The sequence below is a fragment of the Vicia villosa genome, linkage group LG6 (genome assembly GCF_029867415.1).
Source record: "Vicia villosa cultivar HV-30 ecotype Madison, WI linkage group LG6, Vvil1.0, whole genome shotgun sequence".
In the NCBI taxonomy this organism is placed as follows: domain Eukaryota; kingdom Viridiplantae; phylum Streptophyta; class Magnoliopsida; order Fabales; family Fabaceae; genus Vicia; species Vicia villosa.
Genome location: NC_081185.1, coordinates 94,126,919 through 94,199,007, shown reverse-complemented (window position 1 = coordinate 94,199,007; position 72,089 = coordinate 94,126,919). Strand labels below are relative to the sequence as shown.

The window sequence follows — 72,089 nt, the reverse complement described above, 5'->3', positions numbered from 1 at the left end:
ACTGCTGGTGCAATTATAGACGTTAAACGAGGAAAACTTACCTTCGAAGTCGGAGAAGAGAAGATTGAATTCATTCTTTCTTAATTCCTGAAAGCACCTTCTATAGTTGATACATGTTGCTCTGTTTACATCATCGATGAGTGTGTCGATGAAATAAAATCCGAACCACGTAAGGAAACCGAGATCCTAAGAATTCCTATACCGCCTATTTTTGAAGACGACAACTGGCGTGGGGAATATCAAGATAACCACCTAAGTGAATGCCTAGCATTAACTCCTGATCCTATACCTGGACCTAAGAAACCTGCTATAGAACTTAAAACACTACCTACTGACCTAAGGTACGAATTCCTAGACGAAGAACTTAACCGACCTGTCATAGTTAATGCCGACTTAGGACAAACCGAAACCAAAAAACTACTTACTATCCTAAGAAAATACCCAACCGCTCTAGAATATAACATATCAGATCTGAAAGGAATAAGCCCTTCTCTTTGTATGCATCGCATTATGCTCGAAGAAGATTGCAAAACCTCTAGAGAGCATCAAAGACGAATCAATCCCATCATGAGCGATGTTGTTAAAAAGGAAATTCAAAAACTATTAGAAGCCGGAATCATATATCCAATATCTGATAGTAAATGGGTTAGTCCTGTGCTTGTCGTACCCAAGAAAGGAGGAGTTACCGTAATCACTAATGCAAAAGGCGAATCTGTAGCACAACGTACCCAAACTGGATGGAGAATGTGCATTGACTATAGGAAGTTAAACAAAGTCACTCGCAAGGATCATTTCCCTTTACCATTCATAGATCAAATGCTCGAACGCTTGGCGAAACACTCACATTTCTGTTATCTAGATGGATACTCCGGATTTTTCCAAATCCCCATTAACCCTGACGACCAAGAAAAGACCACATTTACATGTTCTTATGGTACATTCGCTTATAGACGAATGCCTTTCGGACTTTGCAATGCACCCGCAACCTTCCAGAGATGCATGATGGCAATATTTGCCGATTTCCTGGATGGGATAATGGAAGTCTTTATGGACGACTTCTCTGTTTGTCGAGGAAGTTTTGAAACATGCCTAGCGAACCTTGAATTAGTGCTCAAATGATGTGTAAGCGTTAACCTAATACTCAATTGGGAAAAATGCCATTTCATGGTTCGACAAGGAATCTTACTTGGATACATCGTGTCCGATAGAGGAATCGAAGTGGATAAAGCGAAAATTGAAATCATTGAAAACCTTCAACCTCCTAAAACCGTTAGAGAAATAAGAAGCTTTCTAGGACACGCCGGTTTTTACCGACGTTTTATTAAAGATTTATCCAAAATAACCAAGCCCTTAACTGAATTACTGATGAAAGATGCCGAATTCATCTTTGACGACAAATGCGCTGAAGCATTTCGAACACTTAAACAAGCATTAATCTCTGCGCCGATTATGCAACCTCCGGATTGGAGTGAAGCTTTCGAAATAATGTGCGACGCAAGCGATTATGCTATAGGAGCTGTTCTAGGCCAACGAAAAGATAAGAAACTCCATGTCATATACTATGCGAGTAGAACCCTAGACGAAGCTCAAATGAACTACGCCACGACAGAAAAGGAACTACTAGCTGTCGTATTCGCGTTAGATAAATTTTGTTCCTACCTGGTAGGAGCCAAAATCATCATATACACTGACCATGCTGCTATTAGGTACCTTCTAACCAAGAAAGACGCCAAGCCTAGATTGTTAAGATGGATCCTTTTATTGCAAGAATTCGACTTAGAAATTAAGGATAAAAAGGGAACCGAAAATGTAGTAGCAGATCATCTCTCTCGACTCGAAAATCTGAAACCCGAACAAGTACCAATCGATGATGATTTCCCTTACGAAAGACTCATCGCTCAGTTGGAAGCTAACGAATTAGAACCATACCATCCAACCATCGAATCCAACAACTTCGTAGAAGTAGCTTTAGCCCGCTCTACCACACCTTGGTATGCGGATTTCGTAAATTACTTAGCCGCTGGTGTACTTCCCCCTGATCTAAACTACCAACAGAAGAAGAAATTCTTCCATGACCTCAAACACTACTATTGGGACGACCCCCTCCTTTTCAAAAGAGGCCTCGATGGAATTTTTAGACGTTGTATACCTGAGGAAGAAATAGGAAGTATAATAACACATTGCCATTCAGCCCCTTATGGAGGACACCATAGTACGTCTAAATCCTGCGCCAAAATCCTCCAATCTGGACTCTATTGGCCCAACCTATGGAAAGAAGTTTACTTTGCCGTTATAAAATGTGATAGATGCCAAAGGACTGGGAACATCTCGAGACGTGACGAAATGCCTCAAAAGGGCATTCTAGAAGTAGAAATATTTGACGTCCGGGGGATAGACTTTATGGGTCCCTTTCCATCATCTTTCAGAAATAAATATATACTCGTAGCTGTTGATTATGTTTCAAAATAGATAGAAGCTATCGCTTCTCCTACAAACGACACACGAGTAGTGATCAAACTCTTCAAAAACGTTATCTTTCCTAGGTTCGGTGTACCAAGACTGGTAATTAGCGATGGTGGATCCCATTTCATTTCGACAATCCTTGAAAAACTCCTTCGAAAATATGGAGTAAATCATCGAATAGCTACACCATACCATCCACAAACAAGCGGACAAGTGGAAGTCTCTAACCGAGAAATAAAGCAAATATTGGAGAAAACTGTTGCTATATCTAGAAAGGACTGGTCATCCAAGTTAAATGAAGCTTTATGGGCTTATCGAACAACTTTCAAAACTCCAATTGGAACCACCCCATTCAAACTCGTTTATAGAAAATCATGTCACCTTCCGGTAGAATTAGAACATAAAGCCTATTAGGCCATTAAGAATTTAAATTTAAATTACACTACTGCTGGTGAAAAACGAATTCTAGACATAAACGAATTAGACGAACTTAGACAAGACGCTTACGAAAACGCTAAAATCTATAAAGAAAGATCAAAAAAATGGCACGACAAGCGTATATCTAGGAAAAAATTTAGCATAGGCGATAAAGCCCTATTATTTAATTCTAGACTAAAATTGTTTCCTGGAAAATTACGATCTAGATGGTCTGGTCCATTCGAAATTACTAACATACTTCCGAGCGGAGCGATAGAAATTAAAGGAGAAACAGTCGAACCTTTTGTCGTAAATGGGCAACATCTTAAACATTACCATCATCTCGAGCACGATGAAAATATTCAAATTTTAAAACTTGACGAGCTGCCCGCTCATTCGGAAAAATGATTTTCATTTAAATCGTCGAGCTTACGACATAAAACAAAGCGCTTGGTGGGAGACAACCCACATTTTTATTTTTCTTATTCTTATCTATTTATTTAAAATATTTTATTTTATTTTGTTATTTTAATTTTCTATTCTTAGTCTTTTATGCCTTTTTTTACCACTTATAATAATTATTATAACTATAACCGCTATTTTAAATCGTAATTATAAAAATCTCTCCTTTTTATAATTATAATTATTATTATAATTTGTTACATCCTTTAAATTTTTAATTTTCTTTTTAACTTTCCTTTTTACCAACACTAGCCTATTCTAACTTATCTTTCAAACTTTTCGACTTATAGGCATATTTAGTTACTAACTCATCAAGATGCAAGAAGTCGACAATATGGAAGTTGTTTTCCGTGGTAGAGGACAGGAAGCGGGGTATGCTAAGCTAGCTGAAAGGCAAATGGATTTGACTCGCTATCCTCACCACCCGACTATGGAAAGATCAGGTATCGAATAAAGTGTCATGTACTTGCTGAACCAAATCGGTTGGACCGGTTCTCACCTGTTCCGCAAGTTTAATACCTACCGAAAGCTCACTCTGGAATTCTTGAGCTCTTTGACTTACCTGCCTAACTATGGACAAGTATTGAGGAAAGGAATTATCCTTTTTCGACTCTTTGAATTAGAATATCAGTTTTGTGTCTATGATTTTGCTGCTATGTTAGAAATCCCTCATGGATCGGATGCATACACCACAGTTCCTGAGGAAAGTCTTGCTTACTGGGAGTTGGAAAAATTCTGGGGTAAGATTACTGGTAACGATAACCCTGAGGAGTTCGAATTTCAATCCGAGAGCATTCATAATCCTGCCTTCAGATACCTACATAAGATTATCGCTCACTACATCTTCGGTAAACCTGAAAATGTCACTGAAGTTTCCAGAGAAGAGCTATTCATCATGTTCTGTACCTCTCAGAATCGTCCGGTTAATGCTATTACATTTATGCTAGCAAACTTCGAGCGCATCACGCAAGACGAAGTTTCACCTATTCTGATCGGCGGATTCGTCACTATGATTGCAAATGCTATAGGAATGAGACAGCCTCTGCATAGATTGACACCTTTTGGTTCCTACAACTCTATGAACATTCGCTTCTGCTTTAATCGAGGTATCATTGGAAACCTTGGTCCTGATCAGTTTGATTTACTTATTGATAACAAAGTACTAGATCAGTTCACCTTACCGAATCCAAGGGCGAGTGTGCACAACCCTGCTAATTGGCTCTACTATGATCAGATTCCTGAAAGAGAGTCATCTCCAGAAACCCCATAAGCCTATGAACATTTAGATGATGACATGTATGTCGCAGAACAAGACTCTGAACCTGACACTCCTCTTGGATACTATGAGTATGGACCTATGCCCGAAGATGATCCTGAACCTGAATATGAACCTATGCCTGAGGATGATCATGTGCCTGAATATGAGCCTCTACATGAGGATGAACCCATTCCTGAGTATGAGCCTGAGACTCCTACTGGTTCACAAGAAGTTCAATCTGAAGATATGACCGATGTCAAACCTGAACAACAACAACCTGCTGCATCCGCTGAATTAGTGGCCCCAAGAAATGCTCCTCCGAGGATCGAGCATGCTCATAATCCGAACACACATGGGCAAGCCATCGATGCACTGCAACATGAAGTTCAGCATATGCGCAATGAGTTACATACTCTAAAAATGCACTTCTTCAATTTCATCGACACCGTCAATGCTCAATTCGACGAAGTCTTCAAGAACATTTATTCTAATTTGCAAAACAACAGACGTGGCTAGATGTTGACGCTTAGATTTTTTAGATTTATTTTTCATTTCTAGTTTTAGCAATTTCCAATTCCTACTTTAGAATTTCATTTTCTGCATTATAAATTCTGCTTCTATTAACACTCAGTACCAGTTTTAATTTGAAATGCATTATTTTTATTCATTACTCCTACTGTGTTATACTATTCTGCTGTCTGATTTCTATATATTTATGAATGCATATAACACACTTAGTCGGGTATTTTGTTGTTTCTAGTAACATCACATGTTACTACTCTACGCATTTCTCATTACTTTTATATCTTTCAGTATGTGACAACAACATCACATGCGAGACAGGCATGTCCCTAGGCTAGGAGACGCCCGTCTCCACCTCTGTGGGACCACCCTTCTGCATGTTAAGGACAGGAGACGCCCGTCTCCATACCCTGTCCCCCAGCAGACTGCTTGCCTGAGACGCGCGTCTCCCAAGTGCAGCAGCTGCTCTGTTTCGTTTGACCACGCAGAGACCAATTACTCCCTCTTTGAATTTTGAATTTTGAATTTCAAAATTCATCATTCAATATTCTTCCTTCTCCCCATTATTTCTTCCATTTAAACACCATAAACCACATTCATCCTCCATCATCACCACTTTAACTCTACATCATTTCCCATACTTCCTTTCCATTCAAACTTCAAACACCACCATAAATTCCTTTCAATTCTCTATTTACTCCACCACTTTCAAACCTCACTATAAAACTATACCACCACCATTCTTTTTCTTCACAACCTCTAAACCATTTTCTACTCTTCTACTCTCCACATTCTTTTCTCCTAAACACATCATGCCTCCGCGTTCCATCATCCGAAGTGTGCACCCTGAGAGACCTCCTCCCAACCTTGCACATATTATCTTTCGAGAGGAAGACGACAATGCTCAACGAACCAAATATCTTGCCTTCTATGAACGTTCAGTTGTCCCCACGAAATTCGTGAACACTGAATGTCTAGAAACTTTGGGTATGATTGATGGTGTCACCCGTTTACTTACAAAATCTAGACTACACCATCTCTGTACTGAACCCGTACCCACTTATGAGCCGCTCGTCTTAGAGCTCTTAAGCTCTTTCCACTACGACACTCCTTCTGATCAACCACTCTTAACCGGTAACATCTAATTTCAGATGTTTAACCGTGACTTTAACTTAGATCAAGAAGCAGTTGCTACGTACTTGCATTTTAATAATGCACCAAATGCTCATCGCACAATCTTTCAAGAACTGAATGGCCGACCTTGGGAGCAACTCGCTTTTGAATTATGGTTTAATCTGACAGGCGAAAATGCTACCGGTTAGGGGACTCTTCATGCTTCTCATATTCAAAATCCCGCTATACATTATTTTCAACGTGTTTTGGGTAACACTATTTTTGGAAGATCCAACAACCACAAGGTAAACCAAAATGAGTTATTTTTCCTTTATTGTGCGCTAAATAATATCCGCATCAATGTTGCACCATTTATGCTCCAACACATCCAAGGCTGCATAAACGCTCCCGCTACAAACCCCTTCTGTTTTGGCGGTATTATTACCACCTTGGCCTGTGCCTTAGGTCTCGCTGACGACCTCATCTCCCTTTCTCATCTCATGATGCCTGCTCAGTCCCTCGATCTCACTTACTGTCGTGACTCTCACTTGGTTTCACCCCGTCATGATGGCCGTTTCACTCTGGTCGTCAACAAAGTTCTAATTCCAAATGTCACCCTGCCATGCCCCGAGCAAATCAACATCCGTTATATTCAGCGTTGGAGGCTTGTTAATGAAAATCCTCAAGAAAACCAACCTGAACATCCCAATGACCGGTGAATGCAATGGAACAAGAGTTCAACCAAGCAGATGCTGATTTCAACCAACCTCCTCAAAATAATACTCCGCCGATTACTCTCGAAGCCATTTATGCTGCAATTCAACGTCAAGACCAACTTTTTCAAGCTATGTAGACAAATCAAAACGAAACATTAAGGCTAATTCGAGAAATGCAACAAGAGCACCGTGACTACGCTATTAGGACCGAAGGCCAATACACTGAAATTGCTACGCAATTAAATGATCTCAACATTCGTGCAAATGGCTCTCCTACTGATAGACGTCGACGTGTTCGTACAAGAGGCGCAAGCAGTTCTTGCAACCGCAACAACGAGGAGTAGTTCACATGCATTGAGGACACTGCATCATCTAAGTCTGGGGGAGTCGTATTACTCGCTTTAGTATCATTTTTACTTTTATTTCCTTTCCTTGTAACATTTCTTTTCAAATTCAATAAAGCTTATTTATGGAATTTTAAATCTTATATGCATATTCCCGTATCTATTATAATTTTCCCATTTTCTTGAGCCATAACAAAATTTTTCGATAAATGCATAACCCCGCACGTTCGAGAAGTACGAAGCTACTCAAATACTTAACACATAGAAACCAGAATAAAGATTCGAGACAATACCCTTATCGTCCCGACACTCTAAAACCCCCAAGTATGCGTAACCGATTTGAATACCCTTTATACCGAAACCATCGACTTTAACTTTGTAGTAACCCTTATTAGTTTATTCTAGCAGTCGGCACCGTCTTGGACACCAACTACGCAGAGAGTCGATGAATATAAGTGTATGATCCTTATAATTATAATTATATGCTTAACTGCAATAGAAATGTACCTACTAAGTAAGGTGATCCTCACACGATCATTTAACCTAACGGTCACAAATCTCAAATACAAAAAAAAACTAAAACTCATTGTTGATTGGTTCAGAAGTTACCTGGTACTGAACTTGGTAGGAAGGACTACGGTCCGATTCCCCACAATCCACAAATGAGAACTAAGGAGTATACCACGTAAATGTGCCAGAACTCCATTAAAAGGATCATAGTCACTAACCGGCTACTCTGCTATGTGCGTGTCAAGATAATGGGCTTAATGTGATTGCGCGTGAATGAAACGGGTAAAACAAGATGATGAGTCAAGGTCAAGCTATGATGGCATGATTCGGATTGGTATGCACGCTGGGAGTTGTCTAGTTTCGCTACTGTAAGTTTATTGCTACGATCTACCTCATAAGTGTCAGACGAAAACACTCTGTAGCTGAGTACGACCCGATCAACGTGGTGGAAATGTATTTCATTTTACTGTCCTCTGATTTTTTATCCTATTATTTGCTTGAGGACAAGCAAAGGTTCAAGTCTGGGGGAATTTGATAACACGGTTTTATATCATATATTTAGCTTGAAATCCATAAATATTATTAGTATTTTCCTTTAATTGTATTGTTTTATTGTGATATTATGCGGGTATTTGCGATGTTTCAGGTTTTACGCTCTTATTGAGACTATTTGTGAAAAGGAAAGAAATGGAGCTAAATTCACTACTATTTATGCTTAAAAGATGAAAAAGAGGTGCTGAAGTAAGAAAGGGGTGCAAAGAAGACCCAATTGTGCAAAGATGCAAGTCCAGCCCACGAAGGAACCATTTGCGTGTGGCCCAACACATTTCAGCACGTGGAGACGCACGTCTCCAACATCTCTGTGCCACGTCACCAAGAGGATTTGGTTAATGCTCAGTTATTGAAGATAATGTTGAATGATGGATCTGGTTAATGCTCAGTTATTGAAGATAATGTTGTATGATGGATTTGGTTATCTTAAGTTGATAAAGGTGTTTGTGTTTAAGAATTATGGTATTTCTTACTAGTTGCTCAATTTGAGTTACATACTAAATGTTAGGAAAGATGTCATAGGCATTGTGATATAAATTTGTGCACATGTTGATAAAACTATTTTGGTTTTTGATGCAACATTTTCACCTTAACTTGTTGTTGTTGCTACTGCAAGTTTGTGAGGGGGGGGGGGAATTTTAGTTAATTATGACAAAATGGTAGTTATGAAAAGTAAAATAAAAAATTAAGAGAATAATATGGATAGCGTAATACTTTAACCACAACTAGAATATTCAAACATAGTTAAAAGTGGAAAGGTCATGAATTCGACCAAAGCTGTTGTGAACCACCGTGGTGATGAATAGGCATTGAAAGAACCAATCGTGGTGAAAAATACTATTTTTGAAAAATATTTATAGTGTTTTATTTTATAAAACTTTAATTATTATAAGCTGAATTTTTGTGAATCATAACAAATATATAGAACACAACCATAATACAATGGTGAATCAAAACCAAAATGAAAATTGTTATGAACCAAAAATATGTATTATTACATCAAAATTAAAATGGTACGAAAATAAAATACAATTTATACATCATTATATTAAAAAAGTAAACAACAACCAACATACAAAATTATTGTGCACTTGATTCATTACTCTGAAGGAAGCAATATGCACAACATGATCAAGCGTCTTTTGGTGTCTTGTACGTCTTTAACACTATTATAAATAATACATTATAAGAAAAAAAATTCACCTCATCCATGGAACAATTGAGGTGTAAATCATACGCGCACCACATTTATACTATCTATTCCTCGGTTGATCAGGTGATAGAGGGGAAAAATATTCAGAGGACACGTCTTCAAATTCTAACAACTGCATTTTAGCAATTTTTTATATTTTTGTTTATGACCTATTAACTTGGTTGAGCTAGCAACCGAGGGGTAAAGTATTCATGGGACACACTTATGAATCCCAGCCTTTACATTTTAGCACCTTTTTATTTTATATATTATGTTCATTTATGACTTACTATCTCGGTTGAGCTGGCAACCAAGGGGAAAAATATTTTATTTTTATTTTTTATTCTTTATTTATGACATACCACCTTAGTTGAGCTAGCAAATAGGGGAAAATTTTATCCAATTTGGCGAGAAAATTAAATAACGAATCTCTGTCATCCATTTATATACTAACAATGGTCAAGATATTGCCAACTGATCAATCTGCATGAAACATCAATGATTGATAACACGATTTTATATCATATATTTAGCTTGAAATCCATAAATATTATTAGCATTTTCCTTTAATTGTATTGTTTTATTGTGATATTATGCGGGTATTTGCGATATTTCAGGTTTTACGCTCTTATTGAGACTATTTGTGAAAAGGAAAGAAATGAAGCTAAATTCACTACTATTTATGCTTAAAAGATGAAAAAGAGGTGCTGAAGTAAGAAAGGGGTGCAAAGAAGACCCAATTGTGCAAAGATGCAAGTCCAGCCCACGAAGGAACCATTTGCGCGTGGCCCAACACATTTCAGCACGTGGAGACGCACGTCTCCAACGTCTCTGTGCCACGTCACCAAGAGGAGACGCCCGTCTCCAACTGCTCCTAGATTCTCTCCACTTGAGACACACGTCTCAAGTCGTTCAGCTGGTGTTCCCCAAAAAGTGGAGACGCACGTCTCCCAAATCCAAGTCAGAACTCCCTCTTTTCACGCATCGTAACTGCAAAGCCTCACCTATAAAAGGAGGTTGATACCTCAGTTCCAACAGTCCGAATTTCTGCTAACGAAGTGCTGCCGAATTTATTCTTCAAGCATTCTTTATTTTCCTGCCTTTCATTTAACTGCTTTCATTTTCTCACAACAATTTCTACACCGGAAATTGTTGTGAACCTTTTACAGATCTAGCCTTACGTTAGATTTATTTTTACATTCCTTGCTTTTATATTTTACGCCAAAATAATTTCCGAAGAACGATCCAGCCAACCTGTGGTGGAAGTTCGAGTACTTCAAGATTCAATTCATTTCAGATTTCTTTAATTCAGGTTTATTTTTTTTACCGCCTTTATTTATATTATTATTGCATGATATATTGTATGCCATTTAACATGCCTTTTATTATGAACCAAATGAATTTATGCATGTTTAACCGTATTAATATGTCTGGCTAATTAATTAAGATATCGGTATGTAGAGTAAGTTAATCGTGGGATCCGAAATAAATTGGCTAAATTATGTTTTATTAAATATCACTTGTTTTTGGTTTGTATGTCTAATTTAATTAGTAAGTCTTAAAACCAATAGAGCGAAAGTTTGAGGTTTTAAAACGGTCAAAGGTTAAAATCAATAGAGCGAAAGTTTGAGGTTCTTAACTGGATAGTAGACATGAGACATTAGTTTTAAGGATGGAGAAAGCGTATTAAAACTGATTAGAACTTATTTATTTTCAAAAAGTTTTTTTAAACCCGACGCGGGATGGCGAAAGCGTACGTTAGGGAATACTAGCATGAACCGAGTCAACAGAGCGAGAGTTTGAGACTAGGGGATTTAAGTAGATAACGACTTCATAAAACAAGCATTTTATTAACTATGTTGTTTTCAAAGAGCTTTTCTAAATCTAATGGGATGGCGAGAGCGTACATTATGAGTTAGGATAAGTAGTCTAAATCAACAGAGCGAGAGTTTGAGAGGAGGACTTTTAATCAATAGAATTAACAAAGATCTTTAATTGAATTAACACCATAGCCAATGGACCTTCGGATCACCTAAGTTAAACGAAATACATACTGATATCCGCCTATTATTATATTTCTTAGAATTCATAATCACATTCCCTTTAGAAACAATCAAAAAAATTAGTAACCTTAGCTTTACATATTAACCTTAGATAACGGTAGATCGATTCATAGTCCCTGTGGATTCGATATCTTTTAAAACTACACGACACGACTGTGCACTTGCAGTCATCAGATTCATAGACACGTAAAGTCGCGATCAATGATCCGCGTGAAACCCTCACTAATCAATCATATTATGAATGTCATAATGATCCATCTTGGATGCAAAGTGATGAAATGTGAATTTAATGTAATTAAAACAATGATATGAAAGCAGTAGAATGAAGTATAACATCATTCTCTGGGATTGATTGCAAGAGCATAAAAAAGTTTCAAGGGTTGTTCTTTAATGTAATATTTTCTCTTATAATTTCTTGTTAAAATTATTTAATGTTAGTTAAGAAAATATGGATGTAACTCAACAATGTTAGAAGTTGTTGTTTTTTCAAGTAAAATGTTTAATGTTGTCGTTGTTGTTGAGATTAAATATTAAAAGATTATATTGATCTTGTTTATTTTTTGTTGTTGTTGTCGTTGTTAATGTTTTTGAAATATAATATTTTAAAATTTTATGGATCTTGTTGAGATTTAATGTTCAACTAGTCTATTTGTCCGCCAACCTTTTGCCTTAACATTAAATAGTCTTAACACAATGGACACTCTTGTAAAAATTGTGCATCCCGAGAATAATAACTATTCCATTTCACTTTGTCAAGTATCATACACATGGGCTTTCTTAAAATAATCTACTCCAATATCAAGGATCATATATTCTAGGTTATCATTCATATTAACCTCAACTTCAACTCTATATGACACAAATCTTTTTTCTTTCACTTCACCATGCCATACCCATTTCGTATATAATTTTGAATAATTCTACCATAACATAAATCATTGAATATATCTTTCTTTGGATGTTTTTTTTACGTATTTTAAAGTATTTTACAAGGATTTTTTTTTTTAATTATTGTCAAGAAGGTTGTTTCCGTCAATTTAAGAAATTGAATCACTCCATTCTCATACTATTTACTTAATCTATTAGCTTTCATCCGACTACGATCCATAATTATGTATCTTCTGAAAAAATATAAAAATCATACACAACCAACAACAATGGACATTCCATCTCAATAAAACAACAATAACATTAAACATTCAATTTGAATACAACAAATACAATACTACAAAAATAACACAACTTTATACCCTAAGTCTAAACAACAACAACAATAACAACAACAACGACGACGACAACATCAACAACAACATTATAAGTACAATCATGGAGAAAGTTTTACATATCCAAAACGTCATGAGAGAGTCAAATATATGTGTTGGTTTACAGTTCGGCTTGAAGAAAATGAAGAATGATGTTTCGTTCGTTAGGTAGAGAAGACAAAGAATGATGTTTCGTTTGTTAAGTGGAGAAGACGAAGAATGGTGTTTCGCGTCTGCTAGGGCGCAAGAGGTTTATTAGAAATATAAAAGTGAACGATACTTAATATTCTAATGTAGTAATAAAATATTGTTTAGGGTTGGTAGAAAACACTGAGGGAATAGATGATTTATATTGTAATTAAAAAATTAAATAAAATAAGGGCATCATTTTGGTTGTAAATAAAACAAGAAGCTGTCGGAGTTGAGAATCGAAGCTAAAACCTTGAGCTACATTTCCTTTCGATTTTACCAATAATCGATGGAATAGATGATTTATATCGTAATTAAAAATTAAATAAAATAATGGTGCCATTTTGATTCTAAATAGGGTTAATACTTATTTTGCCCCCTTTCAAATTGACGATTTTTGAAAAATCACCATCTAAAAAAGAGTTTGAATTCCTCCTTACCATATGAAGATTCCTCTGTTTTGACCTCTTAAGAAATTTACCCATAAATAACCTATCAAATGTTATGTAATTTTTAAGGATTATTTCCTATTTTTGTCCCTCGCCAAATTCGATTTTTGAAAAATCTCCCTGCCATGTTATTATGTTTGATGATTGAGTTTTTTGAGGGAACAAATTAGGGAAATCTTTATTTGGCATGGAGAGAATTCAAACTTTTATTTACAGAGGGATTTTCAAAAATTGTCAATTTAGTAGGGGAAAATATGTACTAATCCTTACAACTTATTTATAATAGTATCAACACACGATTGTGCATTATGGAAGGAAAAACAAGAAGTTCTAGGGTGAACAAACCAAATAAGGAGCTGTCAAAAAACTAATAAAAGGGCGACTCGAGAAGGACAAAATACTATATATATGTTGCTCGCCCTGCCCCCAAAGTCTCTTTCAATTATACCACTATAAATATAAATATGAGGCATTATAATAGAAATTTTTTCTTTAAAGGTTTGAAAATTCTTACCAATTTAAGTAAAATTATTGGTGTATATATATATATATATATATATATATATATATATATATATATATATATATATATATATATATATATATATATATATATATATATATTAAGAAAAGTCTATTAAAATTTATTTCATGGACGAATTTATTAAAATCGATAGAATTCTTACATAGTACTCTCTCTGTCCTAAATTATTAGTCATTTTGTCAAAAATATTTGTGCTAAATTATACCAAGTCACTTTACAATCTCAATAAATCATTAATGACTTTTTGTCTAATATACTCTCTACTATTTATTTCTTTGTCTTCTTTCCATTCTTCTAATTTTTCTTTCTAAAATACTTATTGGAGGACAATTTTGTAAAGTTATATATCATTTTATTTTTCCATAAAATAATAATTGTATTTTTTAATTTGTGTGAAATATGCAAAACGTCTTGTAATTTGAGTATTTCAGTATGATAAAAACTTTGTAATTTTTGTAATTAAATATTAAAACAAATTATTTAAATATTATGATAATCTTAATTAAATACAAAATAAAATTTATAAGTTTTTGAAATCTCAATGCAATCACTACTTAATGATTTTTGTTTTTTTCAATGAAGAAACATTGAAAGAAACCATGCCGTTTCATTTGTTTCCGTTTCCAAAGTCGTCTAGAAACCATAACACTTTCTAGAATTATTATTCTTCGATTTCACTCCTTATTTAAAGAGAGCGCTTTAACTTATTTTAAACAGATTGTAGCTACTGTGTTTTGAGATTTACCAGTGACTCCGTTTTCATTGCTACCATGGCTGCCAATGCCTTAGACGAACAAGGTTACGAAGTTCACTTGACAGTTTTGGTTGATAAAGAAAGGAACAAAGTTATGCATGCTGAGTCAGGTAATGAATTTGTTGATGTTCTCTTTAGCTTTTTAACGTTGCCTTTAGGGACTATCGCTAAACTCGTGGCTGTGGAGTCAAATATTGATGCCGTCGAATTTGGAAGTTTGAGCAAACTGTATCAAAGTGTGTCTGAGTGACCTTGATAAAAAGTATCTATGGAATCAAACCTGCAAACAAATGCTGCTAATGCCCAGGAACGCAATGGAGGCTTATTGTAAGAAGATGAAACTGAACATCGATGAAACCGAATGTTTGACATTCTTTTTTTGCGAGGACTATAATTGCAAAGAAAAAATGGGTTCCAAGCGAGTACCCTGAGGGATCAAAGATGCATTTGTGGAAAGATGTTGAATGAAGCAAGCATAATAGATTCCCCTGCAGATAATGGTTTTGTTAAGGAAACTTGTACCTTTATTATTTCTGATGATCTTTGTGTGCTGCCTAATATTCTTGGAACAAGTTTAAATATCTTACAGAAGCTTGGAATCGATGACATTGATGTTATGTTATTAATAAACGAACAGTTCATTTCAGCAAGAAGGAGGCATGCTATCTAATTTTGTATGTTATTTTGTTTATTTTTTGTTATATTTTTACACTCATTATTAATTCTTTAACCACTGCTTTGTAGGTAATTGATCTTCTCAAATTGTCTTTGATCTCAAAGACTCCTCTGTCTGATGTTATCTTTAAAAAGGAAAAGTTTGTTGGTAATTTAGACCCAAGGAATCGATTGGAATTTTGGATTGGAAAGGTAGATGAACAATGTAATGAATCTCATAAGATGACTGTGAAGGTAGTAAGAAGAAAGTCGAATGAACAAATTTTGTTTGTTGAAGGAGATGAAGATTTCGCTGACTTTGTTTTTAGTTTTCTCACCTTTCCAGTCGGTGGAGTGGTATCCATGTTTAAGGGACTCTCTTTTTTAAACTGCCTTGATAATTTATATAACAGTATGATTGAGTTGAGTCCAGGCAGGTGTTTTATGTCACAATCTGTCAAAGATCAACTGATTAATTTTGTAATTGGCATGCAATTTGAACTCAGGAACCAGTTATTACCCATTGCTGTAGAGTCATCTAGCTATATCTATCATAACAAAGAAGTGAAATTTGTTAACCCCAAATCCATTAGTTCAGGAGGATTTGCAAGAGAACCAATGTCGTTCATGGTGACAGACGACTTAGTTGTGAGTCCAATGTCATCCATTTCTGGCCTTGAGTATTTGAAAAGAATGAACGTACCTCTTAAGGACGTAGAAGAAATGGTTATTAGTATTGGTTTGAAAGAGGTAAAGGGAATGTGTGAGGTTTCATTTAGCACATTAATTTATTTTAATGTTTCTTGTGTAAGATTCATAACAAATCACATTATCTGATTGCAGGGTCTCAGCATACTAAAAGCTTCCTTGACCACAACATCTTCCTTGACAAATGGTCTTAGCTTCTTCATTACAAAGCAGTTGTCACTTGAAAAAATTTAATAGTCAGATTACATATCCCATTGAAGCTCCGGAGTATAAGTTATAAATGTCGAATACCATTGTTGTAACTTGAGATTAGAGAATACTTGATGGACTCTATTTTGATCAATTATTTTGTTGTCTTTTATAGGGAGAATATTCCGAAATCTCAGTGGTGTATTTTCATTTCTCTTCAATGTTAGATTCTAGCCCTTTTCTTGTTGACTTTACAAATTTTTTTATTATAACTGTTACTCATTACATTTACATGGCCATGTAAGCCTTGCATTTGATATAATTGACATCCAAATCTGCTTAGATAGATATCAGATAACTCGTGGTCTCTTTTACCACTTAAACAGGCCTATTGAAGAAAATGAGTATTAATTTAAGTCTTCATCCACTTAAAAGCATCCAAGTCTTGGTGCTACTAGATTGAGATGTTTAGCTTTTAAATATTGTAAAAAGTAATAAATATGTTTCCAAAATATATATATTAAAAATTGAGACTAAGTAATGTTTTTTTTTGGAAGAATAAGAAATTATATATATTTCCAAATAACAGTTCAATACATCACAAACCACCTAGATAAACCAACTAAGCCCTATCATAAGAGAAAAGGAACAATCCTCTCCCTTAGCTTCGGCTTACTCCAGAGTCCACACTCTATGCACTATACTATCTATGATATTAATGTAAATTCTATTATGCCTATCATTTGTATTGCTATCAACATTCTTAAATACCCTTTCATTTCTGTACAACCAGCAAGCATAAACGGTTTCCGCGAAAGCTGTCTTCAAGACCTTTGTTATCCCACCCTTGAGGAACATGATCAATATCCATCCACGCAAGCACATCCTTCTAAATGTTATGCATAGTCCTGCATTCAAACAACAGATGCTGCAGGTTCTCATTACCTTGACAAAACACACAGTCATCAGTATTAAGAATCCCAAATTTCATTAATCTATCTTTGGTTGCCAGTCGCTTGTGACACGCCGTCCACATAACAAACATTGCCCTCGGTCTCGTTTTCATTATCATACATGAGTTTACTCCAAGGCACCTTCTGCTTATTGTCTTATCAAATTAAGCTAAGTTTTTATGCAATCGGAATTTGATCATTTTAAGCAACCTAGAGGAGTGATTTCAGTCATGCTATTAAAATTATTTTTCTGGTTTCTCACACCATTAAATTTGAATCAACCTTTTGTTTTGTAATGGATTCTTTATTTGAAACTAAAGGTCAATTAAAATTAATAATAAAAGTTTATTCAAATCTAGCTTGTTTCTCTAGTTTATATAAAAAGAAAATTCCAAGATCAAATTGAGAATACATGATAAAACTTTTTGATTTGGAAAGCACATTGTAAATATCTTTGTTCATTGAAAGAAAAAGATACAAATTATCGGTTGTTGATTTTGAGCAATTGTGTTTAATTTCTGGTAATTTCTTTATATCTTTTGCAAAGACTCGTCGATAGTGGATTAAGAGTTACTTTCTTTCCCAAATGTTGACATAGATTTTACCATTTTAACTATATCAATTGACGATATATATATATATATATATATATATATATATATATATATATATATATATATATATATATATATATATATATATATATATATATATATATATATATATATATATATATATATATATATATATATATATATGGAGCATATTGATAAGTGCCAAAATGTACTTATTTTGTGTATGTAAATAGTGGCACTTATCGATACTTTTGTTAATACCGTTTGAATAATTCCCCGTTTTGTGTATAAATACGTATATTTTGTGAATAATTGTATTTTCATATACTTTTATACCATTTGATAGTTTTTCCTTTGTTTTTATAGGTATTCATGCTTATTGGAGCCTTGAGGAATAAAGTGTCAAAGGCACGGCTTCGATTTCGCAGTTTTGGTGAAAGCCCGCTTAGCCACCATCAAGCGGACTTCCATAGGCTCAAAATAAGGATGACCAAAATCATCATTTTGGGTTCCATTCATTCATTATTGGATAGAGCATTGAATAAGCTTTCCAACGCTTCGAACCGGGCGCAATTCGGAGTTACGGTTCTCGAGTTATGGCGAAAACAAAATCTGGTTTTTAGCAGACTCCGCTAAGCGGACTCTGGTCCGCTCAACGGACCTGCGGATTTTCAGACTTGTTAAAAAGGGGAAAAATCACATTTTTAGGTTATGGGTTGGGTATTTTTGAGTCCCAACACCATCAACTTCATTCTTAGAGTAGAATTGACTTAGAAAACAACTTCGGAGGTTGCATTTGGATGATTGGGGGTGGATTGAGCGTCGAACGGAGCTGACAAACCGGGAGATTTTCGGTTCATTTCTCTTCTTCTTTGTGTATTTCTCTTTGGTTGGGTTTTGTTTGTATATTTACTTGAATCTTATGTATATTTACCGATTATAATGTTACGTTTAACTTGCTTTACAAATCTGTGTTGATGTTGTTCTGGATTTTTGCTCTATGCTGGGGATTTGAGTTGCTTTAGAGATAAACTTCTTGAATCCTTATCTAGGATGATAATCTGTTGGTTCTGAACTCTAGAGATAGATTTAGAGCTAGCATTCACCGTTTGTATCTGTACGTAATGCTTTCGTGTTTGAGCGGCGCGCGAGAGATCGTCGACGCGAGAATACGGATGTTCTCGCGACTTCGCGTTAGAGATAACCTTAGTTGTGAGATGATCTCGTTTGTGCTCCAGAGATGGACGCTTATGTGAGAGATATGTGATGACATAGACGAGTATCGTAGGTTGAATATAATGGGTTGGTAAGTGTATGTTTGTGAAGAGGGAATATATTTACATTCCTGATAAGTTCTTTCTCTTCTAAGAATGTGTTTGTTATTCTTTCCTGGCTATATCTTTGTTTACTTTTTGCTCATTCAAACCCAAGCTCGAAACCGTAGAAACTGTTGAGTGGCATCTCTCCATCTCTGTGGACGATAATTCCTAGATCAATATTTCCAAATTTTGTTTGTTGCTTGCCCTATACTGCATTCAACACATATCAAGTGAGAGCATTTTTAAATGAGAGATGAGAGGAAGAAATATCAATCATTGGATTTATCAAGAAAGAGAATGTTACTACATTAATGAGACTATTAATTTCTCTCTCTTGATGAATCCAATGGTTGATATTTCTTCCTCTCATCTCTCATTTAAAAATGCTCTCATTTGATATATATATATATATATATATATATATATATATATATATATATATATATATATATATATATATATATATATATATATATATATATATATATATATATATATGGAAGTTTTGTTACAACATCAATACAAATTGTACATATGCAAGACTCGGTACCAAAGATATTCAAAAAGAAGCAATTGAGAGCAAAAAGAGAGTCACACATGATTAAATTGAATGAAAAAGACAAACTAGAGATGACATACTATAGTCTTCAAACTCTCAACTGACAAGATACAAGGAAAGGACGAAAAATCGTGGCACCTCATCGAGACAACTATACTGACATGATTTATTCGGATCTAAGTGCCTTAAGTGTCAAGGAGGTAAGTCTTAACTAAAACTTGAATTATCACACTTTTTCGTTTACTTGTTACTTTTATCATATTTACAACCCACGATATTTAATTTCATGATAATTGTCAAGGAGAATTGATAACAACAAACTAATGGTTCTTGACGATGGCTTATGAACAAGAAGAGATATCTTAAGCCTCGTCAATCAGACATTTCAAGTTCCCGTTGAAGTTCTAGGCTATGTTGAATCAAGCAAAGGAATTTGAAATCTTGAAATTATGAAAGTAAGAAAGTGTGTAGTGAAAGTCCGTTTGATCATGCACTTAGCGATTTAGTTTGATCAATTATTTATGAATGAAACAAGATTAAATCCTTTTCAATATTTGAATATCACAATTAGACCCCTACCTCTTGTGTTTGGTGTCGTTTGATCAACAATATTTCCCACACTTAACTTTGCAATTGTACAAAGAATTGTGAAACTATCTGTTGTTTCTCTATTATTTGAATTGACATTATGTTTGGTAAAATTAATATAGTAGTAATTTGTTGAGTAAGAATTATACTTGTAAGAGAAAATAGGTTGAAGATCTACTTGACAGAAGAACATGTTGTGTTGAAGTATTTCAACATCTGAAAGCAACATGTCAAAGAAGATGTCGAAACATGTTCCATTCGACATCGCGACAGGGCTTATCTTTCGGTTACTTCAGACTCAAGTAATTGACAGCTACAAAATATTATTAACCAATATTATGCAATCATATGTGGCACAAGAAGAATCTAGAAGAATCAAATCAGAATATGTTTGATTGAAGACTTTCTAATTTTAGAGATTAATTAGGAAGATTTGATTGAAGACCTATTTTGTAGGAGAATATTTTGGAGATTTGTAACAGCATATTTGCTGTGATTAGAAGCCCAAAACCAGTTGGGTACTAGGATATAAATAGAAGCACTGTAACCTAGAAAAACCAAGCCAGCCATCATGTAAAATATAAGGGTTGTGTTGGTCGATGAACCACCCAGCTTGTGGGATGGTCACCGTGTTCTCCCTCAGAAGCCTTTAGGTAATGAGTTGAGTATTGTTCTTGGAGGAAGCTTTTAAGCAACTCCAAATATGTGTTCTTAGTCTAGAGTCAAGGCTGAGTATGGAGGGAAGTGCAGCTTCCTACCCGACATAGGAATGTGTCTTCTCATCATGAAAGTGTGTCTTCTATCCTGTGGATACAGGATTGTGAAAATTAGGCCGTTGTTACATATCCTGGGACTCGAAACTTGTGCAACATTATTGTGATGATTGGAAGTGGGATAAGGATATTTCATATCTAGGGAGGACCTAGGTAGAAGGGTCATTGGGTAGGGATTAAGTGAGGGGTTGTAAACTTGGGACTAGTTTAGCTCTGAATTAATACTGCTAATAGTGGACTTCATTCCTGACTTGGTATGCCCCAGAGTAGGTGTGTTAGTCACCAAACTGTGTCAACAATTCTTGTGTGCACTTTACTTTTCAGCAACTACTTTAACTGTCTTTATCTTGCATATGTTGTTGATAACAGACCAGATGTCTCAACATCCTATGAGACATCTGAGTACTGATACACCAGAATTTCAATTGGTATCTGAGCAGGTGATCAGTGGTTTTCACACATATATTTACCGTTGTTTTTAAGTATGTTTAAGTTATGTTATTGAGTGTTTTATTTCTTTATTCTACATTTTATGCTTTGGTTGTGTATTTTACTATTTGCAGGCTTAAAGGAATAAATCGAAACAAATCAATGCCAAAAAGTACAAAAAGGGGAGTTTCGAAGGAAGTGAAAAGTCAAGCTACATGAGGTCTGACATGACCACCTGTGTCACCTGAAACTGGCCATGTTAGGATGAAGCGTGGCAAAGAAAATGCAAAAGAGATGAAAGTCACGGGGCTGACACGGCTCGTGTTAGCAAGTGTGAGATATGGAAATTTTCAGCATGTTTCTCATCGTGATATGCGTGTAGTATTTTGATCATAACTAGAGCTTCGTCACTCGGAATGACGCGGTTCCGGTGGCAAAATTTCGCTAACGAAAAGGACTACAACTTTGATGAAGAACACAAAGCCAAATTATGAAGTTAAGGGCTCACACGGACCGTGTTAATCAACACGGCCACCCGTGTTGAAATGTGGCTGGAAATGCGAGTTTGAACCAAAGTCAGAGGATCAACACGGGCGCCCGTGTGCAGAAACACGGCCCGTGTTGATGAGCGCGGGCTGAATATGTGTTTATAAGCCTCCTCACTCAAATGGGATCATTAAGGGTATTCTTGGCATTTGGTTTCAACCGGAATGGAAGATTGATTATAAAAACAACTTTAGGGCAAGAGAGAGAGGTACTTTTGACAGAAGGGAGAAAAGAATACAAGAGAAGATTGGAGAAAGCAAGGGTTTGGGAGAGAAGAAGATCTTCATGAACGGAAGCAATTGAAGATTCAATCTCCTCCAATTTCTTGTAATGTGTTTATTCAATATTGTGTTTTCTTTGAATACTATGAGTAGCTAAACCCCCCAATGATAGGGGGTGGCTCTGATTTAACTTTGTAATGACTCTGAGTTTGCAATTGCAATAACAATCATGTTTTTAATTGTTGATTTATTCTCTTTAGGCGGACCACCATTGATAATGCTTTCATGAGAATATGCTATAATAGATATTACCTAGGACTAGGAATACCTTATAGTAACCGGATATTCTTGATAACTTAATTGCTTGATTTCATTGTAAACCTCTAAGGACTTAGGGTTTAGGATGAAGGATCAAATGTTTTTTCACTAAGGACTTAGGATCAAACAACCTTAAGAACCGGTAATTGATTATTTAAAATACGTTGTTGCAATAGAAATTTCAGAGTTGTTACGTTGTCAATCATCCACTATCCCTAGCATGTTACTCATATTTGTTACAAAGTCAATTTCATTTACTGCTTATTCTATTTTTCGTTAAGTTATAATTACCAAATAAAACCCCATTGAAGTTTTTGTTTAATTGAACCTTGCATTGAACTCATTATTCCTGCGCAGTCCCTGAGATCGACATTCGGGGAATTTTCCCTATTATTACAAGAGGCAAAATAGTACACTTGCTATTTTACCGATCAAGTTTTTGGCGCCGTTGCCGGGGACTGCCATAATATTGAGTTTAAGTTGAGTTCAATTAAATTTTGTTGCTCTGCGACTAAAATTTTATTTTCTGCACTTTTTATTTTTATTTTTTTTTCTAATTCTAATATTTGTCTAAGCTGTGCATGCGAGGTAAGGCCTCAGCTGAATTTTTTTTTGACGCAGAAATTGAAAGAACCTTGCACACAAGGCGTAGACCAGCTCGTCAAGAGAAACTGGAATCTGAAGAAGAAGTTGTGACAGTTCATTCAGATTCTGAAAGTGAAGAGGAAGTTATGGGCGAGAATCCACCTCCACCTGAGAGACTTCTCGGAGACTATGGTGTTGCGAACACACCGGGTGGGAGATTAACAATTGTCAACCAACCGGTGAATGTTCCTAATTTTCAATTGCATCCAAGCACCATCACTCAGCTCGAAAGAAAGCCTTTCACCGGAAAGGTTAATGAAGATGCAAACAAGCACTTGCAAAGATTTTTGACCATGAGCACCTCTCTGAAAATTGATGGTCATACTGAAGAAGCCAAGAAGCTAAGGATGTTTCCTTTCACTTTAGCCGAAGAGGCAGAAGAGTGGTTCTATTCCCTCCCAGCGGGCATTATCACATCGTGGGAAGAGATGGAAAAGGCCTTCCTGAATGAGTATTTTCCAGCGTCAGTCTTTCTAAGAAAAAGGTATGAAATTCTGAACTTTAAACAGAAAGAGGGTGAACTGTTGGGAGATGCCTACAAAAGATTCAAGAGGATCCTCGTAGCATGCCCAACTCATAACATGGATCATACTGAACAGATGCAAGTATTTGTTAATGGGCTTAAAATAAAGACAAAGCAGTTGATCGATACGGCAGCCGGTGGCTCAACTAATTTCTCAACAGCCACTGGTATCAAGAAAATCATTGAAGCTATTGCTGCGAATGAGCATTTGGAATTATATGACCGTAGTGTAAGCCATCCTGAAGGGATAATTGATTTGAAGTTGGCTAATCAAGTTATAAAAATGGAAGACCAAATTGCAGCTGAAGTTGAGAGAAGACTAAAGAAGATGACTGTTGAGACTCAAACTGTCGCTCAAGTTCAACCGGCTCAGACTGTCAGCTGTGAGATTTGTAGCGGCCCTCACCAAACTGTGTATTGTTTTGCAACTCCTCAACAAATTGAAGAGATCAAGTTCTTGAAGCAGAACAATCCTTATTCTAACACCTATAATCTGGGGTGGAAGAATCATCCAAACTTCTCTTGGAAAGATCAACAACAACAAGTGCCTCAGAAGGCAGAATGGGAAGTAGCTATTGAGAGACTGGCCGAACAATGTTCTCTGTTTCAAGAAGAGACGAGAAACAACCATAGGAACACCACAGCTTCAATCAAAAATCTGGAAGTTCAAGTGGGTCAGATAGCACAACATCTCACTCTACAGGCACAAGGTACCTTTCCGAGCTCAACTGTGAAAAATCAAAAAAACCAAGAGAATATCAATGCTGTCACAACAAGAAGTCATAAAATACCAGAGTCTGAAGAAAAAAAGGAAATAGATGACAACTTGGTAATAGAGGTAGATCTTGAAATAAGAGAGAATGTGAAAGAACCTGAAGTAGTGGTACTACCGGTTAAGCCACTTGAAGAGAAAAATAAAAAGGAGGCTAAACCGGTGATTAAATTACCATTCCCCTCTAAAGTAGCCAAGAAGGATTCGAAAGAGAAGGATTTTGAGAAGTTTGCTGCAATGTTCAAAAAGTTAGAGATTAACTTACCCTTCTTTGAAGCACTGGAGAATATGCCTTTGTACAAGAAATTCATGAAAGAAGTGATTTCTAAAAAGAGACCTGTAGGAGGGGAACCTGAAGTGGTAACTGAAAAGTGTGGTAGAGTCTCACCAGAAAGGAGGATCCCAATCAAGAAGAAAGACCCTGGAGCAGTGGCAATTCCTTGCACTATCAATGACAGATCGTTCAAGAAGGTGTTAATTGATTCTGGTTCTAGTGTAAGTTTAATGTCATTGTCTATTTTCAAAAAGCTTGACATTGGAAAGATAAGCGAGAGTGAGACAAAGTTGAAATTCGCTGATCACACCATTAAGCAGTCATATGGGATAGCTGAAGATGTATTGGTAGAGATTGATAAGTTCGTCTTCCCAGTTGATTTCCACATCTTGGACATTCCTGAGGATGAAGAGACTCCAATCCTTCTTGGGCGACCATTTCTGCTTACTAGTCGCTGCAATTTGGATATTGAAAAAGGGGAACTCGTAGTTAAATCATTTGATGAGGAGGTAACACTGAAGGTGTTAGAAGTCAAAAAACAAGCTGCTGGTGGGAATAATCAATCTAAAGTTGGTATGATCAGAAGTGAGGGAGCCAACAAAAGTCCATATCAGCCTGAAAAAATTTCAAGTATCATCTCTAAGGTGACCTCAGCTCATACACCTATAAAAATTCCTGCGGTAATTCAAGAAATCAAGAAGAAGAAAACAGTGGAAAGTAAAGGTGAGAAGATGAAAGTGGGTAGTAACTTGAAGAGAAAAGTGATCCCTACTTCTCGGCTTCATAAGTTTGTGGTTGTGGAAGTGACAAGTAACCAATTTTGGAGGAGGAAGTACCCTCCTTAATAAAGGGTATTGGACCGTCGAGCCATGCGACGTTAAACGAAGCGCTTTGTGGGAGGCAACCCACACTTTTAATAATTAATTTCTCTGTTTGTTTATTTTATTTTCAGGAAATAAAAGAGGACATCTCTGGTGAAAGCTTGGAAGTGATCATTAGAGTGCATTACCCTCTGTGAGTCACCTCTCTCAGCCTCGTTCTGAAACATTGAGGCCAATGTTTAGTTCAAGTTTGGGGGAGGTTCTTCTCTTTGCATTTTATTTTTATGTTATTAGTATGAGGTGAAACCATAAAGTGAATTCTGCCCAAATTTTGACCGAAATTTTAATTTTTGTTGAAGAAGTTTTGATCCTAAAGAGCGATCGAGAATAGTATATAGAGATGAAGCGAGGTTTGTTTGAGGACAGGAAGTGCGGAATAATGTGACAAGAAGAGGTTTGTTTAAACACCCTTGGTTCCCTAAAAGAAATACGAGTCTAACGTGTAGATTTGCACCATAGTACTTGTCTCCTGAGAAGTACTTCTCGAGTAGTTTATTGATACAGTTGGGCATAATTCAGATTCACTTGCATGGTGACTGGTTGAGAAAAAAAAAGAGATATAAAGTTGGCACCAAATGATGAAAAGGCGGTAAAAGGCAATCGGCTCGCTAAGTTGGGTAACCCTCACCCGGTTATTCAGCCCAAAGGAGATTGATCCCCAAACGTCGTCCAAAAGGACAATATATAACTGCAAAGTTTGAAAATTTCATCGGTAATAAAAAGTAGCCAATGCTGCTAGTTTGGTGCCACGAAAAGAAAATAAGAAGCCTTGATTCGTCTCATGCAGGTGATGAGTATTATAAGAGATACAATGCCTTAATATGATTGTCCGAATAAAAGAGGAGGAAAATCGGAAAGAGACTTAAGTGCAAAGCATAGTTGGAGAGGTATCCGAAACGGGAGCTTGAGGTTTAATGTGGTAACAAAACTCGTCGCGTCATGTGAATGCCGAACCAACTGTTTCTTGATCAATACAGATGGATATCTCACGTATGAACACCGTGTGCTATGAGGGTCATTAACTTTTGTAATTGTCGCTTGAGGTCAAGCAACGGTTTAAGTTTGGGGGAGTTTGATCAGTGGTTTTCACACATATATTTACCGTTGTTTTTAAGTATGTTTAAGTTATGTTATTGAGTGTTTTATTTCTTTATTCTACATTTTATGCTTTGGTTGTGTATTTTACTGTTTGCAGGCTTAAAGGAATAAATCGAGACAAATCAATGCCAAAAAGTACAAAAAGGGGAGTTTCGAAGGAAGTGAAAAGTCAAGCTACATGAGGTCTGACACGACCACTTGTGTCACCTGAAACTGGCCATGTTAGGATGAAGCGTGGCAAAGAAAATGCAAAAGAGATGAAAGTCACGGGGCTGACACGGCTCGTGTTAGCAAGTGTGAGATATGGAAATTTTCAGCATGTTTCTCATCGTGATATAAGTGTAGTATTTTGATCATAACTAGAGCTTCGTAACTCGGAATGACGCGGTTCCGGTGGCAAAATTTCGCTAACGAAAAGGAATACAACTTTGATGAAGAACACAAAGCCAAATTATGAAGTTAAGGGCTCACACGGACCGTGTTAATCAACACGGCCACCCGTGTTGAAATGTGGCTGGAAATGCGAGTTTGAACCAAAGTCAGAGGATCAACACGGGCGCCCGTGTGCAGAAACACGGCCTGTCTTGATGAGCGCGGGCTGAATATGTGTTTATAAGCCTCCTCACTCAAATGGGATCATTAAGGGTATTCTTGGCATTTGGTTTCAACCGGAATGGAAGATTGATTATAAAAACAACTTTAGGGCAAGAGAGAGAGAGGTACTTTTGACAGAAGGGAGAAAAGAATACAAGAGAAGATTGGAGAAAGCAAGGGTTTGGGAGATAAGAAGATCTTCATGAACGGAAGCAATTGAAGATTCAATCTCCTCCAATTTCTTGTAATGTCTTTATTCAATATTGTGTTTTCTTTGAATACTATGAGTAGCTAAACCCCCCAATGCTAGGGGGGTGGCTCTGATTTAACTTTGTAATGACTCTGAGTTTGCAATTGCAATAACAATCATGTTTTTAATTGTTGATTTATTCTCTTGATGTTTCTAATGCTTTTCCTTTCGGACCAATTGGAATTGATCTATGATTATCATTTAGGCGGACCACCATTGATAATGCTTTCATGAGAATATGCTATAATAGATATTACCTAGGACTAGGAATACCTTATAGTAACCGGATATTCTTGATAACTTAATTGCTTGATTTCATTGTAAACCTCTAAGGACTTAGGGTTTAGGATGAAGGATCAAAGGTTTTTTCACTAAGGACTTAGGATCAAACAACCTTAAGAACCGTTAATTGATTATTTAAAATAAGTTGTTGCAATAGAAATTTCAGAGTTGTTACATTGTCAATCATCCACTATCCCTAGCATGTTACTCATATTTGTTACAAAGTCAATTTCATTTACTGCTTATTCTATTTTTCGTTAAGTTATAATTACCAAACAAAACCCCATTGAAGTTTTTGTTTAATTGAACCTTGCATTGAACTCATTATTCCTGCGCAGTCCCTGAGATCGACATTCGGGGAATTTTCCCTATTATTACAAGAGGCAAAATGGTACACTTGCTATTTTACCAATCAAGTTTTTGGCGCCGTTGCCAGGGACTACCATAATATTGAGTTTAAGTTGAGTTCATTTAAATTTTGTTGCTCTGCGACTAAAATTTTATTTTCTGCACTTTTTATTTTTATTTTTATTTTCTAATTCTAATATTTGTCTAAGCTGTGCATGCGAGGTAAGGGCTCAGCTGAATTTCTTTTTGATGCAGAAATTGAAAGAACCTTGCACGCAAGGCGTAGACCAGCTCGTCAAGAGAAACTAGAATCTGAAGAAGAAGTTGTGACAGTTCATTCAGATTCTGAAAGTGAAGAGGAAGTTATGGGCGAGAATCCACCTCCACCTGAGAGACTTCTCGGAGACTATGGTGTTGCGAACACACCGGGTGTGAGACTAACAATTGTCAACCAACCGGTGAATGTTCCTAATTTTCAATTGCATCCAAGCACCATCACTCAGCTCGAAAGAAAGCCTTTCACCGGAAAGGTTAATGAAGATGCAAACAAGCACTTGCAAAGATTTTTGACCATGAGCACCTCTCTGAAAATTGATGGTCATACTGAAGAAGCCAAGAAGCTAAGGATGTTTCCTTTCACTTTAGCCGAAGAGGCAGAAGAGTGGTTCTATTCCCTCCCAGCGGGCAGTATCACATCGTGGGAAGAGATGGAAAAGGCCTTCCTGAGTGAGTATTTTCCAGCGTCAGTCTTTCTAAGAAAAAGGTATGAAATTCTGAACTTTAAACAGAAAGAGGGTGAACCGTTGGGAGATGCCTACAAAAGATTCAAGAGGATCCTCGTAGCATGCCCAACTCATAACATGGATCATACTGAACAGATGCAAGTATTTGTTAATGGGCTTAAAATAAAGACAAAGCAGTTGATCGATACGGCAGCCGGTGGCTCAACTAATTTCTCAACAGCCACTGGTATCAAGAAAATCATTGAAGCTATTGCTGCGAATGAGCATTTGGAATTATATGACCGTAGTGTAAGCCATCCTGAAGGGATAATTGATTTGAAGTTGGCTAATCAAGTTATAAAAATGGAAGACCAAATTGCAGCTGAAGTTGAGAGAAGACTAAAGAAGATGACTGTTGAGACTCAAACTGTCGCTCAAGTTCAACCGGCTCAGACTGTCAGCTGTGAGATTTGTAGCGGCCCTCACCAAACTGTGTATTGTTTTGCAACTCCTCAACAAATTGAAGAGATCAAGTTCTTGAAGCAGAACAATCCTTATTCTAACACCTATAATCTGGGGTGGAAGAATCATCCAAACTTCTCTTGGAAAGATCAACAACAACAAGTGCCTCAGAAGGCTGAATGGGAAGTAGCTATTGAGAGACTGGCCGAACAATGTTCTCTGTTTCAAGAAGAGACGAGAAACAACCATAGGAACACCACAGCTTCAATCAAAAATCTGGAAGTTCAAGTGGGTCAGATAGCACAACATCTCACTCTACAGGCACAAGGTACCTTTCCGAGCTCAACTGTGAAAAATCAAAAAAACCAAGAGAATATCAATGCTGTCACAACAAGAAGTCATAAAATACCAGAGTCTGAAGAAAAAAAGGAAATAGATGACAACTTGGTAATAGAGGTAGATCTTGAAATAAGAGAGAATGTGAAAGAACCTGAAGTAGTGGTACTACCGGTTAAGCCACTTGAAGAGAAAAATAAAAAGGAGGCTAAACCGGTGATTAAATTACCATTCCCCTCTAAAGTAGCCAAGAAGGATTCGAAAGAGAAGGATTTTGAGAAGTTTGCTGCAATGTTCAAAAAGTTAGAGATTAACTTACCCTTCTTTGAAGCACTGGAGAATATGCCTTTGTACAAGAAATTCATGAAAGAAGTGATTTCTAAAAAGAGACCTGTAGGAGGGGAACCTGAAGTGGTAACTGAAAAGTGTGGTAGAGTCTCACCAGAAAGGAGGATCCCAATCAAGAAGAAAGACCCTAGAGCAGTGGCAATTCCTTGCACTATCAATGACAGATCGTTCAAGAAGGTGTTAATTGATTCTGGTTCTAGTGTAAGTTTAATGCCATTGTCTATTTTCAAAAAGCTTGACATTGGAAAGATAAGCGAGACTGAGACAAAGTTGAAATTCGCTGATCATACCATTAAGCAGTCATATGGGATAGCTGAAGATGTATTGGTAGAGATTGATAAGTTTGTCTTCCCAGTTGATTTCCACATCTTGGACATTCCTGAGGATGAAGAGACTCCAATCCTTCTTGGGCGACCATTTCTGCTTACTAATCGCTGCAATTTGGATATTGAAAAAGGGGAACTCGTAGTTAAATCATTTGATGAGGAGGTAACATTGAAGGTGTTAGAAGTCAAAAAACAAGCTGCTGGTGGGAATAATCAATCTAAAGTTGGTATGATCAGAAGTGAGGGAGCCAACAAAAGTCCACATCATCCTGAAAAATTTTCAAGTATCATCTCTAAGGTGGCCTTAGCTCATACACCTATAAAAATTCCTGCGGTAATTCAAGAAATCAAGAAGAAGAAAACAGTGGAAAGTAAAGGTGAGAAGATGAAAGTGGGTAGTAACTTGAAGAGAAAAGTGATCCCTACTTCTCGGCTTCATAAGTTTGTGGTTGCGGAAGTGACAAGTAACCAAGTTTGGAGGAGGAAGTACCCTCCTTAATAAAGGGTATTGGACCGTCGAGCCATGCGACGTTAAACGAAGCGCTTTGTGGGAGGCAACCCACACTTTTAATAATTAATTTCTCTGTTTGTTTATTTTATTTTCAGGAAATAAAAGAGGACATCTCTGGTGAAAGCTTGGAAGTGATCATTAGAGTGCATTACCCTCTGTGAGTCACCTCTCTCAGCCTCGTTCTGAAACATTGAGGCCAATGTTTAGTTCAAGTTTGGGGGAGGTTCTTCTCTTTGCATTTTATTTTTATGTTATTGGTATGATGTGAAACCATAAAGTGAATTCTGCCCAAATTTTGACCGAAATTTTAATTTTTGTTGAAGAAATTTTGATCCTAAAGAGCGATCGAGAATAGTATATAGAGATGAAGCGAGGTTTGTTTGAGGACAGGAAGTGCGGAATAATGTGACAAGAAGAGGTTTGTTTAAACACCCTTGGTTCCCTAAAAGAAATACGAGTCTAACGTGTAGATTTGCACCATAGTACTTGTCTCCTGAGAAGTACTTCTCGAGTAGTTTATTGATACAGTCGGGCATAATTCAGATTCACTTGCATGGTGACTGGTTGAGAAAAAAAAAGAGATATAAAGTTGGCACCAAATGATGAAAAGGCGGTAAAAGGCAATCGGCTCGCTAAGTTGGGTAACCCTCACCCGGTTATTCAGCCCAAAGGAGATTGATCCCCAAACGTCGTCCAAAAGGACAATATATAACTGCAAAGTTTGAAAATTTCATCGGTAATAAAAAGTAGCCAATGCTGCTAGTTTGGTGCCACGAAAAGAAAATAAGAAGCCTTGATTCGTCTCATGCAGGTGTGTTTACCCAGAAAAATGGTAAACAAGCGCCAGTTTCCTTTTTAAAGGTTACTTTTGCGGAATCAACTAGAATACTCCAGGACTAATTGCTTTATTTTGTTATGTTATGTGTATCTGGTTTGTATTAAATGCAACAGTAACTTTAAAATAAAAGTAAACACTAAAATTAAAGGCTTTAAAGTAAATCAAAGCAATAAAAAAAAAGCAGTAAATGTGCACTGAAAGATGAGATATAACGTAAAATGATTGCATTAATTAAACTGGTACGCATACGTACATTCCAAAGTTGCACTCGTTACTCATTTTTGCGCAGAGATTTGAGTTTACTTGTGTTTATGTAGAAAATGCGGACCCCTAACTATTCCTATAAAACTTGCTTAAATAGAGAATAAAAATTACTACTACTAACGGTCGACTGATTATCAGTCAACACGTGTCTTCGACATGCAAGATCTTCAATTGTGAGACTTCCACGCGTCCTGTGAGAACTGCCAGAAAACTGCTTGAAACTGCCTCTTAACTTCTAATACCTCTCGACTTCCACTTCAGTTTCTGCAGCAAAATTCTTAAGTCTTCGCATACTTCTGATCGAACGCTGAAGCCTCTGATCATCTTTCTAGTCGAACAGCTTCGACTACTAAGCATTACTTAGTCGAACCACTTCGACCCAAATGGCAATGTAATTATTTAATTGAGGCCTAATTACCAATTTAGGGCCTTTTTACCAAATTGAGGCCCAATTACCAATTTTGAGCCCCAGTTGCCCATTTGTTGGTAAGTTGAAATCCTAGGGTAACAAATTGCCCCCCAAGCGACTTCTTTCGACTGACTTTAGGAAAGAGAAAAGATGGCGTTTCAGTTCTTTCTTGGGTTTCGACTTTTGTTAATTCCCATTACGCCATGATTACATTTCATTTTCCCAGGCACTAATTATTACCTAAACACTAGGTTAGTGGGCTATAACTGCTCCCACTTTCTGAATCCAGTTTTCAAAGCGTTTCTTTGACATGACTTTTGATTTTACAACTTCTTTTTTTCACGATTTCTAGTGACGTCACCACCAGCTTATATATATATATACAGCTTCTTTCTCCTTTTTCTTTCTTTCTCCTCGTTCTACTTCTCTTCTCAAACGTTTCCGAAAGAACCATCTCTTTTTCTCTAACCTTTACCCATTTTCTTCTTCTCCTTTTATACACAACAATGGCAGCTACGACCACCAATACCACTGTGTATGATACGGGTGCGAACCCTTTAGGGTTTATTATGTCTCGTGAGGAAGAAGAACAAGGCTTAGATTTCATTCCTCAACCCAACCTTACTGAGGCCAAAGCCATCATTTGGCAAAACCAGATGTTAATCCCTTTTCAGATTACTGATAAATTAATGGCTTTTTCAGGGCCATTACCAGACCACCGTTACCACCCAGAGCAAACCACTGGTTTCTTTCCTTGCTTCCAAACCACCATGCCTGTAGCTTTCGACAAACCACGTGTCCTCGATTTGAAGTTTATGGATCCTTCGCTTAGGGTTTTCCGTTCGACTCCAGCTCCTGGCAACAAGGAATACTTGGCTTGGCTTAACAAAGTTCAAGCGAAAAAACAACAAAGATGGGAGGAATTGGGCATCTTCGACGTCATACAATTATCCCGGACTGGTCATAGAGTTTGTCCCCCCATGCTACTTGCTTCGATCTTCTTCTGGGAAGGTTCGACTAACACCTTCCACCTTCCTTGTGGAATGATGACTCCCACTCTCTTCGACGTGGCTGCCATCACAGGGCTTTCGCCATTGGGTGAAATCTTCGACCCAACTCTTCCCACAGAAATGAATTTCAATTTCACCAATGCTACCATCACCAAGTATATGCAAGATCATTATGATAAGTCGACAGAAGAAGTTTCTGACGAAGAGCATGTTGCCTTCGTCACCTACTGGCTCTCATATTATCTGTTTTGTCCAGGATCAGTTCAGATTGCTAAAGCTTACATACCTTTGGCTATTCAGATTCATGAAGGTCGAAAGGTCTCTTTAGGTAAGCTGCTCTTAGCTTATCTCTATCATACCTTAGGTATAGCATCTTTAAGGATCAAACGCCTGCATGAGACTCCAAAACAACTCTCTCTGTCGGGACCTTATTGGCTCTTACAACACTGGTTGAATGCCACCTTCGAGTCATATATAGGTTATACTGTTTCCAGATCCATTTTAGAGGTCATGTATGACCGGAGGGTCGAAGGCATCAAGCTTGCCTTTCAAACTCCTCAAGATGAGTCTAACAAACCCAACCTCCTTAAATATGTGAGGTTGTTTTCTGAATGTAAAACATTTATTGCTTCCATGGCCCCTTTTTCCAATCGATGCATTGGGCCAACTTGGTTCAAAGCTATTTTTCTTGGGAATACTCCTACTCTTCGAGCTCAATTAAATGCTATTTGGGCTGCCTTTCTAACCCCAACACTACTTTCTCATCGTATTGAGTCGACTGGTAAGTGCTATGGGTTTGTGGGTTATCAACCAAACTTGGTCTCTCGACAATTTGGTTTGAGCCAGATGCTGCCCAAGAGCTTATATTCCCATGATGGTGATATTTGTTACTCTGGTCGGCCGTTCACAGCCCGTCAACACCTCAACTGCTTGAAGTTTCATAACAAACAATCCTTGGAACATCCCACCTTCACTTTCCAAAACTCCTATTTTACAACCAAAGAATTCAATGAATGGTGGTCTGAATATTATCAACTGTTTGATGGGGACTCTTTCGTCAAGAAGCTGAACACTGCATTTGACGTACTGGAGGATCAACTTACTATAAGTAAGTTTTTTATGTTTACTTTCGTTTTCTTTTCATTGTCAACAACAATATTCTAATATCAATTTTAGACCTTTCAGGGCCTGATCTTACTAATCAAAACGAAGCCCCTACTCCTAAACCAGGTCGAAAGCGCCCCAGCACGTCGAGCAACACCACCATCAAGAAAAACAAAACTGTTAGAAAGGTACTTAACTTGATCTTTAATCTTGTCAAATCTACCTTAACATTCATTAATTGTTATTCTTCCTTTTCAGTTGGTAGTTCCTACTGAATCAGACGAAACTACATCTCCACCAAATCAGGAAAGTGAGATCTTTTCACGACCCCCGCCTCTGACTCCCCCAAAAAGACGAAAAGTTGTAAAGGACATTCCCAAAGTGGTTGTCAAACCTCAAACAGCTCCAACAATTTCTTCATCTCAAATTCTTACTGAGGTAGCTTAGCATTTTTCTCCCACATATCTCTTTCGATAGAGTGCACCGACTGATGTTTCTTGAATAGAGTGCACCGACTGTCGACCACACTCAGGAGAAAGTTGTCGAAGTTGCTGAGAAAACTGCTGAAGCCACTCCTGACTCCAATCCTTTTAGCCCTCAAAGGACTGACACTTTTGGAAGCAACACTGATTCGGCTAACACTCCAGGTCGAAGTCGAACAGATCCTCAGGACAAATCCATCGTCGAACAATCATCTGCCATAAAAAATACTGAAGATGTTCCCCGAACAGAACCCAATGCAGCTTCTCAGTCAAGACTACATTCTATTGCTGATGATACTAATTCCAAAAGTTCTCTTAGTCAGGAAGAAATTCTGGACTTGAAGAAGACTAATCCTGTGGAGGCTCTCTTTCGACTTCAAAAGCTGCGACCAAGTTCTTTTGAGATTCCTGTTCAATCGACCAATCCTGATGCTAAGATTGATGCTTCCCTTGTCGAAGCTATATGCCGACTGAAAGCCCATCTGGATGAACCTGAGTTTCTCGTTGTTCTTGAGAGTTCTGAACATCTTGGTGGAGAAATTCGCAAAATCCTAGATTTATTGATCAAAGCTTCTCTTCCACCAGTTGTTGTTCAATTTTTCTTTGATTTTGAGGCGTACTTCGACCAACTTTGGAGGGACCTTATGACGAAGAAGAACATCACCTTTCAGGCAAAGAACAAAGAGCGTGAACTGGAGAGAGAATGGGACGCCAGTGCAGCTTCGACCAAAAAGGTTGAAGAATTTCAGGAGAAAACTTTAAAGTTTTCTGATAAGCAGGGAGAGATCGACAATAAGATTGCTGATTAGAAAGCTCAAATTGATGAACTCAACACAAAGATCCAACATCTTGAGTAAGAGAAAATCAGTTTGGCTCAAACTGAAGAAGTCCCTTCGCCTGAAATTATTAACCAAGAAGTCTTGAAAGGACTTGGTCATGGTGAGAATGCACTCAAGTTGGAAAGTAACATTCAACAGCTTAAACAAAACCTGTCTCAACTTGACTCTAAGATTGATTTTGAGTCAACCAAGTTAGCCTATTTTAGGAACAATTTCCCTGCTTTGTAATTTCGTTTTCGACTGACTGGCTATATTTTGTAATGTCTGCCAATGCTCTTTCTTAAGAACTTTTTGTAATGATTGGCTCGATTTAGCCATTTTAATATAGTCTCTTGGTCTTTTATTTTCTTATGTGAATTTTCAACAATACACCCTCAGCATTAGTCATATTCTCGATGGCAAAAATTTCCAAGGCATACAAATTTTTATTTTTAATTTCAACATTATCATCTACCCCCTCGAATTTTGACGTCGACAATTGACCCAATTTATTTAATACTTCATGAGTTTCTTTGTTCTTGATCTCGACCATATCTTCCAACTTGTCTTTAGAAACTCTGTACCCAGAAGCAATTTGCGCCAATTCATTGGCAATGTAATTGTTGGATCTTGGTACATGCAAGATCTCAACATGTTCGAAGCTCTCTAATAAGCGTATCACGATTGCATAATACATTATTAGATTTTCTTTAATGCACTTATACTCTTTTTTGATTTGTCGAATCACTAGTTCAGAATCACCTCGAATCTCAACCCGGGTTGCCCCTAAATCTATTAGGGCCTTCAAACCAGTAATCAAGGCTTCTTATTCGACTTCATTATTAGAGCATACTTCTTTCATTTTGTAATGAAACTTAGTTGGAAGTCCCTTAGGGGAAATAATTAGGACTCCAATGCCTGAACCATTTTTGTGACTAGAACCATCGAAAAACAATTTCCAGTTAGTTTGCTCGACTTGATTTACAGACAATTCGACTAACCCATGGTCGACTATAAAATCAGCCACAACTTGTCCTTTCATAGCTTTTAAAGGGACATATGTCAAGGAAAATTCAGTTAGCGCTAAGGCCCACTTACCAATTCGACGATGCAAAATTGGTTTAGACAACATATGTTTAATAATATCAAAATGAGAAGACACATACACATCAACAGGCTTTATATATTGCTTAAGTTTGTTGCATGAGAAATACAAGCATAAGCATAATTTTTCAATATCATTATACCTAGTTTCAGCATCTACTAGGGTTCGACTTAGATAATATATGGCTCTTTCGACGCCATTATCATCTTCTTGGGCCAACATACTCCCAATTGTCGAGCCTGATGCAGCTATGTATAACTTCATACTTTTTGTCCTATTGGGGGGTAACAAAATAGGAGGCTTAGTTAAATAAGCTTTTATTTGGTCGAATGCCTGTTGATGTTCTTGTTCCCATTTGAATTGATCTTGGTTCTTGAGTTTCACAAGTGGTGAAAATATCTTCGTTTTGCCACTTAGATTTGAGATGAATCTCCTCAAGAAATTAATCTTCCCTAACAATGACTGGAGTTGTTTCTTTGTTTCTGGTGCCTTTAGCTCCAAGATTGCTTTCGTCTTATTTTGGTTTATCTCAATGCCTTTCTTGTGAACCACGAAGCCTAGGAAATCCCCTGCATGTACACCAAAAGCACATTTTAAAGGATTCATTTTGAGTCCATATTTCCTCATACGTTCAAAAGATTGTCGAAGATGGTCTAAGTGACCATTTTCAGAGTTAGATTTTATTACAATATCATCAATATAAACCTGCATAAACTTGTCAATAAAATCATGAAACATGGAATTCATGGCTCGTTGGTATGTAGCTCCAGCATTTTTTAAACCAAAAGGCATTACCACCCATTCATAAGTTCCTAAAGCACCGGGGCATCGAAACGCCGTCTTAGGTACATCTTCGTCAGCTATAAAAATTTGGTTATAACCTGAGTATCCATCCAATAAACTAAGGTATTCAAATCCGGCTGCAGAGTCGACTAACATTTCAGTGACTGGCATGGGATATTCATCTTTAGGAGTAGCCTTATTTAAATCTCTGAAATCTATGCATACACGGAGGCTACCATTTTTCTTTATGACAGGTACTATATTAGCTAACCATTCGACATACCTCGCAGTTCGAATAAACTTGCTTTTCAGCAATCTTTCAATTTCTATTTTGATTTTTTCCATAACCTCTGGCGCAAATCTTCTAGGAAGCTGCTTGATAGGTTTCTTCCCTGGGTTTAGTGGTAGTCGATGTTCCACCACATGTCGACTTAAACCAGGCATTTCATTGTAATCCCATGCAAAACAATCTTTGTATTCTTTCAAAAGTCGAATCAACTTGGTCTTTAGGTCACTTGTAAGCCTTGTACTTACATAAGTAGGCCTTTTAATGACTCCATCACCTAAGTCAATTTCCTCAAGAGGATCTTGAGCTTGCATCCTTTTTACCGATCCTGATGGATCCATTTCGAAACCTAAAGGTTCGTCATCGTATATCCCGTCAAGTACTCGTTCGACTTGGTGATCGACTTCTTGATCGTTTTTATTTTTTACTATCATGGCCTCAATCGTCATTTTTTCTCTAGTTCGGCTTCTAAAGCCGCTTTTTCTTTGTTCTCGGCCAAATAGGCCGTTATTCGAGCCAGGTATTCTGACTCAGTGGTCATCATCTTTGATTGTTGTCCTCTGCTCTGGAGGACTTTCATGGTTCAATGGTTCCTTAGGATCTTCTTTATTTCAAATGAAACCATAATTTGGGTCTAAGTTCAGATACTTAGACACGCTTTCATCAGAAGGATATACATCTTCTGCTTTATAGCAAGGAGCTACATTTGCCAAATGCTGGTCGAAATGTCTGCGACCACTTTCAGTTTTGTAATAACTTTGGTCAGCTTCAATATTTTCCACTATACCATCTGACCTCCAAATGGCCACACGCTGATGTAAGGTGGAAGGAACTGCCCCGATACCATGGATCCATTCTCGACCCAACAGCAGTTTAAAATTTGCCTGCGATGCAATCACCATGAATACGGTCGACCTGACAGACGAACCAACAGCTAGTTTCACTTGAATTACTCCAAGTATTCCACTTGTCTTGCCCTCATAATTCGACAGTACCATATTATGGGGTCTTAAGTCTTTATCCGACTTTCCCACTTTCTGAAGTGAAGAATAGGGCATTAAGTTTACAGCAGCCCCACCATCGACAAACACTTTGTTTATTGGAACACCATCCACTTTCGCCCTTATGAATAAAGGCTTCAAATGATACATCATTCCTCGACCTGGCTTCTCGAACACAGCCTTTTGCTCTTCTACTACCCCTTTTCCCATTACATAGTAACAGACAGGTGTTTCTTCCATATTCTCGTCAGGAAGAAAATCATCTTCGTTCTCAGATACCTCAGATACTCTGTCGAACTCTGCTGGAAGTACAGAGACAATTCCACAGTCGATTAGCAACTCATCTGACTCTATGTCAAAGTTGTCGTCGACCTCTTCGTCCGACAGTGGAGAATATTCAGGCTCTTTCCCCGTATTGAGAGCCGGGGCATCATCATTAACTAGTTCTTTGATGAGTTTCTTTCCTAGGATCATCCCAGCAGCTAATCTTTCATTTGCTATTTTAGCCTGTTCTTCAGTCAACTTCCTGTGAAAAGGTTTTGACTGATAGTGAGAAAATCCTGCCTGCACCATTTTCGAACCTTCTTGTCCATTCTTGTGGCTTCTTTGGTAACGTCTCCACTGCGTTCGAGTCATGGGGTTCTTTCCTTTGTAGTTTGGAGATATGTAATCTTTTCTTTTAGATCCACTATCAGTCCAGGAACCTTCAGCATTGGTTCCATCACCTTGAATCTGCCATTCTGGGCGTTTACCTCTGAAGTTAATGGGTTTCACCCATTTGTCTTCAGGGACATCCGTTTTGGAACGGAAAGTCCTTGGCTTTTCAAACATCTTCCTGTATTCTCCAGCCCTTCGACCACTGTTTTCTCCTGTATACATGAATTGACGATTCTTGCCTCGACGAGGGTCGAACCTCACTTTGTTTGCAGCATCGACATTAAAAACAGCATCACACCTTGGGCATAATCCAACTTGAGAGTTGTTATTGTGGCATCTCTCAAGGAATTTCAAAAGACTCTCTTTTGGTTCAGGATAAACCATGTTTAAAACTTTGCCATCAGTAGCACCGTTTTGCTTTCTGACGAAACCATCAGTAGTTTCGACCATCATCACGTCAGCAAGCTCAGTATAGTGAGCCTCTTCGACTTGCAAAGGATCAATATCAACTTGCATTGATGACTTTGGCTTTTCTCCAAACTGTAACCTTCCTTCTTTTAAGGCTTTTTGCACCAAATCCCTGAAAAGGACACATTGAGAAGTTTTATGACCCAAGAAATTATGAAATTTACAAAATCCTCTTTTTTTCTTTTGTTCAAGAGGAGGATTTTTTAGCCCCGGGGGTACTATGATTTGTCCGTCAGAAACCAACAAATCAAATATTTCATCACATTTCGTTATATCAAATGAATACGTTTTACTAGAGAATTTCTCATTTTTACTTTCAACCAGATTTTTATCTTTTGAAGGTTTAAGCAATTTACAAATATAAGGTGGTCCTGGCTTTAATTCAGCCACGTTAACCTCTCCCTCTTCGTATTCATCGTTGCTATTAGAGTCGAACTCACCTGTAGTAACATAAGCTATTTTCTCTTTCTTATGATATTTACTAGCTCTGGCTTTTTCAGCTTTTAGCCTTTCGACCTGGCGTACTCTATCTGCCAGTTGTGCCATGTCTCTCAAATGTTGGGTGTCTAATTTCTTCCTTATGGAATAATCTAACCCACCTGCAGCCATTTCGACTAACTCATGTTCAGGAATTTGTGTAAAACATCTAGCTTTCAGCAACCTAAAACGGTTTAGATAGTCATCGACTGGTTCTGTACCCTTTCGCCTAACTCCAGCTAATTCTTTCAAACTAATTTTCGACTGCCCCATATAAAATTGTTCATGGAACAATCGTTCTAATTGGTTCCATGAGAACAAAGATTGGCGGGCTAATGTTGTGAACCAAGTAAATGCATTTTTCATTAAAGAACTTGGAAAATACTTCATCTTTAGATTTTCATTGTTTGCTATTTCTCCAACCTCTGTCTGGAACCTAACAATATGTTCAACTGTCGACTCGCCAGTCTCACCAGCAAATTTGGTGAATTTTGGGACTTTCCACCCCCTAGGCAATTCTGTTTGCCTTACATATTCTGACAACGGGGAAACGAAATTTGGTCTATGCAAACCTACATTTATTCCATTCTGAACTAAAATTTGTTCAACTACATTAGAGATATTATTGTGTCCAATATTGACATCTTGCTGGATCTTCCTAAGAACCTGGTCAGCATCTTGATGCCTTTGTACTATTCTAGGGATCTCTGGCTCAATTTGATCTCCTTGTCCTATAGGTTCGACCCCTCTCACATTCGACCCTTGAGTAGTCGAAAGGTTTGGTTGTGGGGGCGCTCCAAAGAAATCTGCAATTCTGGCCATTTGTCCCGCCAATATTTCATAACTTTGATTCATGTTATTTATCATGGGAGTGAAAACAGTTCCCATCTGTTGAGTAAGGGCATTCACCATTTCATGATTACTTTCGTCCATTTGTTGTCGAATTGACAACATTGACGTAGTACTCAAAGATGGTAAAGTCTGGTGATTATATCCCATACTTATGGGTCGACCCCCCAGACTTAATGTGCTTGTAGCCATCATGCTGTCAGAATATAATGAAGGATTTGTGTGCAAACCTTGCATCATAGACGTGGGCATTCCAAACTGAGCATTAAACCCTGGTGGAGGTAGCATTCCATAAAATGGCGGTCGTAATGGATTAAACGGTGACCGTACATTCGTTGGTGATGATACCAATATTGCTGCCGTCGATCCACCATTATTTGTTGCTCCAACTGGGGACGAATCTGCGGCATTTTGTGGTGTTCCTCCGGTCAGAACACCTCCTTGATTTCCAGAAAGATCAGAATTATTTGTATTAACTTCAGCCATGTTAGTTAATTTCCGACCACTTCTTAATATCATTCATAACTAAAGAAAAATAAAGAACAATCGACGGGTCCCACCGGGCGTGCCAATTTGTTTACCCAGAAAAATGGTAAACAAGCGCTAGTTTCCTTTTTAAAGGTTACTTTTGCGGAATCAACTAGAATACTCCAGGACTAATTGCTTTATTTTGTTATGTTATGTGTATCTGGTTTGTATTAAATGCAACAGTAACTTTAAAATAAAAGTAAACACTAAAATTAAAGGCTTTAAAGTAAATCAAAGCAATAAAAAAAAAGCAGTAAATGTGCACTGAAAGATGAGATATAACATAAAATGATTGCATTAATTAAACTGGTACGCATACGTACATTCCAAAGTTGCACTCGTTACTCATTTTTGCGCAGAGATTTGAGTTTACTTGTGTTTATGTAGAAAATGCGGACCCCTAACTATTCCTATAAAACTTGTTTAAATAGAGAATAAAAATAACTACTACTAATGGTCGACTGATTATCCGTCAACACGTGTCTTCGACATGCAAGATCTTCAATTGTGAGACTTCCACGCGTCCTGTGAGAACTGCCAGAAAACTGCTTGAAACTTCCTCTTAACTTCTAATACCTCTCGACTTCCACTTCAGTTTCTGCAGCAAAATTCTTAAGTCTTCGCATACTTCTGATCGAACGCTGAAGCCTCTGATCATCTTTCTAGTCGAACAGCTTCGACTACTAAGCATTACTTAGTCGAACCACTTCGACCCAAATGGCAATGTAATTATTTAATTGAGGCCTAATTACCAATTTAGGGCCTTTTACCAAATTGAGGCCCAATTACCAATTTTGAGCCCCAGTTGCCCATTTGTTGGTAAGTCGAAATCCTAGGGTAACAAGGTGATGAGTATTATAAGAGATGCAGTGCCTTAATATGATTGTCCGAATGAAAGAGGAGGAAAATCGGAAAGAGACTTAAGTGCAAAGCATAGTTGGAGAGGTATCCGAAATGGGAGCTTGAGGTTTAATGTGGTAACAAAACTCGTCGCGTCATGTGAGTGCCGAACCAACTGTTTCTTGATCAATACAGATGGATATCTCACGTATGAACACCGTGTGCTTTGAGGGTCATTAACTTTTGTAATTGTCGCTTGAGGTCAAGCAACGGTTTAAGTTTGGGGGAGTTTGATCAGTGGTTTTCACACATATATTTCCTGTTCTTTTTAAGTATGTTTAAGTTATGTTATTGAGTGTTTTATTTCTTTATTCTACATTTTATGCTTTGGTTGTGTATTTTACTGTTTGCAGGCTTAAAGGAATAAATCGAGACAAATCAATGCCAAAAAGTACAAAAAGGGGAGTTTCGAAGGAAGTGAAAAGTCAAGCTATATGAGGTCTGACACGACCACCTGTGTCACCTGAAACCGGCCATGTAAGGATGAAGCGTGGCAAAGAAAATGCAAAAGAGATGAAAGTCACGGGGCTGACACGGCTCGTGTTAGCAAGTGTGAGATATGGAAATTTTCAGCATGTTTCTCATCGTGATATGCGTGTAGTATTTTGATCATAACTAGAGCTTCGTAACTCGGAATGACGCGGTTCCGGTGGCAAAATTTCGCTAACGAAAAGGGCTACAACTTTGATGAAGAACACAAAGCCAAATTATGAAGTTAAGGGCTCACACGGACCGTGTTAATCAACACGGCCACCCGTGTTGAAATGTGGCTGGAAATGCGAGTTTGAACCAAAGTCAGAGGATCAACACGGGCGCCCGTGTGCAGAAACACGGCCCGTGTTGATGAGCGCGGGCTGGATATGTGTTTATAAGCCTCCTCACTCAAATGGGATCATTAAGGGTATTCTTGGCATTTGGTTTCAACCGGAATGGAAGATTGATTATAAAAACAACTTTAGGGCAAGAGAGAGAGGTACTTTTGACAGAAGGGAGAAAAGAATACAAGAGAAGATTGGAGAAAGCAAGGGTTTGGGAGAGAAGAAGATCTTCATGAACGGAAGCAATTGAAGATTCAATCTCCTCCAATTTCTTGTAATGTCTTTATTCAATATTGTGTTTTCTTTGAATACTATGAGTAGCTAAACCCCCCAATGCTAGGGGGTGGCTCTGATTTAACTTTGTAATGACTCTGAGTTTCCAATTGCAATAACAATCATGTTTTTAATTGTTGATTTATTCTCTTGATGTTTCTAATGCTTTTCCTTTCGGAAAAATTGGAATTGATCTATGATTATCATTTAGGCGGACCACCATTGATAATGCTTTCATGAGAATATGCTATAATAGATATTACATAGGAATAGGAATACCTTATAGTAACCGGATATTCTTGATAACTTAATTGCTTGATTTCATTGTAAACCTCTAAGGACTTAGGGTTTAGGATGAAGGATCAAAGGTTTTTTCACTAAGGACTTAGGATCAAACAACCTTAAGAACCGGTAATTGATTATTTAAAATAAGTTGTTGCAATAGAAATTTCAGAGTTGTTACATTGTCAATCATCCACTATCCCTAGCATGTTACTCATATTTGTTACAAAGTCAATTTCATTTACTGCTTATTCTATTTTTTGTTAAGTTATAATTACCAAACAAAACCCCATTGAAGTTTTTGTTTAATTGAACCTTGCATTGAACTCATTATTCCTGCGCAATCCCTGAGATCGACATTCGGGGAATTTTCCCTATTATTACAAGAGGCAAAATAGTACACTTGCTATTTTACCGATCAGCAGGCATCCTATTCAATTCTCTGGATGAGATTCTGGGAGGATACTTTCTGGTTCATATGCAAGAAAGATACTTTTTCCGAAAAGGTATATGAACTTGGTTAGTTCATATGTTTAAGAATGGTCCCTAGAAGTGGAGGATGGACTATTCGTGACAAGGTGTGTGGTGACCTTGCGTTAGGACTGTCAAGAGAGCAGTGACAGTGACTCATGTTGTGCCAAAAGCTTGGTGGAGGAGTTCTTCGTTTATTCCGCTGCATTTGATGGAAAACTTCTGGTATATCCATTGATGATGTATCCCAGGGGCGGACCCAAGGCCCAGCTAGCCCGGGCAGGCGCCCGGGCTCAACCCCTATTTTTTTTATACTCCCCCCAATTTAATAGTCGATTTTCAGACAAAATCAGGGGCAAAATTAGGGACAAAATTAGTAAAAATAGGGTGTGAAAATTAAAACAGATGAATAATCAACGGTGTAAAGTTTTTGCCCGGGCTGCCTAAAGTTCCTGGCTCCACCACTGATGTATCCTATTGTGTGATACATGGAGAATTGTGTCGATTAACTTATTAAAGTAGCCAAAGATACTTGAGGTTTGTCTCAGGTCCACTCATAAAGGAATTTTCAATAAGTTCATTGATAGGAGATCGGAAGAAAGCAATTTATTTTTGCTCTCTTCTCTGGAAGGCCAACCACAGGTCTTTGTTGAAAGATCTCTTGATGCAGTTCTTGAATGATGTTCTACAGAATATTGAGACATCATATTTGCAAATTATACTCAATTTTGCTGGTTAAAGAGATTGCTATGCTTTGAGGTCTAAAGAAACTGATGCTTTGCCACCCGTATCAGTCTCCAGGTGTTTAAGAAAACGAATTTTCTATTTAAAGTTTTTATTTATTGATTAACAAACTCTAAAAATTTATTATTATAATGCATCATAGATTGGGGTTTAAGGGTAGGTATCAAGTCATATTTTATTATAATCCATTTTGTATAGACTTTTGAATACTAAATAAAACTCTAGCGAACTTTCTCTTTTAAATTATGCTATTCACATACAAATTTTCAATTCAATAGATGGTGGTTTCTTACTTGTTCAATTTTTTTCCTTAACTTACACATGTCAAATATAAGGGTATGTTTGGATATCACGAAATGAACGGTGCGGAATGGAATGGAGCGGAGTGAGATGGAGCGGAGTGAAACGGAGCGGAACGAATGTACCATTCCATTGTTTGGAAATTTTAGAACGGAATAAAACAAATTATTCATTCCGCCCAAATCGGAGGGGAAGGAATATGGTGGTAAGTGATGGAATGGAATGGAATCCATACCACTCCTTTCCGCTCCGCTCCATCCGTTTTTAAATTATCCAAACAAGGGAATATCATTTTATTCCATTCCATTCTGCTCCATCCGATTCCATCAATCGAAGAGAAAATGTTATAACGACATAGGATAGTAAAATAAAAGGAGTATTTAAAAAAAAGTATGTTAACTTGTACCTAGGTACAATTTGAATAGCACATTGTAAAAACTAATAGACATAATATCAAGTTGTGCATCAATTTTTAAATGAATCTAAAGAACAAATTTATATTGATGGATATAAGATGACTGGATTATTACATAAGCAACTTGCATTACACAGGGAAAAAAACAAACTCGATAATCTAGGAGCTTTTGGTAAAACATGCCAGCAATCAAATAAAAATAATCTCACATGTTGGAGAGCATCCTACAACAGAGAATAATTCATTCAGAACTTCAAGCTTGTCGAATGGATCAATGAAAGGAGGAGTGTGGAGGATCACAGACTCCATTGATGTTGAGTTCTTAATAATATACTTCACAAATTCCAATTCATATCTATGATAATCAACTATCTACCCATTACTAAGATGTTGCCCAAACAGACTAAAATACCCTTCCTCCCAAAAAAAAACACACTAACAAAAGGATAGATAAGTAATTAACAAATTAAAAAATCATCTTTGCCATCTGTGTGATTCTTATTGGACAACCTAGAAATATTTTGTACTATCACCTTTTTCGTTTCACTTTTGTACTATCATTCAAGTTTTTTCTTTTCCCTCCCTACAATATACCCACTCCATTCTCTGCACAACTTACATTTAGCTTTGGTTACCACACAACACAGAAGAACTTTAGGCGTTCAAAGCTTAGTCTTTCTTCCTCCTTTCCCTGTTCATCGTTTGTTAACCAGCAGGTATGATTAGCACCCACGAATCTGGTTTTTTTTTCTCATTTTCCTTTCGAGTACTCACGGACAACCCTTTTTGGTTTTCTTTTTCTTTTTTATTTGTTGTTGTTGTTCCACAAAACACCACACGATTCTGGTTGGCCGTTTAAGAGTGGAAAGAAAAGCATTGGGCGTTTTTTTATTTTATTTGGGAGCCTCAGGAAGATGACCGTTTGTTGTCTCTTACATGGGCGTTTTTGATTTTATTTGTTGTCTCTTACAACTTTACCGATTATTTTCTGTTTAAAGTAGTGTTGTTTGTTTCAGACTTTGCATTTGTTAATATATTCTCTCCATCTTTTGTAGATAACATGTCAAGAGCTCCCATTTTCATTAAAGATCTTCTTAAGGGAAACCAGGTTTGGAAAATGCACGTTCGAGTTGTTGATATGTGGGTTGTTATAGAGAAAAATGGAGCAAAACACCTTGAAGCCGTTATTCAGGATGCAAAGGTTGAGTTTTTCCTATTTTTTTGTCCTTTGGTGAACATTTACTTTGCTTTTGCCCATTTTCTGTACATTGAAATCGATATGTGCTTATATAGTATGATGTTTTAATCATCATTTCGCAGGGTGATAGGATTCACGTCGTCACACGGGGAAAAGACTTACAAGATTGGGTTGAGGTTGTCAAGGAGCATGAGACTTACTACCTTTACAATGGAGAGCCAGTTGAGAACGATGGGCCTTTCAAGGTGTGTTTTAATCCACTCAAACTCATCTTCAGTGGAGGGACTACAATGACGAAGGTGGCAATACCTGAAATTCCTACTCACAGCTACAGTTTTATGCCTATTGGGAGCTTTCTCAATGGAGATTTCAAACATGACCACTTATATGGTACGATCTCGCTTTCACCGCATTAAGTTTCACCATAATTAAGTTTCATACATGGATCTTTCTATACTGTTCCCTGCAGATGTTATTGGCGTATTAGTGGATGTTTTGAAGACCCAGACTGGAGGTGGTGGTAGGAAATCTTGTGTCAATGTATCCATACGTGATGTCGAAGGCAACGTCATTGAGCTTGCCTTATGGGAAGATTACGGCAAACAGTTCATCAACTACACTACCCCTAACAACTTTGCTGGTCCTACTATAATTGTATTGACACATGCATGGTGCAAGCCAAACACAGGTTTTCCTACTATATGTTCATTTTCTTACTATATGTTCATTTTCTTATTATATGTTCATTTTCTTATTATATGTTCATTTGCTGGGTCTGTAATTTATCATGTTAACCATTGAGAACATATGTACTTTTTGGTGGATTAGAATACCAAATAGCATCATCCAGAAACTATTCAAATCATTGTAGAATCTAAAATACACCAATAAAATAGAAAAACTACTTTGTTTGTTTGTTCAAAGATCACATGTTTATGTACTACATGCTAGATGTAAATCTGTTGACTATTGTATCAGGGTACGTATGAAATAGTTATTTCATTTCATTAGTTTGCTTTCTCATAAACATCTTAAATATGTCCACCTACAAACAAGGCCAATATCAAAGGTTTACTAAAGAGGAGTTGTACTAATAAAATTGATCATCCCACTAAGTGCTCATAGTCTTTCTTTTATCATGTCGAATATTTGCATCCGAATACATATAATTTACAGTAGAAATTATTATACTATACTAGAAAGAGTTCATATCATATTATACAGTCAACTTCTCGATGAATTGTCTTTGTTTGTGCATCGATATATTGAAAATGGCATTGAAAGTATGGATTAGGTGTTATAGTATTAGGTGACTACATCATTACAATAGAGTCCAGAGGGTTTTTAATGCACTTAGTGGTTCTTATTGAAACCACTATAAATGTTAGTTTACCAGTGAAATTGCCTCTATGGATAATTAATAAGTGCCAACCTCATGAATACATTGTTATAAACAGGTCTGCAACAGTTCCCAAGCGATCTAGAGGGAGGCCGAGAAAACAATTGCCCGATTCATTCTTGCAATCGGGAGGAAACAGACTGCTCAATATCCATACCATAAATATGGGGCAGTCTACTGCAACTTTTACACCCCTTGCAAGGTACCAATCATCATGTACTTTATTTAATACATATATGACTGTATAATAATCACTTATAAGACTTTTATGAACTTCAGGAATGTGTTTACAACATCAGCACCTGGAGTTGACATAGCTATAGATAGAAACCAGTCTGTTAATGAATGCAATGTGTCGTCGTTGTCACAATCCACAAACAACCACAATCGTAGAACAGAGACAACATGTCCGATTTTTACACCTACAGTCAACATGGATTTTAATAGCGACTCTGACAATGATAGTGACTACGACCCTTTTGCAGGTATGTTTAATACTACATTCGGTCACTCAAAAGTATGTTCATAAAACATATTTTGAAAGTACATTTCTATTTGAAATACATATCTAAATAATACCTCAAAAGAAGATAATGTATAATTAACTGTGTTTGTTGATAACAGCCTACCTATCTGAAGATGATAACTGTTCGGAGTCAGACGAATATGAAGCACCTTTTTCAATAAACTACAACGCGGGGGGGTATTCAGAAGGTCAGCTTTTTTCACTAGAACATTTAGTTTCCAGCTAACACTATTTTGCCACGAAATTGTCAATTTTCTAACATTGATACATTGTTTGCTTATGTAGAATATTACGATATCGGTTCCCCTCTTATCGAATGTGGCTTTTGTAAAGCAATGATGTGGTATCAAGAGAGGATGCACAAAAGTACACATTCAGCAAACCCAAAGTTTATGATGTGCTGTGGAAACGGAAAAGTTGAACTACCAATCCTAAGACAACCTCCGGAACAGCTTGCAAAACTTTTGTTTGATCATAATAATACGGTGAGCAAGAAGTTTCAACAAAATATCCGACTTTACAATATGATGTTTGCATTTACATCACCCGGAGCCAAGTTTGACAATCGTTTTAACGATGGTCGTGGTCCCCCAACCATGAGGATACAAGGTCAAACATGTCATCGAATAGGAAGTTTGTTGCCTCCGCAAGGTGGAAAACCGAAATTTGCTCAATTATATATTTATGATACCGAAAATGAGGTGGAAAACCGGATGCATGGCCTAAGGTAATTTAATGTTATTACTCACTGTTTTTTGGTTGTAAGCTGAATTATATAATGTACATATTTCTTCTTGGTAATGTACTGTTTTGTTAATGAATTAATGAAAGTTTTTTTGGATTGCAAGGAACAAAGAGATCATTGATCCTGCTGTCGTTAACCAGTTGTCCAGTATGCTTTATGAATTCAATCCCCATGCTAAGAGCTTTCAAATGGCAAGACAATGGTTAAATGGTGGGGACACTCAAAATCTGAAGCTACGACTTATTTCTAGCCGATCCACCGATGGGAGAGTGTATAATCAACCTACTGTGTCTGAAGTTGCAGCCTTGGTTGTCGGTGATATTGACACCGCAGAAATGCGGGATATCATAATGCAAACAAGAGGAGGACGACTTCAGAGAATCAACGAACTCCATGCCGCTTACATGGCTTACCAGTATCCTTTGATTTTTCCTTATGGTGAGGACGGTTATAGACCAGATGTCGCTCATAGGGACTTGCCTGTCAACGAAAATAGCATGAGGAATAGGCTCACAATTCGTGAATTTCTTGCCTTCCGCATTCAAACCAGGTTAAACGAGGCTAAGACTTTGTTATCTTCTAGAAGGTTGTTCCAACAATTTCTGGTCGATGGTTACACTATGTTGGAGTCCGAGAAACTTGAATGGCTACGGAAAAATCAACCAAAGCTTCGAGTGTCCAAGTACAACTCTTTAAATGAAGAGGGAGAGCAGAGTCAAAATCCAGGTTTAAGCATGGGCAAAAGAGTTGTTTTGCCTTCGTCCTTTGTTGGCGGACGTCGGTTTATGGACCAACTTTACTATGACGGTATGGCTATATGCAGTAAAGTTGGGTTTCCAGATTTGTTTATTACCTTTACCTGTAATCCAAATTGGCCTGAGATTCAAAGAGTACTCGGACCTCTTCATTTGAAGCCTCAAGATCGACCGGATATCATTTCAAGAGTTTTCAAAATCAAGTTTGATCAATTGCTTACAGATTTAACCAAGAAAGGAGTTCTTGGGAAAGTACTTGCTTGTGAGTTTTTTTTCCTAAACTTTGATTTCCTTATATAAATTCTAACAGTAATGCTAATTTGTTGTTGCTTTTCCAATGTTAGATATGTATACCATTGAGTTTCAAAAGAGAGGATTGCCTCATGCCCATATATTGATCTTCTTGCATCCTTCAAACAAATATCCAGGTCCAGAAGACATTGATAAGATCATCAGTGCTGAAGTGCCCGATCCCGAAACACACCCTCGGTTGTATAAAATAGTCAAATCTCACATGGTTCACGGTCCTTGTGGTTTGGCAAATCCCAACGCACCTTGCACGAAAGATATGAGGTGCACCAAGTTTTACCCTAAGAAATTTCAACCTACGACTATAGTGGACCAAGATGGCTATCCGGTTTATAGGAGAAGAAACAACGGACACACAATCGAAAAAAATGGCATCATCTTTCATAGTGGTCATGTTGTTCCTCACAATCCAAGTTTGTTGTTGAAGTATGAAGCCCATATTAACATGGAATGGTGCAACCAAAGTACTTCTATCAAATACCTTTTCAAATATATAAACAAGGGTTCCGATAGAATTTCAGCAATCATTCAAGGCCAAGACAAAAACAACGTTGACGAGATCAAACAATATTTGGATTGTCGATACATCTCCCCGAGTGAGGCATGTTGGAGGATATTTTCTTATTCCATACATGGCAGAAAACCAGCAGTAGAGAGATTATTTTTTCACATGGAAGGTGAAAACTCTGTGTACTACAAAGACTACGAGCAGGTTGGTGATGTGTTGCTCAAACCAAGTGTGACAGAGTCTATGTTTACAGCTTGGTTCGAGGCTAACAAAATCTATGAAGAGGGAAGATCACTAACTTATGGAGACTTTGTTTCTAAGTTTGTTTATCATAAACGAAGTCGAAGTTGGAAACCTAGGAAAAGAGGGTATACCATTGGTCGGCTCATTTGGGTTCCTCAAAGCACTGGCGAGTTGTTTTATTTAAGGATGATGCTCACCGTCAAAAAAGGTCCTCTATGCTATCAAGACATCAAGACGGTTGACGGTAAAAAACTCAAAACTTTTAGAGATGCATGCTTTGCGATGGGATTTTTACAAGATGATCGTGAGTTTGTCGAGGCCATCAAAGAGGCGCATCATTGGGGTTCAGGTCCATTTTTACGCAAGCTCTTCGTGACAATGTTGCTATCATCATCCATGGATAGACCCGACCATGTTTGGAGAAAGACTTGGAGATATTTATCGGATGGCATTCTTTATGATCAACGCATTTTCACAGGAAATCAAGGTATTTTAGCTTTACTATAATTCTAATTTATGTTTCAATTTTGTGTGAGCTTTTAAAGTTTCTCACTCGGCATGAATCTTGGAACCTGTTATGTATTCTTTTGTAACAGATTGGGTTAGTGGGTCGTGAAAATGCTATGCAATGATGTTCCATATTTGGCTAGGCACCAGTACCCATTCGTCTCATGTAAATTATGGAACATGGCACTTCTTTTAAAAATATGCATTTAATTATTCACGTCAAACCATATTTCCCCAACCATAAATAACTGCATATAGCCAGTAAAGAATTTTCAAGTAGGTTGTTTTACAAGATGCATCAATACACTGCTGCACTATGGCTTTACATCACATTTTAATATGTAATACAGCAAGATCAGTATGAGGTTTCCATTAATGCCTTATAACACGTGCTTTACATGCAATGGGTCTTTATAACACATGTTGTATCACAAATATTTGGTACCACTCAAAACAAACATTTTATAAACATTTGATTAATGTGTGTAAAAGGTAATTAATTGAATTGTTGGTTTTTTTTTCATAGAGCTGACAATGAGTGATGCTGAACTAAAAGAACGAACACTAATGGCTATTGAAACACTCTTGCAAAATAATAACCGAAGTTTGGAAGACTTCAAGACAATGCCATATCCGAAGGATTATGTTGAATCCTTTACAGGAAATAGGCTACTTTATGATGAACGTCAATATGATGTTGTTGCTCAACAACAATTATTTGAAAGTTTGTACGCTTCTCTTACAGGTATTAAGACCCTATTATATATGCAAATTTACAAGTTTTAAACTATCAACCGTAATTAACATCTCTATTGGAATACATCTCTATACATAGATGAGCAAAGAAGCATTTTTGAGGAAATCATGGATGCTGTAGAAAAGCAACAAGGCGGTGTGTTTTTTTTATATGGCTACGGTGGTACTGGTAAGACCTTCATGTGGAACACTTTATCAGCATCTCTTAGGTCTAAGAAAAAAATTGTTTTGCCTGTTGCTTCAAGTGGGATTGCAAGTTTGTTGTTACCAGGTGGAAGAACAGCTCATTCTAGATTTAAGATTCCTGTACCTACCTTAGAAACTTCTATTTGCAACATTGAGAAACAAGATGATCTTGCTGAGCTTCTAAAGATGACAGATCTTATCATATGGGATGAGGCTCCTATGGCTAACAAGTTTTGCTTCGAATCACTTGACAAGTCCTTAAAAGATATTATGAGTGAAACCACACATGCATCTAAGAGAATTTTTGGAGGTAAGGTCGTTGTGTTTGGAGGTGACTTCCGACAAATCCTCCCTGTTATACCAAGAGGTACTAGATCTGATATTATCCATGCAACAATCAATGCTTCTTATATTTGGGATCATTGTAGAGTATTGAGGCTTACAAAGAACATGCGCTTGCAAACTGGTCAACCTACTTCAACAAATGATGAGATAAGGAATTTTTCCGAGTGGATTTTAAAAATTGGGGATGGGACCATGTGTGAGCCAAATGATGGTTATGCTGATATTCCTATTCCAGATGAGTTCTTAATTACCAACTTCACAGATCCCATTAAAGCAATTGTTGAAGATACGTACCCTGATCTCATGCATAACTATCTTGATTCCAATTATCTTCAAAGTCGTGCGATCTTAGCTTCAACAATCGAAGTTGTTGATGATATCAACCAATATATAACAAACCTTCTTCCAGGTATTAAATTGCACTTTTTTCAATCTATTTTGGATAATACTAGAGACATTTTTTTATACCTTATAAGACTATTGTTGCCAAAATATATCGACTAAATTTAGCTATTTTTTAATGCATGTAGGAGAAGAGAAAGAGTACTTTAGTAGTGATTCTATTGATAGATCTGATGCAAATAGCTTTGATGCATTCGAGCATGTAACACCCGAGTTCCTAAATGCCCTTAAAACTTCGGGGTTGCCTAACCATTCAATCAGGTTGAAAGTTGGGGCCACTATTATGTTAATGCGCAACCTAGATCAGTTTGAAGGTTTGTGCAATGGTACAAGGCTCACTGTTACCAGGCTTGCTCCTCATGTCATTGAAGCCAAGATAATTTCTGGAAAAAATATTGGTAACTTATTTTATATTCCTAGAATGTCTTTGTCCCCTTCACAATCACCATGGCCATTCAAATTGGTCAGACGCCAATTTCCAATTATTGTTTCCTTTGCCATGACTATTAACAAGTCTCAGGGTCAATCACTTGACAATGTGGGTTTGTACTTGCCAAAAGAAGTTTTTAGCCATGGCCAATTATATGTCGCTATCTCAAGAGTTAAATCCAAAAAGGGGTTAAGGATTCTTATTCATGACAAAGAGAAACAACCTATGCTTTCAACAACTAATGTTGTATTCAAAGAAGTCTTCCATAACATTTGAAAGGTGTGCTTTTATAAATAGAAGCTTATTATGCCGTTAACATAATAATAGGCCTTATTGTTGTTCGGTACATCTCCCATATATAATTTGTTTTGATTTCCTTGCTATTTCAGGTCCAAACAAAGTTTTGATTTTGGAGATTCATGTGGCAAAGATGTTTTACTGCATATAAGCCTTTGTTACATATTTTGTAATCTCAGTCAAATTCATATGCAAAAACAAGTGTGATGACTTTAACACTCCTGTTGTAATGATTTGACTTTATCAATTTCAAATTTCTTGGTTTACCGTTTTTGCGTATGAAATATATCGTGTTTTTATCATCGACTTATTAAATTAATTAGTTTTTTCCATGAATTAACAAAAAATATCAATATTACCCGTGCGGCAGCACGGGTTTGTTACTAGTTTGTTACTTTACACTTTCTAAACTGCGAGGAAAAACATTTAGGAACAACGCGCGGCTCAAACCATCTTTGGTCAAATTGTTTCAGAAGTTGAGGCTTGTCAAAGAGAAAATATCGAAGATTTGGACAATCATTGAGCATTCCATATACCATGTACCAATCAGGCTTCATTCTCGCAAACACAAGCTCCAAATGAGTTAAATTGGAAAAAACACCACGATCATACACCTGCATGAGTTAGGCAATTTTCAAATAAATGAAATTGAGTCGTAAAAAGAGTAAAAAAAACTTTACTATTCTTATATGATTTGACAAAAAATAACTATTCCAAACCTCTTCCAAGCGCAGGAACTGAACGTTAGACAAGGCAGTGAGAGGAGGAATATGATAAAAAGGGTATATGTTATTAATGTTTGCCCTGATCAAATTGGATAATCTTATAAACTTATCCTTATCTCCATGAAACCCCCATTCATACATTAAAGTTAAATCTTTTGCTTCAAATTCCTCAAGAATCGGACACCCATTAAGAAGTTCAGAAAGATACCATCGTTGCTTGAAGTAAACCTTAAACAAATGAAGAATCTTGAGTGATGCAAGTTCAACAACAGTAGAAAATTCATTAAAACTTATCTCTTTCAACTTGAGAACTACAAGAGTTCTAAAGCTGAAAATGAAACAAGGAGAACATGGAAGGAATAATAAGAGTTCAAGATGGCTCATTCCACGTTCGGCTAATGCGGTTAAAGAATTCTTAAAAAGGGTAGTTTCCACTCCTGCATATAAAGAAATGGTTACTCTTGTGATAGGAATCTTATTTTCAATGTATCTTGGCACCATTTGTGCGAAAAGGGTTGCACACACCATCATCATGAAGTTGGGATAGGATTTACTTCGGGTTTCCATAAAGCGTTGATCATTGATGTCGAGAGTGGGAACTACGAGGGGGAGATGCATCCATCTCTTTGAAAGAACAGTTGTGGCATAAACATCTTCAGTTGGCAGAAAAGAGAGAATGTGACACAGGATTTCATTGGGCAACATACTAATCCTGTCGTCCATTTTAAATTGGGCTTTGTTACTACTGACGGTTTTTGCAGTTGATATACATTCGGATACTTATAGGAATTTCCTTTCATCAATCTCTCATGTTCTTTTGTTTTCTCAAGAAAATAAACGATAGTTAACCTCCAAGAACTTAATAATTGAAATGATTACTTTTTCAATAACAAACAACTTTGAGAACAGAGACAATTTAATGGTGTGAATGCACGCCTGCACTTAATGTTTTGCTCTGTTTCTTTCAAATTCTTTTCTAGAATTTCATGGTACATCTCTTTTTATCATATGAATATTGTTAAAAGAGTAGTGCTATTTAGTACTAAGCAATTTGAAGAAGAAATACAAGAATGAGTATGTGTCACTATTTTAGTGGTAAATTTTAAATTAATTTTAAATTTAACTTCCTTTTTAATAGGGATCATGGGGTTGTGGTGATAATGGATGGTTGGGATTTATTCTTTCATTTCTTGTTTTTCCACTTTCTTACTAATAAGCATTTTCCTTGTTAAAAAGATATTTTTTTTGCCAGTTTAGTTGTTATAACCGGTCCCCGGTTACCCTATTTTACACAGAAACGGAAGCGAAAGTGATTGGACTGTAACCAGTTGCCCTATATGCGGTAGTCGGTTAGAACTGGTAGTTTCAGTTTTTATGTTTTAGTTTTAATTGTGTTTAGTTTCTCAATCACTTTGTACCTTGATGTATATAAGAGATTTAATGCTCCCTATTGTTGTTAATGTCAATTTTAATTCTCTAGAGAGAATAGACTTATCAGGTATTGCATATAATCTATTTCTCACAAACTTAAATTTATCGACCAGTTATACTCAATGTACAATATTCATCAATATCATCAAGCATCGCTCACATCCTAAGTCATTTCTAACCCAAAGTAGAGAGAACTATTATATCATCTCGACGACAATCTCTCAGCCAACTTCAACAACACAGTAGACATCCATATCATTTGTACTGACGATCTCTCAACCGACACAACTAACACGAAGGCATTATACTTTGACACCCATAAAGATTGTTAGCTCTAAATCAATATCTATAATCCAGAAACTAACAGATAATCGTCCTTGATGAGGATTCGATCAGTATATATCTATAACAACTCAAAACCCGAGCACAGAGTACAAATCTAAGATAACAATCGACACTGATTTGTAAAGCAGATTAAATATAATGCCATGGACGACAAATATACATGAGTTCAAAGTAAAAACATATACAAAATCCAACTAAGAGAGAATACACAAAGAGGGAGAGAAATGAACCAAAAATATCTCCGTTTGTCAGCTTGATCGATGATCAATCCACCATGGATCACCCGTATGCAAGCTCCGAAGTTGTTTTCTAAACTAATTTAACTAAAAAATGTTTGGTGATGGAGTGAGAGCAAAAAATCCCCAAACATAACCTTAACAAATGTGTTTTTACCCCCTTTAAACGTATTTCTGTCATGACCGCTTCGTCAGACGACTAAGCGGTTCGCCCAACGACTCAAAACAGAATCTTTTTCACGCTTCTGAGTCCTTCTGGCTCGATTGGTGAAGCACACTAGAAGCCAACAGCAAAAATTCAGCATTGTTTTGGCCATAACTTGAGAACCGTAACTCCGATTTGCGCTCGATTTGAAGCGTTAGAAGACTTATTCAATGCTCTTTCTAACAATTACAAAATATCAACCAAATTGATGATTTTTATTCTTTGATTTTAAGCCTTATTCGTTGACGAGTTGGTTCCGTTGCTCAAAATCGGGCGTTTGAAGCCGTGTCTTCGACACTTTATTGCTCGTGCTCTAAATACGTATCAATACCTACAAAATGAATAGAAAACTATCAAATGGTACACAAATACACTAAAACTCGATTACACAAAAGTATACGTATTTATGTAATATACACTAAAATGTGTCTAAATGGAGGAAAAAGAGAAGATAAGTGCCGCAAAACTATATAAAAAAATAACTACAATTTGACATTTATCAGTCAATCAAATTAAGGCGTATGGAGAAACCATCCGAGATTAAAATATTGTGTCAAACATCTTACGTTCTTTAATGTCAACTTTCGACAATATTGTAGTGGCTATCAAATAATCGAAGGATCTTGAAATGTTGAGCAAGGACGAGCTTCAAAGTTCTCTAAAGCCGCATGAAATAAAGAATGAACGAGAGAGGAAATGATAAGACAAAGACAGAGATAGCTTTGCAAGCTCGTTTCAACGAGAAGCATAATGGATTGAAAGGAAAATGGGCTTTGAAAGGGAAGAAATGTTTTCATAACTTAGGTGGAGGTGATTCACAAAATTCAAAGGTTTCAACGGGAAAAAGGGTTAGAGCAGCAACTCCAATGGTTATGGAGATCGATGAAATACGATAGGCGAAAAAACGGAGGGATAAAAGTAAAGTGCAGTGCTGAAATGTAAGAAATTTGGACATTTCGCGAATAAATGTGGTTCAAAACAGTGGGATTCCAAAGAGGATGAAGCTAACATTGCTAGGAAAGAGGTAGATGATGAAGATACGCTCATAGTGAGGATTACTGAGGAGTTTGATGGTAGTTCAGAGGTGTTGGACAACAGTTGTAAGTCGTGGGACAACAACTGTAGTAGTTTGGAAAACGGGGAAGATTTACGCTCAGAACAAAATGTGATGATCTCGGTGCTAGATGGAGTTTAATTATGCGATAAATGGTACTCAGACTAAAGTTTTCCAACACATATGACGGGGAGAAAGGAATGGTTTGTGCAAATCAATCAAGCCGCAAAAAGTAGAGTAAAATTTGTTGATGATTCCACTCTTGCGACTGAAGGTGTCGGTGATGTTTTGATTGAGAAGAATAATGGTGGACATTCTATGATCAAATATGTGTTGTATATTTCGGGTATTAAGTGTAACCTTTTGAGTATTGGCCAATTGTTTGAGGAGGATTACAATACACGCTTGGAAGACAAGATTTTGAATGTTTTTTATGCTAGTAGAGTGTTGATCCTTAAGGCTCCTATGGGTTCCAATAGGACTCTCATAGTTGAGTTGAAAGTGTTAGAGCATAGGTGCTTCACTATAGCTGCAAGTAGAGAGGAGTGATTATGGCACTACCGTCTTGGGCATTTGAATTTTCGTAATCTCAAGGCGTTAGAACAGAATGGTATGGTTACCAAGCTGCCACGCATTAGTATTCCAGCCGAGTTTTGTGATGAATGTGTGAAGGAAAAATAACACAAGGGAAGTTTCAGCAAGGACGCGGATCATAGGACCAAAACTCACCTTGAGGTGGTGCATTCCCACGTTTGTGGGCTGATGCAAGTTGACAGGTTTGGTGGCAATAGATATTTTGTCGCGTTTATCGATGATTGTAGTAGAAAGCTATTGACTTACCTTATCAAGAGGAAGGATGAGGTGTTTGATGTGTTCAAGAAGTTTAAGTCCATGGTGGCGAGGGAATGCGTCACAAGTTGAAGATTCTCAAAACAGATGGTGGAGGTGAGTATACCTCGAATGTGTTTGGGAAGTATACAACGCAGCAAAATGGTATTACTGAGAGGAAAAACCATTCGATTATGAACATGGTTCGAAGCATGTTGATCGGTAAAAATTTAACGAAGGAACTATGGGGAGAAATGGTTTCTACAACCACCTAAATTTTAAATATATGCCCTACCAAGAAGCTTGAGAAGGTTTCATCGGAAGAGGTGTGATCCGGATTCAAATTGCATCAAGCCATTTGAGAGTTTTCGGTTCGGTGGCATATCGACATGTGTTGGGTTAACTTAAAAAGAAGTTGGACGACAAGGGAGAAGAGATGTTTTTTTTGGATATCATTCCATAGGTGATTACAAGTTGTTATATATGAAAAATCAGAGGATTTCGATAAGTCGAGATGTGATTTTTGAATAAATTGGTGTTGTAAGTCCCAGTGTAACTAGTTATAGCGAGCCAATGCAACCTGGTGTAACCAGTTACCAGTAGAAAAAACATACTCCCAGGTCTGTAGAACAGGGTGTAACCGGTTACACACACCCAGTTTATTCTGGTGTAACCGGTTACACCCACCCAGTTTATTCTGGTGTAACCGGTTACAGCAGAAAAGAACTCCATCAGCTTTGTTTTTAATGACCCTGTTAGTTACGAAATCATGGTGCAGCCCCCAAATGAGATTCGAAACAAGGAAAAACATAGAATATCAATAAGGAAAAAGGTGATGCCTTTGAGACTCCAAGAATGAGAGAGATTCCAAAATAACAAATTCAATAACGAAGATGATTTCGTTCACTTTGCGCTTATGGCTTAATTCGAACTAGTGAATACAAAGGAGGCTCTAAGCAATCCAAAGTGCATTTGTGCAATGAAAGAGGAGTTGGAATCTATTGAAAATAATTGTACTTGGGAGTTAGTTGATCTACTGTTGAAAAGAATCCAATTGGTGTGCGTTAGTGTATAAAGTGAAGGAAAAACCCAAAGGCGAGATAATCAAGTATAAGACTCGATTGGTAGTGAACAGGTTTTTGCAACATGAAGGTATATACTTTGAGGAAGTGTTTGCACTTGTGGCTATGCATGAGACCATCTGATTAGTTGTTGGTATTAATAACAACAACTATTGAGGGATTTATCAAATGGACGTCAAATTTGTGTTTTTGAACGGTCCGCTCGATGAAGAGGTTTATGTAGAGCAGCCCCCCGGATTTGTAGTGAAGAATCAAGAGATGCGATTCTACAAATTGAATAAAGTATTATATATGTGAGATATTGGATCGAACTCTAGTATGATCGAAGGGTAGCTTCTTGGTTCGACAGGATTAAGCATAAAGTCGAAGGTTATTCACATGCTGGCGTCGAAGATGCTAGGGTTATTAGCATGTTAAATTAGGCTTTAGTGTTTAAACCCTAATTTGTTAAGTTAGCTTGTGTAATGGGCCTTGGGGAAAAAGCCCATTAGTTAGTATGTTAGGTTTTATTATAAATAGCATACTAGTCTCTCGTTATTGCATGCTGCAAATCCTAATTTAGGGTGAGAGAGGTTATTTGTTATTCTTGTAAACTTGTAATCTTGTTTTCTAAGAGAAAAATAAAAGAATAGCAGTTATAACCAATTCTTGTGTTCTTCTTCTTCCTTGTTCTTTATTTTTTCCTTGTTTTATACTTCATTATTGGCATTGAATTCACAACAATATAGTTTGAAACAAGCTCCAAGGGCTTGGCAAAAAACGCATTAATGTATTTCTTATTGATATTGGTTTCAAGCGGTGTGTGCTCGAACATGGTATTTATGTGAGATCGGATACGAATGATGGTGTGATCATTATTTGCCTATATGTAGATGATCTTTTGATTAACGACAGCTATGAGAAGAGTATCTCAAGGTTCAAGAGTAAAATCATTAATGAGTTCGAGATGACAGACCTTGGGATCATGACATATTTCCTTGGTATAGAGTTCCAATGGTAAAAAATGGGGCTGCTCATGCACCAAGGGAGGTATGCACTTGAAATCTTGAAGAGGTGTGAAATAGAGCATTGCAATGCGACCATTACACTGTGTGAAGCAAGGCTACAACTGTCCAAGAGTGAGGATGAGCGAGATGTGGTTCCAACTTAATATCGGAGATTGATTGGATCATTGCGATAGGTTCATCATTTAGTGTTGATATTTCTAGTGTTGATATTTCTAGTAGGTTCATGGAGAGACCGAAGGTGTCTCACTTGGCGGCAGTCAAGAGGATCCTTAGACCTGTCAAAGGAACTAGTGGTTATAGAATTCTTTTTCAGGAATCGAATACGGGCCAAAAATGTGATTTACTTGATTTTACTGATTCCAATTTGTGTGGTAATAAGGATGATAGAAAGTCAGTGGCTGGATACATCTCTATGTTTGGTTGGACACCAATCTCTTGGTGTTAAAAAAGAACTGATGGTAGCACTCTCATCTTGTTTTATTTTACATTTTATGCAGATCTGACGTTTTTTGTTTTATTTTACTTTTTGTGTTGTGCCGTATTTTCCATGTCACAATCACTACAAAAAAAAAACATCGTTTTGCCAGGTGAAATCCACCTCGCAAACGAAAAAATTACCCTGCAACGTAATTATTGCGGGGTGGACCAATTACCCCCAGAAACGTTAGTCGCAACTTTTTGCTAGGTGGAAAACACCTCGCAACGTTGCCAGGTAAAATCACTTCGCAACGTTTCCAGGTGAGTTTCACCCCGCAACACACTTTTCAAATATAAAACATAAACTCTAACATAAACCCTAAAAACATAAACTCTAACATTTCAACCAAATCACAAAAATTTCATACACAAAATCATACAAATTTTATCCTGATATTTCAAAAATAACAACTAATTTTGTTTAGATGTGTACCTTAAAAATGGGTTTGATGACAAAACTTTGAACCAGCTTCAAAATTGGGGCTTGGAGGTTTTGATTTGTGAAAAAATGAAAATTTTAAGAGATTTTGAGTGTATATAATGATGAACCCGCAACTAGTAAGTGTGGAAGAGAGAATGAGTATTTAGAAAATTGAAATATAAAATGGAGTGTGGAGAATGAAAGAAAAAAATTGGTATTTATAACAATGTTGCGAAGTGAAATTTACCCCGCAACATTTATTGTCGTTGAGAGTTGCGAAGTGACTCGCACCCCGCAACTTTTATGTCAGTCAAAGTCTGCCATGTGCTCAGTGCCATCAGTAAAGTTCAGACATTGTCCTATCAACATTTAAAAAAAAAAAACTTGCGAATTATTTTGCACCCTGCAACGTAAAGAGACGTTGGCACTTGCAGTGCGATTTTCACCCCGCAATGTATTCCTTGGAAAATGGGCCAAACGGTTGGTTATCACATCTGACACAATAATTTCAACCTTTAATTTTCCCCTATTTTTTGAAACTTAGTAGCGGGGTGAATAATACTTCGCAACATTATTTTCAAAAAAAATCAAATTTCACACATCAGTTACGAGAGAGAAAATATATATTTTTTTTTATTAAAAAATTTGTGTTGCGAGGTGAAAGTCAACCCCATAAGTACATTATTTTGCTAGGTGTTTTACACCCGGCAAAATCAATGATTTTTTTTAGTGAATATAATTTTTTAAAATTTCTTAAATAAACTCGTGTGTTAACGTTACTTTGATTTTTTTTAATAATTTATACAAATAGCGACATGATAATTATGTCCCAATATCTATTTTTGCAACATGATTATTACGTGGGTATATTATAAGGTCCGAGACTTCTTTTCTTGTAATTGCATGAGCCAATCAGAATTATATCATTCCACCTCCCTACCAAGAAGGAATCTCAATATTCAATCATACCAACGCAGCACACCTATCCAACAACGACCAGAAAATTGCTCCTACTATACTGAAATTATAAATTGATCACGTATTCACTATTTACTTTGAAGAAACATGATTAAAACTGTCCTGTGATTCCTAATATAACCGGAGGGATGATTTTAAAATCACACATACCAATTTAAAACCATAAGCATGAGCTCTGTATGATATCCACCAGTCTACTTAATAAACAAATTTTTCTTTAAAAGAAAAACCAGTAAGCATTCTAGTTAGTACCAAAAGGTATATTTGTAAAAAGAGATGAACTTTTTAAAAGGTCCATAATCAAAGGATATTGTTTATCTTAAGAGTTCTGTGATTCATCACAAAAGTTGGAAGCCTTTTCTGCTCTAAACAACTTAATTCAAAATAAACTATGACCATCCAAATTCCTCAAACATGAATCATGTTTCAAACACCAAAAAATGACATGGTTGCTCTGCACCACCCCATAACCAGTAAGCTCAAACTTCATATTCTTCCTTTGGCTTCTTCAGGTTGTATAATCTATCTGTCAAAGCATTATCAGATGTCAAATTAGCCCAACAAATCAATTTCCTTCCATGTACATATGCAATTGTGTATATATCTAACAAGTACAAAATAAAATTCTCACATTTAATTCTTCATGCATTTTTCTTCATTTCCTTTACTTTATTTTCTCAACATTAATGGTCTTTCTCAAACACACCATAGCATTAGATTATATAAACATTGCACATATGATTCAAAATATTTTACAAGCATACCATAAAATTGAGCAACAATAGTCCAACTATTCTCAACTGTTAAAACTCAAATGTTTGGTTAAATATATACTACTCACCTATGTAGTGGTTAAGAGCGTTTGTCAAAGCAGATGTTGAGGTCAAAGAAGCTTTTAGAATGCTGAGACCCTGCAGCAATATATATATTTATATATCGAATAAAATATTTTTAGAAGGAAAGATAAAGAGTCACAAACTTTCTTTACCTCCTTCAAACCGATTCTAATGACCAATTCCTCCACATCATTAAAGGGGACATTCATTCTTTCTAAATAAGAAACACCGTCAACAGATGACATTGGAGTCACAACCAAGTCATCTGTCACCATAATCGTTAATGGACTTGTGGCATATCCTCCAGAATTAGGGGATTTTTTTTCGATAGAATCCATCCCGTCACTATCAGATTCGTAAATGAGCTTAATTGTTCCAATTGGTAATATCTGGCTCCTAAGTTCATCATATTTTGGAAAAATTGGAGGCTTAGCTAGGAGGTCTTTGAGTAATTTTGATGTCAAACATCTTTCTGGACTCAACTCTTTAATGCTCCTATATAAAACATCAATGCAACTTAAAGAAGATGATCCTTCTAGCATATGCAACACTCCTCCAAGAGGAAAAGTAAGAAAACTAAACAGAAAGTCTGCAAAATCTTCCTCTGCTGTAGCAAACAAAATCTTTCTATTTGATTTTCTTCGCAGTACTTTCACAACCATCTGCTTACCTTCATCAGAATCAGATGGTAAGCACTTTCCAAGTTTAATCTCGGAATTTGGGTTTGAATTACAAAGGATTTGACTATTCTTTAAGACAAAGTCGGTCAGAGGGGTCTTGGAGAGTAAGGACAACTTGAGAAGATCTGCTACCTGCACACACAAAAAGAATTATCATAACAACAAAAATATAGAATCAACATCAAATATGAGAAATAGCTAATGAGAAAACCTGCCTCCTTCTTTCCAACTAGTATTGTTTTTTTCTCAATATCTGCAGTGCCGTTGATTCCTCGCTTCTGAAGCAAACATAGACTTGTTCCAAGATCATTAGGCATCAGACAAAGATTGTCATCTATTATAAAAGTAGCACCTTTCATTACAAAGCCATTTTCAACAGCTATCAAACTTCCATCTGATATCTCCAAAAGCTTTCCACAAGGGCATTTCGGATTGCTAAAAATGCTCATACATCTCATACATCTCATACATCTCACACATATCCAATCCTCACACAAGAAAACCCTGGTGGGAGTGTCGTCAATGTTCAGTTTGACCTTCTCGTAATAAACTCCCATTGAATTCATTGGATTGAGTAGCATTTCCTTGCAAATATGAGAACATAGATATTGTTCATCAAGATCTGATACACTTTGATACAGTGAGCTAATGCTGCCAAATTTAACCGGTTTCATATTTGAGTCCTTAGCCACAAGTCATGCAATAGTACCTAAAGGCATGGTTAAGAAGCTCAAGAGAGCTTCAACAAAATCCTTCCCAGCCTCAGCATACACAACTTCGTTCTTTTGTTTGTCCACCATTACTCTCAAGGTAACTTTATCACCAGGTTCAACTGATTCAGTTGCAGTGGCAGCAGCCATGGTATAGAAATCGCAGATGACAGTAAGACTAAGCAATTAGCAATACAACTTTCTGAATTTGTAATGGACGCTTTACAAATGGCAGCCAAAAAAAAGTATGTATTTATTGTTAAAATGATTCATTAAAAATTTGAACAAATACCAATGAGTTTTTGTTACTCAATGGAATTGATTGCAAAATATCTATAGAAAATCTAAAATAGCTTTGTAACAATCAAAATATCAAACGGTATGATTGCCCTATTAAAGTATAAACAATTTTTTTTGAAATTAAAAAAAAAAAGTAGAATTCAAAACTTCTTTCATTTTTATGATAGTATCTCTATCTCTATATTGACCTAATTTATGTTAACCGTTTAAATTTTCAATGACACTACTACTTACTCATCTAGATTAATGTTAACTTAAGAAATTCATAAATAAATTTAGAGAAAAAAAGATATACACAATTTTAATTTAAAAAAATTAATATGACATGGCAAGTGTAAAAATTTTAATTGAATGTATCTGTAAAATTTGTTTACATCAGTGCACTATCTTTAAACTCATAAATTTATGTTAAATATAAATTAAAAAACTTCATTATAAATTTTTAATCAAATTAGCACAAAATTTTCGAAATATATTTTTTATATTCAACACAAACTTTTCACTTATATATTTCTGAACATATCAATTACATTTTTTTTATTTGGTTATATTTATTCGGACATATTTTTATATACTTTGGAATTAAATACTACTCAAAATGTGTTGTAAAGTATATTTTTTATAATTATTTTTACTATACTTTTTTTAAAAAAATTAAATTTTTTATTACAAAAAGAAAAACATAAAAGATAACATATAAAATCTAACCCATAAAAAATCTAGCAAAAATTATAGTTGGATTATGTACAACCTATCCCTCATAAAATTTTCAAAAGTACATTTAGGGTGTGAATTCCACGAAGAGTTATAATAAAGAAATACATTGATTAATCTACATTTTTTATGGTTTTTTCTTTACCCACCTCCCTATGGGGGTCACTCCAGCGAAAATCTCATTTTACCCCTGCTTCGGCAATGCATTTCCGAAATATTTTTTTTTCTAAATTTTTTCAGACTTCGGAAATGCAGTTATGAAAAAATCCCAAAAATTGGGATTTTGATTAATTCGGAGATGCATCTCCGAAAAAACAAAAAAAATCTAAAAATTCCAAAAATTAATTTTAGGATATGAATAAATTTATATATTATAAATTTGATATAATTTATGAGTAATAAATAATAATAATTATATATTTTGATATAATTTATTAGTTATGAATAATAATTATTATATATTTCTATTCTGATTCATATTTTAAAATTTAAAATAATTTTAATTAAAAAAATTAAAATAATTTCTCTTACAAAATGAGTTATAATTTTTTAATTATATATTTATAATAATCATTATGTATTTACAAAAAAAAATTTAAAAAATGAGTGTTTTAATTTATATATTTATATAATAATTATAATAATTATTATATATTTATATAATAATTATTATATATTAATTATAAATATATTTATATATTTATATAATAATTATAAAAATTAAAAAATGAGTGTTTTAATTTATAATAATTATTATATATTTATATATTTATATATTAATTATTATATATTTATATATTATATATTTATATATTTCATTTACAAAACTAATAATTATTATATATTTATATATTTCTATTCTGATTCATAATTAAAAATGAGATAATTTTTTATTTAGTTTAAAAAAATTAAAAAAAGATTTTGTCTTAATTTTATTTAATGAATAAATTTTATATTTAATTCTATATAATTCAAAATTTACTTATGGAATTAAAATGTTTTTGATTTATATAAGTTAGTAAAATAATTTTTAAGTTTCAAATAGTTTAGAATATTTTGATTCACCTTGATTTTATTGATTCACCTTCATTTTATTGATTCACCTTGATTTTATACCTATTAATTATATTGATTCACCTTGATTTTAATTTTTTTAATAATTATTAATTATTTCGGGAGTGTATATCCGAAACATTCCAAGACCAATTTGGTCTTGGAATATTTCGGAATTTCATTTCTGAATTCTTCCAAGGGGATGCGTTCGGAGATGAACTTCCGAAACACCACATTTTCTGAAAATGTAACTTTATTTCGGAGATGCATCTCCGAAATCAATATTTTATATTAAAAAAAACACGTTTTCGGAAGTTCATTTCCGAAAACACCTTTTTTCCAAAAAAAAGTACCGTTTCGAAAATGAACTTCCGAAACAAGGAGTAATGTTGTAAATTCACCAAGGGTGGGCAAGAAGGTTAGGTGGTGGGTGAAGAAATTCACTTTGTTATTTAAAAGTATGAAATTGTTTAGTTCTAAACGATGATATAGTGTCTAAAGTATTATTTTATTTATTGTAAAAGATGTTAAAGGACAATACTTTTATTTACAAATGCACGAATGGCCAAAAATTGAGTATGTTTCAATTCAAAAATTTCTTCAATTCTTCTGCTTAGCACATTTAATAGCCAACATGATTCCATGCAATTCAGGTTGAAAGGAGCTGCAAAATCCAACTTTAATAGAGAAAGTTCCCAGGACACTACTAGAAAATTTGTTTTTAGTGACCGAAAAATTTCGGTCACTGTAGTGACCGAATTAGCCACCAAAATTTGATATTTTATGAGCCAAATTTAAGAGGTCACTAAATTGGTCACTAAAATAAATCAGCCACCGATTTAGAGACCACTATTTTGTGACCGCCTATATTCAGTCACGAAAAATTATTTTTATATACAATTTAATTTATATATACAAATGAGAGACCGGAATTTCGGTCCCTGATATTTTTATTTTCTTTTTCTATTTTCAATCCTCTTTACTATGTTACTATTTTATTTTTATTTTTTTAAGGTTTTAATTCTCTTTCAATTTTTAATTTTTACTAAAAGTGTCATCTTTTTTATTGTTTTAACAAATAATATATTTATATAAAAATCATGTATATATTTTTAAATGTAAAATATAACAATAGATGTTAAGTGGTATAACAATTTTTAATTTTATTTTACGAAAAAGAGCACTAAAATCGGTCAGCAGTTCAGTCGTTAAATTTTGGTCACTAAATTCGTCGCAAAAGCTTAGTGACTAGCATTTTTTCAACCGAAAATTAATGGTCGCTAAATCGGTCGCTAAATGTTTTAGTGACCGATTTTTAAGTATTTTCTGTCTCTAATTCGGTCACTAAAAGCAAATTTTCTAGTAGTGAGAATATTCTTAAATTATCCTTAATTTTGCTACCATAAATTGATATTCAAGGATTTCCTCTTTAAGCTTCATATGTGTTTTACTTAACCCAATTATGACTAGGAAAATAACAAATTAACTTGTATAAATCTAAATGCGGGAGGAGATTTTCAATTGAAGTTAAAGCATTTTATAATTGTAAACTCGTGAATTGAAGTGTACATGAGCTCCTTGAGAGAAATTGATATCTATATACCAATTGTTTAACATGAAGAAGGTCTCTATCAAGGTGAATTTTACTTTTTTAAAATCTGATATCATTTTTTTTTGTGCCAAGTTTTCCAAAGAATTATTATGATGAGAGTCATGATTTGATTCTGAATTTAAGAGCTTCAAATTCTACTAACAAATTTGAATAAGCTTTCATAAATAGTTCTATCAATTTTCATGTCAAGCAACCTCTCAATTGCTAGAAAAGTAAGGTGTTCTCGCACCTAAGAAATAAGTGGTTTGCACACTACAAGAAAATTGACTTATACTAACAGCCAAATTATTTTGGAAAAGGGTTAAAATTCGTAACAATATCTTATAGTATTGGAAATCTACAATCCTTTTTGTTTCATTATGGAACTAAAACAAATGTGTCTTGATAATAAGGAATCCTGAATTGGTGGTGCTGATCTTTAATATGGTGATGGCGCAGGGTAGACCTACAAGGTTAACATTTTAACGTCCAAGCCTGTTTTCAAGATAAGTGTATTAAAGTATAGATCAAAAAATGTACCTTGAATATCTCATGTGATGGCTTTGGCTGGCCTGGAATAGCTGTCCCCAAGGCTTTCCATGCGTAAATTAGTAGGGGAAGTCTTTCGTAGTCGTGGTCGGTCTTTAGCAGTGATGTTATCCTTAGGAGTGAAGTGGAAAAGTATTAAATCAATGATCAACTAACCCATGAGTTCATATTTATAACCGATGATTATGATTTGGGATGCTCTCTAAGAGTTCAACAGACGACAAGGCTTCCTCCATCGATTTCACTTTTGATGCTCTATTTTCTAATGACGATGTTGAAAGTGATAGCGCAGGCACATCCTCACCCACATGTTGCACCCCAAAATTTCCCCTTTCATTTTTACCCTAAAATTTTTAATCCATACTCATTTGTATATCTCAATAGGTCATGATCAATACAAGCATACATATCATTGGACTTCTAATTGGAAAGAGATCAAGATCTTGTAGTTTGAGCTCATCACCCATAGAGAATAATATCATACTCAAGCTGAGCAAAGATTGACCATCTCATCATCGTGAATGCATACTCAAAATTGAGGTCTTCCTTCATTTCAAAGGTCTCTCAAATTCATGAGGAGACTATGGTTTCATTGGTCAAGATGGATAACAAAGACTTAAGTCATCTGACTCAAGATTAGGATTTTGGTCAAAGACAACTCGTGGTTAACTTTTTGATCAAAACATGATTCTATTGATCAATATAGGATTCAAGGTTTTCATAAATACATCATTGAGCTTTTTGAAGCATCTTAAGCAATTCCAAATGAAAAAGGGTTAACCTTTGTATGGTTAAAAAACACCCTGCTTTTTATTGTACGAAATAGTGGTGACTCCAATCCAACTAGTTTCTAAGGCATGAGAATAACTACAGATACAAGATAACCATTTTTAAGAGACAAAAGATATCTATAAATGAAATAAAAACACATAATTACTATTATAGTCATCAATATGAAGCTTTCAAATAAGCATTGTCATAAAGTAAAGGTATCACTCACATAGGATAAGAAGTTCATCATTTTTATACATGTGTGTATCCTTAATATATAGTAGGTCAAACACAACCATTTTTATGCTCTGATACCAACAATCCTCACCCTACAAGTCGATTTTATAGGAATGAGTTAGATCCAACTATATTTATCAAATTGGTATTGGAGTCTTGTTTAAGATCTGATGGGCCACCTACTATCAAGTGCCAGTTATCGGGGCCACTCACCATTTATTTCCATGTTTCACTTGTCTAGTTCTGGGCGTGAGGGATTGTGTTAAGAGTCTCCCATCGGATAATATATGACATGAACATATGCTTATAAGTAGGGGCAACCCTCACTTTAGTAGCCAGTTTCATCCAATTTTGTAGGATTGAGTTAGACTTAACCATAACTAAATCAAAGACAATCATTTTTATGCTATAAACATATATTTATTAGCATTCTAGAGAAAGATTGAACTAAACAATGTTCATATTAAAGGATAATATTATTATGAACGAAAGTGCGTTGATAAGAGAATATATAAAAATAAATTCAAGATAAATATCTTTAAGCAACTTCAATGTAATCTGGAACTACAAAAGATAAATGAACATTTAGATTAGATGAATATTTTCATCAATCATTGAATTGAGGTGCGACTAGCTATGGCGTAGGGATTAGAGAAGCGTGATTTGATATGGTGTGGGGGATGAAGAAGGTGGTGACGGTTATAGTGTAGCGTATCCAACTTGGTTGACAGAGAAAGTAGATGGTAACTAGTGCGACTGCAGGGGAAACTAATTACAACAGACAAAATGTATTAAAACTTTAATTTAATTTAATTTTTTATTTAAAGATTAGTGAAAAGAATAAAAAATTTAGGGTAACATATCGAGATGGAATATAAAAATATTTATTATTTAGAGAATTAGTTTGAAAAACAATTAAAAAACTGATACAGTTTCTAAATCGGTCACTTAAAACTA

General features: G+C 36.1%; 2 protein-coding genes across 2 annotated transcripts; both read right to left on the bottom strand.

Moving 5' to 3' along the window:
• Positions 1–46,485: 46,485 nt before the first annotated feature.
• LOC131611895 (F-box/FBD/LRR-repeat protein At5g56420-like) lies at positions 46,486–56,350 on the bottom strand. Its single transcript, XM_058883730.1, has 4 exons — positions 55,622–56,350; positions 55,287–55,516; positions 53,901–53,903; positions 46,486–46,651 (listed from the first exon to the last, which is right to left on the bottom strand). The coding sequence occupies exons 1-4, from the start codon at positions 56,348–56,350 to the stop codon at positions 46,486–46,488; spliced, it is 1,128 nt and encodes a 375-aa protein (XP_058739713.1).
• Positions 56,351–64,170: 7,820 nt separating this feature from the next.
• On the bottom strand, positions 64,171–66,067 carry LOC131614160 (uncharacterized). The gene is made up of 5 exons (XM_058885786.1): positions 65,917–66,067; positions 65,423–65,829; positions 64,680–65,339; positions 64,533–64,602; positions 64,171–64,295 (listed from the first exon to the last, which is right to left on the bottom strand). The coding sequence occupies exons 1-5, from the start codon at positions 66,065–66,067 to the stop codon at positions 64,171–64,173; spliced, it is 1,413 nt and encodes a 470-aa protein (XP_058741769.1).
• Positions 66,068–72,089: the final 6,022 nt, after the last annotated feature.

What these genes read in the sequence shown, in the direction of transcription:
- LOC131611895 (XM_058883730.1), bottom strand. Translation starts at nt 56,350, where the DNA reads ATGGACGACAGGATTAGTATGTTGCCCAATGAAATCCTGTGTCACATT. An exon ending in AGTTCCTGCGCTTGGAAGAG is followed by an intron (nt 55,517 to 55,621) that starts GTTTGGAATAGT and finishes TAACTCATGCAG; the next exon opens with GTGTATGATCGTGGTGTTTT.
- LOC131614160 (XM_058885786.1), bottom strand. Translation starts at nt 66,067, where the DNA reads ATGGCTGCTGCCACTGCAACTGAATCAGTTGAACCTGGTGATAAAGTT. An exon ending in TACTAGTTGGAAAGAAGGAG is followed by an intron (nt 65,340 to 65,422) that starts GCAGGTTTTCTC and finishes TTGTGTGTGCAG; the next exon opens with GTAGCAGATCTTCTCAAGTT. An exon ending in CGCTCTTAACCACTACATAG is followed by an intron (nt 64,296 to 64,532) that starts GTGAGTAGTATA and finishes TGTACTTGTTAG; the next exon opens with ATATATACACAATTGCATAT.